The sequence below is a fragment of the Adiantum capillus-veneris genome, chromosome 10 (genome assembly GCF_014529385.1).
Source record: "Adiantum capillus-veneris isolate H3 chromosome 10, ASM1452938v2, whole genome shotgun sequence".
NCBI classification, from domain to species: domain Eukaryota; kingdom Viridiplantae; phylum Streptophyta; class Polypodiopsida; order Polypodiales; family Pteridaceae; genus Adiantum; species Adiantum capillus-veneris.
Window position 1 is genome coordinate 121494221 of NC_140940.1, and position 72089 is coordinate 121566309.

At 43.9% G+C, this 72089-nt stretch overlaps 1 protein-coding gene across 1 annotated transcript; it reads left to right on the plus strand.

Moving 5' to 3' along the window:
* Positions 1 to 1247: 1247 nt before the first annotated feature.
* LOC147449560 (uncharacterized) lies at positions 1248 to 45855 on the plus strand. Its single transcript, XM_086521981.1, has 6 exons — positions 1248 to 1412; positions 1493 to 1762; positions 9360 to 9595; positions 38241 to 38280; positions 38703 to 38760; positions 45110 to 45855. The coding sequence occupies exons 1-6, from the start codon at positions 1362 to 1364 to the stop codon at positions 45526 to 45528; spliced, it is 1074 nt and encodes a 357-aa protein (XP_086378107.1). The 5' UTR covers positions 1248 to 1361; the 3' UTR covers positions 45529 to 45855.
* Positions 45856 to 72089: the final 26234 nt, after the last annotated feature.

Below are 72089 nucleotides of genomic sequence, written 5' to 3' on the forward strand. Positions count from 1 at the left end.
TCAAGATGTATAGTGTGTGCATGCACGCACCAACCATGTGCGAAAGTGGAATTGCGGTGTGAGTTCAAGAATCAAAGCTTGTAAGAGGAAGGTGTGTTGTTTTTTTGGCTTTGGAATCTGTGAGCAAATGATGTGCAAGAGATTTACCAAGGAGGTAAGCTTCAAGTAATGGCAGGGGATGCACCATCCATGATGTTGTCGCCATTAAGGATTCAAGATTCAACACCATCAACCTAAATGACATTATCATTGATTATACAAGCGTCTTTCATACATCAATTCTATTGGCCCTTCTCTCACATTTGAACTAGGGTTTTGGTGCCCATTCCACTAAGCTTTTGGTCTCTGTCTACAACATAGGAGGTGAAAATGGTGATGAACATCTAGGCACTCGTTGTCCTAGCTCTCATGGTCTTTGTTGATGCTCTCATGCGAGTCCTTGCCTGCTCTATCTATAATATGTTGGCCCATGTTGACAATTCTAGTGTATGTCTTTGTACCCATGCCTTGCTTATGTTTTAAGTGAACCAATGGGATTACTATTGTCTTGCGCTGCCTTGCACCATGGTATCAACCCAAGATATTGATCTTGGAATTATGCATGATTAAGCTGGTACTAAATCTATAGAAGGATGGTGGGGATGATGAGGACATTGATTGGGAGGACAACTAAAATTGTACTCAATAGAGATCTACATCACTACAATATGCAAGGAATTCAAGCAACAAAGCATCTACAATGCTTGTAAGTTGTGAGGATTGTTGTACTGGCTTTCATTGTAGTCTTCCTGTAGATTCTTTTGCGCAAAGATATTCAAAAGCAAGTGTGGCGCAATTAATTAATTAAGCCTTTTAGAGTAATTGTAATCCAATAGCTTCAAATCCCCATGAAATTCCCTGTAAATTGGATTTATCACCTTGTAATTGCCAAAGGTTGCCTATTTAAAACACCCTCTTGCAATGGACAAATCGTCTTCTTGCCTTTTGTTTGCGAGTCACTATGTGTGTGTCTTGTGCAAATTCACCTTGTTAGGAAAAGCCCTTGTCATGGCCTGACCAAAAGAGCCATGGCAAGCACTCACTTTTTGTGATTTTGCATCTCGTGCTTACTCTCCACAACTCTCATCCCTCCTTAACTTCAGCAAACCTTCATGACTCCTCACCTTGTTTACCTAAGCAAATTTTGTCATTAACATATGAGATCAAATTTAGGTTTTCTTTCAACAATTTACCACTCTCTCCCCTCTTCCCTTGTCTTGTATTATCATTTTTAGCAGCCCATGAGATTTCACCTGATACGCGATAAAAATGAAATGGGGGTCATCGCTTCCGCCAAGTGCTTGAGTTGATTAGGCGAGACCATGCTCGGGCAGCTCAGCTCTCTGAGGAGGAGGGGCCAGCGTCTAATACAGGTAATCCTGTGTGTGTGTGAGAGAGAGAGAGAGAGAGAGAGAGAGAGAGAGAGAGAGAGAGAGAGAGAGTTTCTGGGCAGGGATTTTTCTTCCGTGGTATCACGACCCAGAATCAAGGGCGGCGACACCAGCCTGGACCACATCCACGACACCAGCCTGCACCACATCCACCACCAGTTCCTCCAGAGAAGATTGAGTGGTGGGCTGTTGATGGTGAGCTCTTTAAAGCCGAGAAATTTGACCCCAAGCGTGTACTTGCTCCACTTGAGCATGAGCATATCTCCAACAGGAGGAGAAGAAAAGATCTTGTCTGGCATTTGAGGAAAACCCGTCTCAAACTTAGAATTCAAGTAAGATTTGTCCTAACAAATTGGTTTTTTTTTTTCTTAATTTTGATGAGTATGTGCTAAATTTGTATTTTAGACTCATGGATTTTGAAGATGGCGCTCTTTCAAATGTTCTTGCAATGTGCACGTCCACTATTTGAGTCCACACTTTGTAATTGTTGCTTGTTCGATGACAATCTGGTCTATATGATCAAGAAAATGTTCCTCGTCCAACTTTATTATTGAAGTTCCTCGTGAGGTTGCAGATGGGTTCTATTTTTGGTCTACCATCTATGTGCTCAGTACAAACCCTGATATCTGTGCCATCTATGAAGGTGGCTATCACCCCTTCCACATAGTTTTCAGATACCATCACTTTCGAGTGGGAAGGATTATTGGGCTCGCAGAGGATTCACGACCGAGAATCTAGTGCCTTAGATGTCATGAGATGAGACATTTGGTGAGGGGTTTTCCCCTAGAGGGGGATAGTAGAGACATACAGGTTGCATGAAGGAACAACCCTAATAGCCATAGGAGACCTAGAAGAGTTCTACACAGCAGCAAGATCCTGCGCATTAGCATGATAGAGACTAGAGGGGTTAGAGTTAGTAAGAGCAACATGATCTTGCGCAACAACATGACAGAGATCAGAGGGATTAGAGTCGGCAGTGGCAGTCTTGAACAACATTGCAACATTGATGAGACGCAGAGTCGGAGACAGGTAGGTAGGCAGAGATAGCTTGTTCTTGTGTACAGACTGGGTAGTGAGATAGAGGTTGGATGAGATAGAGGTTGGATGAGATAGAGGTTACCAGATCAGGATCGAGAGGATATCTTAAACCAGATAGACAGTCACGTGCATGAGGATCAACAATTAGAGGCAGTTGAAGAGAGAGATGCATCTTGGCACCTTTCCTTGGCTTTTGTGTGGACTAGAAATGGGTCCATTTTGCTTGTCGTAACATTATGATTGTGCTATAGACATATATCCTTTTTTCGGGTACAACATCTAGATATGCTAACGTGGATGCGGATGATTTTGGATGCATAGCCAAGGATTTTAAAGTTCTTGGCTTCTATAATGTGGTGCTAATCCTGGAATTTAGACTAAAACTTCATACTTAAGATTAAATTGAGACTTCTAGATGTTAAGAGTGCTGAATTGATTGTTTGATTGATTGAATCTGTGATACAAGGGCTCGTTATGTCACAAACTTGTGACGTGGCATGGCCTCAAACTTCTAGAGTCTGGTCGAGAGGCCATAAAGGGGTTAGGGTTAATAACCTAACCCTACCCAACTTACAGCGAGTGGATGAGGGGCCTAAAACCCTAAATAAAGCAATTAGCGAAAATTTCCCACGCAACCAGCTGTACGGACGGGCCGGAAAACGTTGAACATGCTGACATGGCAATTGTGCGAATTTTTATGATTTACGAACATCCCTCTGGGTGCTAGTGCCACAAACACATGACGTGTCAAGCCATTGAAGACCCGATGGGTTAGTCTTTCGGAGCCTAGCCGACCTGCAAATCCCGGCCGAGGGATCTAAACCCTAAGAGAAGAAAAAAAGAAATAGAAGCAGACGAATAAGTCTTATCAACTTACAGATCCTTGTTGAGTGAGGTAATTTCTAAAGAAGTTCCTACCAACTTATGGGACCCTGTCCGATGGGGCCCAAGTGACACAAGACAACTAAATAAAGCAGGAGTGACACACACACATCCAAATTCCTTGCTTAAAAACGTGACGATGTGGCAGTTGTATGGGGCAAAGTGTGAGATCAGAATGTCCTTATCTTCTCTGATAGAGGAACCAAGGCCAACTTCATCTCACCGAAATTGGTGGCTCAACTCTCGGAGAAACGGGACCATTGATGGAGGCGGTTTTAGCGGCACCGGTGTGAGATGTGCTCTCTGGGGGTGGAACTCCGTTACTCCCCGTCGCGTGTGCCGCACACACACACACACACACTCTCTCTCTCTCTCAGTTTAGTGTTATTTGAAGTGCTAAAAGTGTTCAGTCTGTTCTTTTCCGTTGGCATGTGGTATCCGTCGTGTTATTGTGGTATCAAAGCTTCAGGCGTGTGCTTTTTTGAAAGCATACCGACCTTATCAAAGAGCAGACATAGCAAATGGGCGCTTCCAAATTTTGCCCTAAAGAATTCGTGTCCCGACCCCGGACTTATTAGCCACTCCCACCCTTACTCCATCGCGCATCGGGCGCGCTCCCGTCTTCATCGCTCTGTCTTACACGGCATAAGCCATAAAGAACCCAAGACATGGCATTCATGGATTCGGCAGAATACTTGGAGTTTCTCCTCGACGAGCTTCGTGACATTCTTTCGGGGCATCTGCAACAAAATATCCCGATGCTGCAAAGTTTTCAACAGTTTCTAAATTACATGTTACCCCCTCTGATGCCTCAGGTGATACCTCCTCCTCCTCCTCCTCCGGCACCATTAAGTACGAGAGCTTCCAGTTGGCAACCTTCCCAACTGTCTGTGGCGATCGGGGGAGTCTTCAAGAACATGTTGTAGCCATCTGACCCTGATCCAATGCAACCGCCTTTGCCACCGCTGTTACCCCCTCCCCCACCACCATCGCCTCCAGGCTTCAATGGTTGGATTCCGTATGGATACCCTAATTATCCGTACCTGGGATACGCGCTTAACCAACCGAAAGATTTCAAGGATGGCGGCACGACAATCAAAATTTTCATCTTTTTCGAGATGAAAGATCGGAAGAAACCATTGTGGTTCACACAACAATTTGACAACATCTATGCTTTGAGGAACTATACAGAAGAATCCAAGATCTCTCGAGTAGCGGGATTTCTTAAAGATAATGCCATGCAATGGTGGAGCTCAATCGCGACGCAACCGCATGGTCCAAGGACCTGGCAAGCTTTCAATACAATATTTGCGCGCAGTTATATGACTTCTCTTTTTGAAGTTTGTATCTTGGCAGAATGGGGCAACTTGAAAATGCTCGCCACAGACCATGGACGACTATAACCAAAGGTTTCTCGACGTCTACCTCCCGATGTCCTTCTTTAAGTTCATTCCCTTGGAGGACCAGTACAAGCGTTACACCATTGGACTACCATCACCGTTGCAAGAACATTGCCTATCCAAACAAGTCTCAACTATGCAAGAGCTTATGGACCATGCGGCAGTCGGCTGATGAAAGGCAAGCGAGAGTTTACTACAAAAGTAACTCTGGCCAATAACTAGAACTCTCGAAACCACGAACAAATTCTCGAGATTCTCGAGAAAGTCAACCGCAAATGCCTCGTTTGACACCTCAACAACGAGACACCTTATTACAAGAAGGCGGATTTTTTGGATGCTTTCAAATAGAGCATAACTATTCTGGTTGTCCTCAAGGCACTGATAGAACAGCGGAGCTGACGCCCATGTCGATGGTCGATAGAACCCCAGGACCATCTCCAGTCAAATGAGCTAAAGCAGCCATTGGACTTGTACCTGACATAGAAAGTACAAATGAATTGTGTCGAGCATATGCAAAGTCATCGGCTTCAAAGCCCTAATTTTCTTTGACCCAGGAGCTACCGAAAACTTCATCCATCCAGAATTCCTGAAGTAGATGGACTTTGATTATGATCCACAGGGTGGCGAAATCGAAGCCGAGTTAGCCACCGGTCAGACCAAGAAGGTGGTACCTCTCATTGGTTCTCTTCCAGTAACCATCCAAGAATATCACGGAAAAGCCGATTTTCACATTATGAAGTTGGTTAATTGTGACGTTTTCTTGGGCAAGGTTGCATCCGTATGTATGTAAAGAATTCCATCCGTGCAGTATGTCTGTACAGTATGGATCTGTACGTACGGATAGGATCCGTACACGTTTTTTTTTTTTTTTTGGGGTTGTGGTGGGGATTGCTCTATTTCAGCTTATTAGGCCTCTCTTTTTGAAAAACGCCTTGCTGCGGTTGAGAGCGATTGGTTTTGAGTGGAGTGTGCGGTTTGTAGTACTTACTACCTATCAGAGTCAGGACTTCAGACTTCAGTCTTGGATTATCATGATTCATTATGTATTTATTTTGATGCTCTTAGTTTTATGTGACCATGACAACAAACATTTGATACTATTTGGTTAGCTAAGCTCAGCTTTGTGTTTTCATTGTTCGGTTAGAGTCATGGACTCTAGTTTTTGACATTTGCAATGGTCTATTGTTGATTTGCTAGTCTTTATTAAAAGTCTTGGTGAATGCATATATAAATGTCTGAAGTACTCTCAGTTTTAGGCTTTGTGAAAAAAAGTATGAACTTTTTACGTACCTTAAAACTCAATCCGTTCAGTACTACATACCTTACGAATCGAATTTGTACCGAACGCTATGTACCTAACTACCTTGTTCTTGGGCATGCCTTGGCATGACAAGAATGATGCGACACTCCAAATCCGGAACCGTACAATTATTGTGATGCAGAAGGAGAAGCTAGTCGTCCTCAAAGTTCAGCTTTCTAAACAAAAATTTGAATGAATTATTTAGTTGTCTTAATACTTTTGAACTCTGTATGAGGAAGTACTATTTGAAATTTGTTTGAAATGGATGGTATCTGTTTTAAATCCGTCTTTGTGCCGATTTGAATTGTGTGACTTTGGTTTTAATACTGGTTTCAATGATTGTTGATTTTACTCTCGGGTGGAGTAGTGAGAAATGATGTTTGAGAATGCTTGCTCATACTCATGGCATGGACCCTTGTGGTGATTTACGGGGGGAGTATTGTTGTTGTTACTCATGGCCCGGACCTGGATGGTTATTTACGGGGGGAGTATTAAGAAGTTTGAGCAGTGGTTACTCTCAACACCTTCAAACGACGCAAGCTACGGTCTGGGGGGCATTTGGTTGTAAAAGGCCTCTATATCTTATGGCTCGGACCTTTTTAGGTTATTTGCGGGAGGAGTGATGAGGGAGTCGTTGAACAACTCATGGCTCGGACCAAGATGGTTATTTGTAGGGAGGGGGGGTGTTCATCAGCGGCTTTATGTTTCTATGTCCAGTAACATGCATATGTGAGCATTTGTGTTTGCATTGTGATGTGCCAACCACTGATTATTCCTTATTGGATGAGATTTTTTTGGGAAACCGACGACCTAGGATATGAAGAGCTCCAATCTGGAACGAGACTCCTTATTGGATGAGATTCTTCTGGGAAGCCAACGACTTAGGAAACCAAGAGCTCCGATCTAGAAAGGATAAGATACTTCTGGGAAGCTAACAACCCAGGAAATCAAGAGCTTCGATTTGGAATGAGACTCCTTATTGGATGAGATACTTCTGGGAAACCAACGACTCAGGATATCAAGAGCTCCGATCTGGATTGAGAAAACTGATTGTCCCTCGGAAATTTTTGAGCTAACTTGAGTTTTGCAGATATGCTATACTCGTGGACGATTACTTTCTTTCAAGAAGGGGGGATGTCACGAACTGCCGACGTGTCAAGCCACTGAAGAACGGAGCCAACTTGCAGAACCCGGTCGAGGGGCCTAAACCCTAAGAAGAACAAGCAATAGAAGAAGTTTTACCAACTTGCAAGTCTTGCCGAGTGGCCTATTTTTAAAGACAAGTTCCCACCAACTTACGGGACCCCGTCCGATGGGAGCTAGGGGACCTAATGCCATTAAAATAAAGCGGGACCCACACACACACACACGTGCACAAAGACCTGCGTGGAGGTTGATGACGTGGCAGGCCAGTACGGATGTCCGCATTTTACATTGACTTGTTGACGTGGCAGCCTGTACAGATTTCCGCGTTTCACACTGGCTATGCTGACGTGGCAGCCTGTACAAATTTGTGTGATTTATGTTGACTGATTTTCAGTGCCAGCTTTTGGGCCAGATGCTTTTGAGTTTCAAGCTTTTCATGTAATTGCAATTCATAGGCCAAGGGCCTTTAAATATGTGCAGAGGGCTCAGTCTCTGGCACTCTTCTGGATGAAGGTGCAGGCGCGAGTACCGGCATTGTACTCGGTTCAAGCAATATAAAGAAATACAGAATCTCTCTCTTTTAGTTCAGTGTTATTTGAAGTGGTAAAAGTGTTCAGTCTGTTCTTTTTCGTTGGCACGTGGTGCCCGTCCTGTTACAGCTTATACTGCCCCCACCACTTTCTGCTTGGTCCTTTTGTGTGCTTTGTTGTATCTATGTCATCTGTGTCCGGTGTTTTTCCTAGAGAGGGCTTCATTGTATATCCTTGGGGGTTTTTTCACTTCAGCTGATCCTTGTAAATTGGCCAGTGGCCGTGATGATGTATTCTCTACAGTATGAATGAAATGGGAACCAACCCACCTTTTATGCGCAAAAAAGCGAGTTCATCGATGTCCTTTGGTCCATGGAGGCCTATAGGACAAAGCAGATATAATCAAATTTGGGGTATCAGGCCGTTTAGACATATAAAAGAAAAAAACAAACTAAACTTCGAAGAGCTCTTATGATTCATAAGAGCTTTTTATTACAATTATGATATTCACCATGCGTATGTGTGATGAAATAAATTGATGGGTGGCCTCTATGTCTTGGCAGCTGGCATTGGATTCTTGATCCCTTATGACAGGTAGCCTTTCCTCTCATTCTTCCTCGCTTTTTAGTTCACCTGCTCAGTATACCAATTAGGAAGTTGGCGACTTAATCCACAAACAAAACAATGACCCATGAAGACCAATGAGAAAACTTCTGGTGACATGTCTCCAGCACGAACAGTCGAATAAGAAATAGACCATGAAGGATTCTTCAGCAGGGATGATAAAATAACTATCTCAATACTAGTCAATAGCGACTATGAGGATAACACGATCTGGACTTACAATTGGATCTACGATAAATCAAAAGAGGAGACATTCACAATCCGGAGTGTGACATCTCCAACTTTGCTTATTTGGAATCCCGATCTAGTTTTCTTGCATGCATTCCACAACTTTCAAATTGAAGAGCACATGTACAGCAGATTAGTGATTTATGAATATGTGATAATCTATGTGTCCTAGAGCTCTTCATATTAATGAATAACGATTTATTGAGTGGTATATACTTACGTGTCTTGGGAGAGCTTGATGCCTCTAGTTGCAGCACTACCAGAGGCACCAGAGATCTGTTTTTCATAGATCTGCTGAGCGAAACGATGAAAGGCGGTCAGAAGGTATTCTGGAAGGCACACAGGCCACTGACAGAAATGTAGCAACTACTGCGGCACCAATTCAAATATCCAATTTCGTAAACTACGATTAAGCTAGCTGAGACGATTAGGGGTAAGGGAGGGAGGGAGGGAAGGGGGGGGGGGGGGGGGGGTTACTTGAAGGGATTTGACAGGTTGAAGCGATGCCTGGTGCTCCCAAAGGTGAAGTGAGGAGCTGGCTCAGGCAAACCCATTTATAGCCCTATTGATGTCTTGTTTGGGTCAGTGCTTTGGTGGCCTTCTGCTTAGATGATGAAAGTTAGGTGGCTGACTGAACATCCGATCAGAGTTGAAAATTAATATTACTACTCTAAAAGCTAAGCAATGTGAGGCCTCCCCAAAGATATTTCTTGTCTTGAATTTTCATAGATGCAATTTCTCTGAAGTGATGCTAATAACGTGTTCTTAATTTGTTGTGCAGAATCAAGATTCCTATTGGGAAGCATACATCAAAAGGTTTCAAATATTAAGAGATGAGTGGGAGAAACATGTATGGGACCCACCCCCAGTGCCACAACCGAAGCGTCGCAATCCCGCATGGTTGGCTGAAGAGACAGAGAAATATGTGTGGTGCGACCCTCGTAGAGAAGCATATGTTACTAGCAGAGAAGCCACACAAAATCCTAGCGGGAGTGCTTACACTTTTGATCTTTCTAGGTTGAAACCTGAAACTCTGAAGTTGACATTTCTTTTTGAATGGTCTTCATTGGAGTATTTTCACTTTACTGTTATCTGGTGTTTGAAATTTGTTATGTGCATCTATGTAACACTATTTTGGTTTTTGTTAAACAGTTATATGTAGTCAATTTGTAATAGAAATGAAGCCTGTCGTTGCCTAGAAACTTGACTACACTACTCACTTTTATCAAAGAACAAACATTTTTTCTTTAGAGTGCTTGCTTTCAAAGAGAGAACAAAAATGTTGGGGGAAAAAACCATTACGGAATAATTGATAGGTTTTAGTAATTCGTATGTTATGGTTTGTTTTTGGATACTTATAGCTTCAAGGTACAAATCGTTGACGTTAAAGGTTGGCATTATTACTTCTCGACAAATAGTAAATGTCAAGGCCAAGTACACAAAACAAAGGGAAAAGTTCCAGGGGGAAACCCCTTCAAAGAAGGTAGAAGGTGCCTTGGCAACTACTGAAGAACGACTATTGTGGGGATTGAAGGGTATACAGATTTGTAGCCTGAACTGCACAAGTCATTATTGATACCAAATGACACAACTGGTAAGTGGAAATGAGGTGAACATCAAGGCTACTCAACTCTGTTCTAGCCGTAGCTGAAACTCTTAAGCTTTAGCCCAGTCTGCAGACTGCTTGATGACAAAGACCAAGGAAGTAGGGGCAAAAACCAATAGGGGACGCATCAGGATGGGCGCATAATCTATGTCCGGCCAAGTGTGAACATGGCCCCATGGTTAGGGTGGTTAAGGAATCCTATAAATAGGCTCTACGGCTTGGAGGCGAGCTTGATGTCCGCTCCCTACACGTCTGTGTGAGTATGGCTTGCGTCATGTCATGTGTGCAAATGGATCCTGTGAGGCATTAAATTGGTATCAGAGCAACTTCGTGTTTTCAACATGGCGTGGCAATGTGCACCAAAATTATTAGAGCTCGTGGTGGCCGGATGCCCCAGCCTTACATGTTCCCCCACTCGTGAAGAGGATGGTATGGAACATCACTAGCAGGAGGGGAGCAAGGAGGGCACGCGCAAGTCGATGATGAAAATCTACGGAATGTTTGGTTTTCATGCTGGTCTTTCATGGATTTTCGTGTGTGGACGTTGATGCTAGCGGTCGTCACATGGATGCTTGACGCGTGTATTTTTTCATGGATGCTTGGTGTGTGTATCCTCCCTGTATTCGTTTGTGCATGAGGAAGTCCGAGAGAACGGCTGCTCTAAGGACATGGTTGTCCCCTCTGAATGCACTATGGGGTGAGAGGAACTTGATTTTGGAGTATGTTTTACATGTCACGACGAGAGGACACAAACCTTCTATGGATTTTTGGGTGTTATCATTATGCTGCGCCAGCGTATGTACACCCGTACAATGGTATGGTGCCTTCTCTGTCAGAACGGGGAGCCCCCACAGCATAGGGCCCCCCTTTTGAGCTACCCGCTTGCCCCAACAGCTGGACAACGCTTACCTGCTCAGGCCATGCAGGGGTGGCAGCCCATTGGAGGATGCGCAAAAGCTTGCGTGCTGGGGCAGCAGTGGCTTCACGAGCAAGCGTGTGGTGGGCTGGCGGTAAAGACTGGGCAGCACCAGCACTGTGTTGCGCTTCTGGGACGGTCATAGGCGGCAGCCCAAAGGTGTGAAGCAACGAGTCAGTCAAACCTTCCACGCGGGTGTGAAAGGCAGCAGCCTGTCGGCCTTGTGCAATCACCAAAGCATCTGGGCGGCACCTCTACGCGACCCGGCACCATTTGCAGATGGCCACGTTGGGGTCTAATTTTTCAAAACCCTTCGCTTCTTGAGTAAGGGCCTGCCCACTCTCTCTCTCTAGTCCCAAAATTTTTAAACTAAAAAATTGACAAGCTCTATTATTTGATGCTATTAATTATGTCTTAAGATATATATTAATTGGGAGGAGAGACATCAAAATGAAGCGCGCAGAGAGAGAGAGAGAGAGAGAGAGAGAGAGAGGAGAGAGAGAGAGGAGAGAGAGAGAGAGAGAGATGAGAGAGAGAGAGAGAGAGAGAGAGAGAGAGAGAGAGAGAGAGAGAGAGAGAGAGAGAGAGAGAGAGAGAGAGAGAGAGGGAGAGAGAGAGAGAGAGAGAGAGAGAGAGAGAGAGAGAGAGAGAGAAATGAAATGAAATGTTATATTAACGTCTTCAAAAGGCCATAGTGACCTATGAGACCAGAAAGTTACAAGGTGGTGGATCTGATACAAAGTCAGAGTAACAAAATAACCTAACAACAGTAACAAAGATATATATTATGGGATTCTAGATTGGTCGATATGAGCTAAGCCGAAAACTAAGCAAAAATGGGCGGCTAGTTGGGAAAGCTGAATCACAAAAGATCTAGCATCGGTCGTTGGCGAATCTCATCAATTTCCTCCATGGTTAGTAGTCTGACCAGGCGTCATGCATGCCTGGCCAGCGTGCTCTGAATCTTTTGGCGTAGCCTCCATCGATGCTGTGTAGTCCTTCGCAGTCGTGGGCGCCTGGATTTCCCCAGTTCAATCGCTCGGTCAATCAGTGTGCCTCTGGCGTGAGATGAGGGGGAGCTCTGCTGTGGGAGTGGCTCTTGCGGTTGTCCCGTGTCTGCTCTGAAGAAGTCTGTAATCCGTCTTTGAGACTGGTTAGCCTCGCCATTCATCAGGCTCTCTTTGTGTCTGCGCAGCGTGAGCAAGAACAAACCCAGGCATCTTTGATCTTCGTATCCCGTTACTCTTGAGAGTGGTCCAAAACCCTCTCTGAACAAGCAATGGAAGCGGCTTTGTATCTCCTAGTAGGGGCAGCGGCATGTATAATGCAGCTCTGTCTCAGGTTCCATGTCACACAAGGGGCATGTCCTCGCCTCTGCTGGTACTCCGTTGTATCTCCCAGTTTCAATCCGCAGCTGGCGAGACGATGTGCGTAACTGGCCAATAGCACATCGTATCCCATGAGACAAGTGGGTATCCATGTATCTGGGTCTCGTCACAAAACCATCTTCTGTAAGCTGGAGAAGGTGGTCTCTGTAGAAAGCCATCTTCGTGCCCAGTTCTTGTGCTGGTTGTATCCATGTCCTCCTGGTGTCTAGCGGGTCAGGTCTTGGTGGATGAGCTTGGTGATCTCCGACTGTGTAAGAATGAGAGATGGTGCATCCAATGAGTACTGGAATGGTGGCACCCATGCGCCTGAAACCATGATGTCATCTCCCCATACCAGCATGTTGTATCTCCTTGTATGGCTAACTGTCGAGAGGACTCAAGTGCTATGCGAGCATATCTGTCTCTGGGAAGTTCCCATGTGCGGTTTATGAAGGAGATTGATCTGGTGAGCGCCTCCACCACTAGTGGGGGGGCCGCTAGCTCTGCTCGAATAATGGCCCGTGGTATTGATGCCTTGGCTCTAATGAGCCGCGAGATCATAGAGACGAGAGGTTTCTCCATGTTCCCCCATCCGTCTGTGCGACCCGGCCTCCCGTGGTGATCCAATGAAGGTCCCCATATCTCAGCCCCATAGAGCAATGCTGAGGCCACCAAGGTGTCAAAGAGCCAGAGCTTCGTCCGGGGTTCCTGAAACTGAACCTGCGAACACATCCTCTCCAATCTACCCAATGGTGCGTGGGCTCTAGTCAGTCTGGTCTCTGCTGCTCTTCTGAGTGAGAATGTGGGTTCGCTAAAAACCACTCCAAGGTAAGTGTAAGCAGTCTGTGTACTCCACAGTCTCTTGGCCGTATGTGAATGTAGGTGCTGATCTCCTGATCCACTGCGGGGTGGTATTAAACACCATAATCTTGGTTTTACCAAGGTTGACAGACAAACCACTTTCGTGGGCAAACGTATGCAAAGCATCCAAATGGCGTTGCATTCCCTCTGGGGATTCAGAGATCAACACAATATCATCCGCATATAACAAAAGTGGAATCCATGTCCCTGCCAGCTGTGCACCTTTATCTCCATCGCTGTCAATGTAGTCAGAAACCTCATCCACATACATACCGAAAAGAGTAGGAGAGAGCGGGCAGCCCTGCTTCACCCCAATAGTGGAGTGAACCGGTATTGAGAGTCCCTCTGGGGTGCGTACATGCCCTACTACTGATCTGTACAATGCCATGATCCCCCAAATGAGCTCTGTGGGTACTCCCATTTCCTGTAATCTGCGCATCAATCTAGCTCTGGGTACTGTGTCAAAAGCTTTGCAGAAGTCCACAAAGCTACAACAGATCCGTCTCCCATGAGATCTGCCTTCCTCGATGATGGCCCTGAGTGTCAAGATGTGGTAAAGAGTAGAGAAGCCTCTCCTGAACCCTGCCTGCCCAGTTGCACGCATTCCTTCCCTCTCTGTCCATCTACTCAGCTGTTGCTTAAGAATGGATGCATACAATCATGCCAGTGTGTGCCCAATCATAATAGTGCGATAATTCCCAGGCTCCATGGGGTCTCCTTACTTGAAGATAGGTACTATCGTACATAGGCTCCAAGTGTCCGGTAGGCCCTCACACATGGCACGGTTAAACATAACCGCTAGAAGCTCTGCTAGTAGATCTTTTGCATGCATGAAATGCTCAGCGACTAAGCCATCATGATCATATGCTCTCCCAGTCCTCATCCTGTCAATAGCTTTCTTCACCATCTCAGCGGTGAAAAAAGCACATGTGTGTGGGCATGGGTCGGGGGGGTTGGGGAGGGGCGGCTGTCCAGGTATTGTGTAAAAAGATGATGCGTACTGACCCCAGGTCTCTATGGAGGAAATAGCAGGGGGGGGGGGGGACTGCTCATGAAAGAGCCGCCACGCCTCACGCGAGTCCTATACTAAGGATAAAGGGGGAGGGAACTCTGGTCACCCCCCCCCCCCCCCTCCCCCCTCCCTCCACGCGTCCCAACTTGCTTCAACCGGCGGGTGAACCCTGTAGCTCCGGGAGCACATTGACGCGCAGAGAGAGAGAGAGAGAGAGAGAGGAGAGAGAGAGAGAGAGAGAGAGAGAGAGAGAGAGAGAGAGAGAGAGGCGGAGAAGCCGCCAACTATACTAGTGTTAATAATATGGATGTAGATGTTACAAAATGCTAGCCACGTGGACGAACATGCTTCCATATTTGCGATTTCGCCTCCTACGCTAACGAAGTAAAAAAAAATAAAAAATTAAAAAAAAATATTTTTTAATACTTCCTACGCATAGAAGAAGGGGGGGGGACATCCTACGCGTTTAAAAATTGGGGGGGGGGGGGGGGGGGGGGGGGGACCCTACGCGTAGAGGAAGGGGGGAGGGGGGGGACGCGGGGGGTGGGGGGGGGGGACACCAGGGGGGCTGCAGGCGGGCACAGCGGCGCGGGGGGGCAGCGACCAGGGCGAGGGGGGCAGTGAGCGCGTGGGAGCAGGGGGGTACCGGAAGCAGGAGAGCAGGGGCGGCAACGGGTGCAGGGCGGGCAGAGAGAGAGAGAGAGAGAGAGAGAGAGAGAGAGAGAGAGAGAGAGAGAGAGAGAGATGAAATGAAACAAAATGTTGTCTTAACGTCTTCAGAAGGCCAGAATGACCTATGAGACCAGAAAGTTACAATGTGGTGGATCTTATACAAAGTCAGAGTAACAAAAATGACAAAATAAAATGCTATGGAATCTGTAACAGCTAGATGTGATCTAAGCAGATAGGTGGGATAGCTAAATCACAGATCACAAAAGGTCCAGCTAGGTGGGATAGCTAAATCACAGATCACAAAAGATCCGGCATCGGTCGCTGGCGGATCTCATCAATCTCCTCCATGGTCAATAGCCTGACCGGGCGTCGTGCATGATGGGCCAAAGTGATCCGAATCCTTTGATGCAACCTCCGTCGATGCTGTGTGGTCCTCCACAGTCGTGGGCGTCTGGATCTCCCTAGCTCAGTCGCTCGGTCGATCAGTGTGCCTCCAGTGTGAGGCGGCGAGCTCTCCCGTGGTAGCAACTCCTTCGGGTGTCCAGTGTCTGCTCTAAAGAAGTCTGTGATCCGTCTCTGAGACTGGTTGATCTCTCCTCTCATCAGGCTCTCTCTGTCTGCGCAGCTCGCGCAAAAACAAACCCAAGCATCTCTGATCCTCGTACCGCATGACTCTGGAGAGTGGTCCGAAGCCCTCTCTGAACAAGCAGTGGAAGCGGCCGCGTATCTTGTAGTAGACGGGGTAGTGGCATGTGTAGTGCAACTCTGTTCAGGCTCCAGGTCACATAGGAGACATGTCCTGGCCTCTGTTGGGACTCTGCTGTATCTCCCAGTCTCGATCCACAGCCGGTGTGAAGATGTGCGTATCTGGCCAATAGCACATCGTATCCCATGAGACAAGTGGGTGTCCATGTATCTAGGTCTCGTCACAAAACCGTCCTCCGTAAGCTGGAGAAGATGCTCTCTGTAGAAAGCCATCTTCGTGCTCAACTCCTGTGTTGGCTGTATCCATGTCCTCCTGATGTCTAGCTGAGTCAGGTCCTGGCGGATGAGCCTGGTAATCTCGGACTGTGTGAGAGTCAAAGAGGGTGCATCCAGCGAGTACTGGAAGGGTGGCAGTCTGTCTATGCTGAACCCATGCGCTTGAAACCATGATGTCATCTCCCCATACCAGCATGCTGTATCTCCCTGCATGGCTAACTGTCGAGAGGATTCAAGTGCAAGGCAGGCATATCTGCTTCTGGGAAGTTCCCAGATGCGGTGTATGAAAGAGACGGATCTGGTGAGTGCCTCAACCACTAGTGGGGGGGCAGCGAGCTCTGCTCGTATAATGGCACGTGGTACTGAAGCCTTGGCTCTAATGATCCGTGAGATCATAGAGACTGGTGGCTTCTCCATGTCCCCCCATCCATCAGTGCGACCTATCCTCCCATGATGGTCCAATGAAGGTCCCCAAATCTCAGCTCCATAGAGCAATGCAGAAGCCACCAGGGTGTCAAAGAGCCAGAGCTTCGTGCGAGGCTCCTGAAACTGAACATGTGAACACATCCTCTCCAATCTACCCAATGCTGCATGGGCTCTGGTCAATCTAGTCTCTGCTGGTCTTCTCAATGAAAATGCTGGTCCACTAAAAACCACTCCAAGGTAGGTGTAAGCATCTGTATACTCCACCGTCTCCTGGCCGTACGTGAATGCAGGCGCTGACCTCCTGATCCACTGCGGGGTCGTATTAAATACCATGACCTTGGTTTTACCAAGGTTGACAGACAAACCACTCTCATGGGCAAAGCTATGCAAAGCATCCAAGTGACGTTGCATCCCCTCTGGAGAGTCGGAGAGAGAGTTATATTAAATGTCTTCATAAGGCGAAACTGACCTATGAGACCAAACTGATACATTCCTTGTGGATCTAATCCAATGTCTGGGTACAAAAATAAAATGAAGTAAAGTGAGACTAAAACTGAAAGACTCAAATCGTCAGCTTGAAAATGATGATGATGATCATCATCCATGCCGGAGGATGCCCAGCATCGGACGTTGTCCGAGAAAGTATTGCATGGTCGCTGAAGAGCTTCGTCAATGCCCGTCTTTGTAAATAATCGTACTAGGCGTCTCCCATGTCGTGCTAGAATAGTCCGGATTCTCTAGTGGAGCCTCTGTTGATGTCGTGGTCACCGGTGTCTAGCTCTCCCGAGCTCAGTGGCTTTGCCCACTAATATACCTCTGGTAGAAGTGGGCTCTGAAGTCTGTTGCGAAGCATGCTCATCCGACTGCTTAGTCCCTGCTCTAAAGAAGTTAGTGATCTCCCTCTTTGAATGCCTCCCACTACGTGGTCTCCTCAAGAGACTTTCCTTGTGTCTGCACAGCTGTAGCAAAAACAACCCGATGCATCTCTGATCTTGATATCTCATGACTCTAGCCAACGGTCCAAAGCCCACTCTGAATAGACAGTGAAAGCGGCCTCGTATCTCGTAGTATACCGGACAATGACAAATGTGATGTAATTCTGTCTCTGGCTCTATATCACATAATTGGCATATCCTAGCTTCTGCTGGTACTCCCCTAAATCTGCCAGTCTCAATCTCTAGCTGATGCGATGATGTGCACATTTGACCAATAGCACATCGTATCCCATAGGATAAATGAGTGTCCATATAGGCCAATCTAATCACATATCCGTCCTCTGTTAGTTGGAGGAGATGCTCTCTATAGAAAGCCATCTTCGTGCCTAACTCTTGTACCGGCTGTATCCATGTGCTTTTGGTATTTAGTTGAATCAATGTAACAGACTTGGACACTCCAAGTCGAGAATCTACCACGACACCACAATTAATCACTTCAAAACAGTTCACAGTTCACAATTGATTCGACAATGGCGCGGCGGAGTTCCCCATGCCTAGAGATATTGGCCCCAAAGACTGCGCCCCTTTCGGTATTTCTTTTTGTATTAATCTGCAACTCTTAAAGTACAAGCGAGTAGTCGGGACTCACTCTCATACTCTGCGTCCAGATGCACTGAGAAGTGAGAGCCCAAACTACTAATTTAAAGAGTTTACAAGGGATGCCAAAAGCAGAGCCCCAAAAGCTGAAAATCAAAAGCCTTGCCAAATAAAGAAAAAGCCCTCTGTCTCTCTCTCTCTCTCTCTCTCTCTCTCTCTCTCTCTCTCTCCAATTGCGTAGCAAAAGCAAAACTGCCGCAAGTCCTTGCTTTTTTTTCCTGTTGCCGCAAATCCCGCTGCAAAATGCGGGCGTCCGTACAGCTTGCCACGTGTCAGCCCAGCCCGCTTTTCCCGGCAGCAAGCCACGTCAGCATTTGCTAGGCTTTCCAATTCGGCCAGCCACCTCATCGTTTCTGCATCCTTGCTAGAGGGTGTGTGTGTACTGGGCAGCCACGTCACCTAGTTGTGACATACCCCCCTCTTGAAAGCATTGTAATCGCCCTTGATTACGCTTGCAAAACAGACAGAAGCCATAAACTGCCTTAGCAGACACTGACTGCTAGTACCGACGCACTAGGAATACACATCTAGCACATGCACCAATCAATAGTCACATCACATGACATCACAGGACATCACATGACAAATCACATTCAACATTCATTCGGATCTCAGACCATGATTTGTCGGCAATGCAATTAGCAATCGCATCTAGATCCACTCAGGACCTCATAGATGTCCGATTAACTAATCCCTATTGCAACCATGTCTATCGAGATCATTCAGACCAAAATGCTGCAGTCGTTTCGTCTATCAGTTCCTGCACTTAAATAAGTCAAGAACAAATTAGTTTCATATTTTCCGGAATTCCATTTCATAAAGTCATACATCAGAATACTGTCAGCTCTAAGTATCCTTGAAGCTCAAAGAGACGTCAGTGACTCTAGTATTCAAAAATCGAGGCATCTGTTGACAAAGGAGCGGAGTAACTCCCCTCTTGTGCAAACCCACTGCACCAGATCTCCGGCCAAGCTGAATTTGGGGTTCCATTTGGAGTAGACTATGCTAAACCAAAAGCTTCAAGGTAAAGTTTCACAATCTGAGGAGTATCTGCTAGGTCCTCCTCCTCCATCCACTTCGCATCCAATGCAGGATAGTTCTTGAATTTAACCAAGAACCGCCTTCTCACTTTACCCTTATTCTTTATGTCCTTATGTGCCAATATCTGTTCTGGAACAAGGATCTCCTTGTTCTCTTCTACTTCGGGTTGCTCATCAGGCTCCCTATCTTCGGGCACATCACCTTTAAAAGGTTTCAAGAGATTTACATGAAATGCATTGTGAATCCTCCAAGTGTCACAGGCAGCTTTAGTCGGAAGGAGACATCATTGATCTTTTCGAAGATCTGGAAAGGTCCGTAGTATCGCATACTAAGCTTTGGAAAAATCCTCTCCTTTTCCTCTTTCTTTCTCCGGCATGCCTTCTCAAAACGTAAGAGCACCCAATCATTCTCCTTCAATTTCAAATCGCGACGATGGCGATCTACTGTCTTTTTCTGTCTTTCCTAAGATTTCTGCAAAGCCTCGTAGACCTTGGCAAAAGCCGTGTCCAAGTCGCGCGTGTACTCATCGGCTTCAAAAATCTTATCTTTCGTGCTTAGGAAGGGTGGAACCTTTGGAGCACCTTCAATAATCTCAAATGGCGCCTTCCCCGTCGAAGAGTGTACCGTGTTATTGTAGGCAAATTCCACCAAAAGGTAAATACTTTTCCCATTGAGTCTTCTGATATGTCACGTGACACATCCAACCCTATGTGTCCGTGGACAAGCTATAGCATTACAAGGGTTCAATCAGTCCAGTCAGTCTAGCTTAGGAAGTGCTCTTGCACTTTTGTGAGTCTGTTCGCAGACCGTGCATGTCCATGCACTTAGAGTAGATGCATATCCTTTGGTATCATCAACATTACCATCAGAATCCAACACAATTCATCTTGAGCAAAATTCAACATTCATTCCGCCGCACCTTACATTGGTATCAGAGCTTTGAAAGAACCACAAGAATCACAAGTATTTTTTTTTGCTTGTTGCGGTCGCACGTAACCCAAGATTCCTTGTGCGTGTCGATTCCTAATCGTGTTTTTGAAGAGTGACAAGAATCCCAAGAAAGAAGGGCTTGTCCAGCCTCCCCTTGTGCCTCTTTTCACTAATTGAGAGCGGACCGTGCACTTAGCGGCCGGCCAATCGACTTGAGGTGGGAAAAAGCAACTTTGGTGTGAGCGCAAGGCCGCCAAGGGGTGCGACTGCGGAAAAGAGAAGAACTCGGGTAAAGAGAAGATCCTTCTCTAACACAGATTGCAAGCGAACGAAGAACCTCAAGAACCTCAAGACACTCAAGAACCTCAAGAACCCAAGAACCCAAGACCCACAAGAACCCAAGTTCCTCGTGAACTTAAGAATCCAAGACTTCAGTGGATTGTCATCACTCGAAGCGAAATGGATACTTCGCATGGAGGTGGTGAGCATGGGAGTGGCGAAGAAGAGTTTTCCCCGCCAGGAGGTTTTTCCGACCCTACCCCTTTTCCATCCACGCCAAGGATTGCACTAACTCCTTTGGAGCTTTTCGAGAAGATGATGATGGACAGGAAGTTAGAGCGCGAAGCAAGAAAAGCAGAAAGAAAGGCAGTACACAACGAAAGAATGACAGCCATAAAGCTTGAACACCAAGAAAGAAGAGCCAAATTGGATCTCGAGCGCGAGCAAGCGCGCTTAGCGGCTGAACAGAGAGCCCAACACATGCAAGAGTTGTTCCGACTTGTTGCGAATGTGCAGGCACAGATTGCAAAGGATCAGGAGAAGGAGACTCTCTCAGTCGCTTCTTTTCCAAAGCACGACACACATGATTTGCATGATAATGATAAGCATGATGATTTGCATGATATAGATGTAGTTATTCACAAGCATGATGATTTGCAAGAAAAAGATGTGATTGTTCACAAGGATGATGGTTTAGTTGATGCTTTTTCTAGCAAAGCTAACCTCGTTGCAGATTCGATCAATCACGAAGAACCGATCTTGGCTTTTGAGTCGAGGTCCACAGAACCCCCATAGGAAGATTCGATCAGTCACGAAGAACCGATCTTGGCTCTCGAGTCAAGGTCCAAAGAACCCCCACAGGAAGTATTCTAATGATTAGTCAGCACGCATTGTTCAAGTGTTTCATTCGTGATGCTTTCCTGTATTTTAGTCGTCGTCTTTATGTGATCCCTTTTCACAGGCATGCCATATTGTACGATGAACACGATTCACTCATGAATGAGCACGGATATATGCGGATTACTCATGAAACGATGAAATGTTTGCATTCAAGGAATTTACATTTCATGTCTCTTCCTTGGCATGACATAGTATCTGAAAGAGCACAAGAAGGATTGAGCATCAAGCATAGGCATTTCCATTGTGTTTTGCCAGAGTTGATTGATTTAGATCAGAAAGTCGAGATTCGACCCCATTGTTTGCGTGTTTTTGATGAACGGTTTGGCACTCCGTCACTTTGTTCATCTGCAGTGCATGCACAGTCTTTTCGAAGGAATAGAATTTTTCCAGTCACTTTACATGGAATTGGTATGTTCATGTTTTTGTGTTGGAAGTGGTTCGAGGAATTTTCACTCTCGGAGATTCTTGAAGAAGGTAGACGCATTGTAGACCTTTATGAAATTCAAGTACCGCATGACCCCCACATCAGAGTGGGCCGGCGAAGAGTCTCTTCCAGAATTCCGGATGTTGTTAGCGATCTCTCTCGACACCATACAGTTCAGTACCAGTACCTCACTTTGAAAAGGAGGGGATGTCACGTGACACATCTAACCCTATGTGCACGTTGACAAGCTACTTCATGACAAGGGTTCAATCTAGTTTAGTCAGTCTAGAATAGGAAGTGATCTGGCACTTTTGTGAGTCTGTTTGCAGACCGTGCATGTCCAGACACTTAGAGTAGATGCATATCCTTTGGTTGCACACAGCATGATCATCAGATTTCCATCAGAATCCATCGGGACAATGCATAGACCTATTTTCACTATTTTTGACATTTTTTCACTTATTATTGTTAAGTGACTTTTGTTGGGAAACTGGGTAGGGCAATTTGACAAGCAAGTATATAAGAAAACCCATCGCTAGCACTTTCTGGCAGAAGAGGCAGTAGGGACCGGACATCCGACAGTGCACCTTTTCAGCAAGACTCCCTGGCAGTCAACCTAGCGTTTTCAGCCACAAGTACCAGCCAACGTTCTTCATCAAGTGCAGATCAGCCCAACGTTTTGCCAGTTGCAGATCAATCTGGCGACAACAGATCCCCTAGCGTTTTTGTAGCAGATCACAGATCAGCCCTAGTGTTAGCAGAAACATCAGTATCAGCCCTAGTGTTTTTGGATCAGTAGGACAACCTAGCGTTTTGCAGATTCTTCGCGACAGAACCAGCAGATAGATCAACGTTTTCAGTTTTCAGCGTGTCGTCGTCACGTTGATGCCGTCATCGACATAGAGTCAGAATTCAGCAGATAATGATTTGCAGATTTCAGCCCTTAGCATTTTCAGATTTCAGCCGTCTCGTCGTCGTCCTCATCGCCGTCGACATCGTCAGCAAGTCCAAGCATTGTAGAGATTTGTGCAATCAATAGTAGACCGCTCTCGCCATAGAGAGTGGGGCCTTCGGAGGAGGGTTTGACAACTTGTCTGGTGTCGTATTCTTCTCTCTCTATCTCTCAGTCTCGACACCTTCATTCATAGTGTTCACCACTTTGTTTGTGTCCATTATACTCTCTCACTAAAGGAACGGAAGGCTCTCCCTTCCGTAAGTAAAAGCAACCCTTGAGCACAGTTCGGAGTACTCATCTTGAGCAAAGTTCAACATCGTCTTCCGTTGCACCTTACATTGGTATCAGAGCTTCGGCAGTGTTCTGTATCACTCAAGGAAAGAACCACAAGATTTTTTTTTTTTCACTTGTTGCGGTCGTACGTAACCCAAGTCCACTTGGGCGTGTCGATTTCTAATCGTGTTTTGAAAGAGTGACAGGAAACCCAAGAAAGAAGGGCTTGTCCAGCCTTTCCTTGTCTCTCTTTTCACTCATTAAGAGCGGACTGTGTAGTTAGCGGCCGGCCAATTGACGTGAGGTGGGAAAAAGCAACCTTGGTGTGAGCGCAAGGCCTCCAAGGGGTGCGCCTGCGGAAAAGAGAAGAACTCGGGTGAAGAGAAGATCCTTCTCTAACACAGATTGCAAGCGAACGAAGAACCTCAAGAACCTCAAGAACTCAAAAACCTCAAGACACTCAAGAACCTCAAGAACCCAAGAACCCAACACCCACAAGAACCCAAGAACCCAACACCCACAAGAACCCAAGTTCCTTGTGAACTTAAGAACCCAAGACTTCAGTGGATGGTCATCCCCCGAAGCGGAATGGATACTTCGCATGGAGGTGGTGAGCATGGGAGTGGCGAAGAAGAGTTTTCCCCACCAGGAGGTTTTTCCGACCCTACCCCTTTCCCATCTACGCCAAGGATTGCACTAACTCCTTTGGAGCTTTTCGACAAGATGATGATGAACACGAAGTTAGAGCGCGAAGCAAGAAAAGCAGAAAGAAAGGCAGTACACAACGAAAGAATGACAGCCATAAAGCTTGAACACCAAGAAAGAAGAGCCAAATTGGATCTCGAGCGCGAGCAAGCGCGCTTAGCGGCTGAACAGAGAGCCCAACACATGCAAGAGTTGTTCCGACTTGTTGCGAATGTGCAGGCACAGATTGCAAAGGATCAGGAGAAGGAGACTCTCTCAGTCGCTTCTTTTCCAAAGCACGACACACATGATTTGCATGATAATGATAAGCATGATGATTTGCATGATATAGATGTAGTTATTCACAAGCATGATGATTTGCAGGAAAAAGATGTGATTGTTCATAAGGATGATGGTTTAGTTGATGCTTTTTCTAGAGAAGCTAACCTTGTTGTAGATTCGATCAATCACGAAGAACCGATCTTGGCTTTCGAGTCGAGGTCCACAGAACCCCCACAAGAATATTCGATCAATCATGAAGAACCGATCTTGGCTCTCGAGGCAAGGTCCAAAGAACCCTCACAAGAAGTATTCTGTGTTCGAATGATTAGTCAGCACGCATTGTTCGAGTGTTTCATTCGTGATGCTTTCCTATATTTTAGTCGTCGTCTTTATGTGATCCCTTTTCACAAGCATGCCGTATTGCACGATCAACACGATTCACTCATGAATGAGCACGGATATATGCGGATTACTCATGAAACGATGAAATGTTTGCATTCAAGGAATTCACATTCCATGTCTCTTCCTTGGCATGACACAGTATTCGAAAGAGCACAAGAAGGATTGAGCATCAAGCATAGGCATTTCCATTGTGTTTTGCCACAGTTAATTGATTTAGATTAGAAAGTCGAGATTCGACCCCATTGTTTGCATGTTTTTGATGAACGGTTTTGCACTCCGTCACTTTGTTCATCTGCATTGCATGCACAGTCTTTTCGACGGAATATAATTTTTCCAGTCACTTTACATGGAATGGGTATGTTCATGTTTTTGTGTTGGAAGTGGTTTGAGGAATTTTCATTCTGGGAGATTCTTGAAGAAGGTAGACGCATGACTATCGATGAAGATGAAGCATTGAAGGAGCCACAAATGACTTTGTGTCGCTTTCGGTGCGGCCCAAAGAAGAAGGCATTACAGACCTTTATGAAGTTCAAGTACCGCACGACCCACACATCATAGTGGGCCGGCGAAGGGTCTCTTCCAGGATTCCGGATGTTGTTGGCGATCTCTCTCGACGCCATACAGTTCAATACCAGTACCTCACTTTGAAATGGAGGGAATGTCATGTGACACATCTAACCCTATGTGCACGTGGACAAGCTACTTCATGACAAGGGTTCAGTCCAGTTCAGTCAGTCTAGAATAGGAAGTGATCTGACACTTTTGTGAGTCTATTCGTAGACCGTGCATGTCCAGACACTTAGAGTAGATGCATATCCTCTGGTTGCACATAGCATGATCATCAGATTTCCATCAGAACCCATCGGGAGCATTTTTACAATGCATAGACCTTTTTTCCATATTTTGGACATTTTTTCACTTATTATTATTAAGTGACTTTTGCTGGGAAACTGGGTAGGGCAATTTGACAAGCAAGTATATAAGAAAACCCATCGCTAGCACTTTTTGGCAGAAGAGGCAGCACGGACTAGACATCCGACAGTGCACCTTCTCAGCATGACTCCTCGGTAGTCAACCTAGCGTATTCAGCCACAAGTACCAGCCAACGTTCTTCATCATGCGAGGATCACGATCACTGATAATCGATTGTGGCATACCATGGTACTTAAACACATTGTACATGAACAAGCGTGCCATCGGATCAGATTTTATCTTCTTCCTGACAGGGATAAAATGGGCCTACTTGCTGAACCTGCAGATAATGGTCCATATACCATCATTCCCTGTTGGCGTTCTTGGAAGATCAAAGATAAAGTCCATAGCAATGCTTTCCCGTGATGATAAGGAATTGACACAGCTGAAATTTGTGGCTTTCTTGATAATGCATCAGCCACAACATTCTTCTTGCCTTCCACATACATAATCTGGAAGTGGAACATGGAAAGAATGTTTGCCCATCGCATATGCTTTTCGGATAACTTTGACTGTGTCAAGAAGTATCGCAAGGTTTGATGATCTGTTTGGACAACAAAATCAGCACCTAAGAGGTAGTGCTTCCAGCTAGAAAGCGCATGAATCACGGCCAAGAGCTCTTTCTCATAGACTTGCATAGTCCTCTCTGGCCCTTGCAAAATTCGGCTTTCATAAACTACTACCCGTCCGTCTTGCATTAGCACTGCTCCGATGCTACTGCCACACGCGTCACATTGGACCACAAATGACTTCCTGAGATCTGGCAAAACAATAACTGGATCTGAAGTCAACTTTTCCTTTAAGAGACTAAAAGCTGAAATCTCTTTTTGGGTCCATCTGAAAGTGACCTCTTTCTTTTGCAATGCGTGAAGAGGCGATGCTATCTCTGCAAAATTTCTGATAAACCTTCTATAGTAGGAACACAATCCCAAGAAGCTTCTGACATCGTGCACAGTCTTCAAGTCTGGCCATGTCTTGATGGCTTCGACCTTTGCGGGATCCATTCTAACACCATCCTTTGAGACTATGTGGCCCAGAAAGTGGATCTCTTCGAGGAAGAATTCACTTTTCTTAGGATTGACAAGTAACCTGTGACTGCGCAGCTCTTCGAACACAATGGTCAAGTGACGCCTATGCTCCTCTTCATTCTTCGAATACACTATCATGTCATCGAAGAACGTTCCAACAAACTGTTGATGCGAGCGGAAAATCCGGTCCATCATTCTGTTGAACGTGGCAGGAGCATTTGTTAGCCCAAACGGCATCACTAGAAACTCACAAAGACCAAATGTCGTTCTAAACGCAGTCTTGTGCACATCCTCTGGCCTTATACGAATCTGATGGTACCCACTCTTAAGGTCTATCCTGCTGAAAATTGCAGCACCCTCTAAACGATCGAGAATATCATCAATGCGAGGAATAGGGAACCTATTCTTGATGGTATTCTTATTAAACGCACGGTAATCAATACACATGCGCCATGAGCCATCCTTCTTCTGCACTAGGAGCACTATGTGGGATCCATTCTAACACCATCCTTTGAGACTATGTGGCCCAGAAAGTGGATCTCTTCGAGGAAGAATTCACTTTTCTTAGGATTGACAAGTAACCTGTGACTGCGCAGCTCTTCGAACACAATGGTCAAGTGACGCCTATGCTCCTCTTCATTCTTCGAATACACTATCATGTCATCGAAGAACGTTCCAACAAACTGTTGATGCGAGCGGAAAATCCGGTCCATCATTCTGTTGAACGTGGCAGGAGCATTTGTTAGCCCAAACGGCATCACTAGAAACTCACAAAGACCAAATGTCGTTCTAAACGCAGTCTTGTGCACATCCTCTGGCCTTATACGAATCTGATGGTACCCACTCTTAAGGTCTATCTTGCTGAAAATTGCAGCACCCTCTAAACGATCGAGAATATCATCAATGCGAGGAATAGGGAACCTATTCTTGATGGTATTCTTATTCAACGCACGGTAATCAATACACATGCGCCATGAGCCATCCTTCTTCTGCACTAGGAGCACTGGGGAGCAAAAGGGTGAAGAACTAGGCTGAATCAGCCCCTTCTCTAATAACTCCTCAACCTGGCCCATAATCTCTTTCTGCTGCGCCGCAGTAACCGTGTAGGGAGGTCTATTTGGTGGACTACACCCTGGCACCAAATCTATCCGATGGTCCTCAGGTCTCTCTGGCGGCAATTGCGACGGTAATGAATCAGAAAAACAGTCACTAAACTTTTGCAAAAATGCTCACCTTTCTTTATCTAACACAGATAAATTTGACTGATCACTATCTGAGACATCACGTGCAAAAATTAAGTACACAGAAAGATGATTCTTTATTACAGAAGTGATAGCATAAGCAGATACAATAGGGACTGACTCTCCTTTAAGCTTTACATCCAATATGTGAGTTTTGTCCCTATGCTGTACAATGATCTTTTTGTTGTAGGCATCCAAGACTCCATACACTCGGAACATCCACGGGATCCCCAACAAGGCGTCACAACCTTCTAGCGGCGTGATGTAAAACTCTTCAGTGTCCACATACGACTGAATATGCAGACGCAGTTTTCCAATGATGGGAGTAACACACTCTGAGTGGCCAGGACATGCCAACCCTGCCTCTGCTGTATACCCCATCTCTTCAGCTTTGATGCCCAGCTTCATAGCTAACTTTGGTGAGATAAAGTTGGCTTTGGCACCTGGATCAAAGAAGATGAGTGCCGTCTGATCCCTAACTTTACCCCATGCCCTGCATAACTCACTGGCATCTGTGCTGGGCCTGTCACCCACCATGTCTGGCACTAAACCTGCCGTGGGTTTTGGCTTCTTGCCTTTCTGGTCTTCTTTATCCTCTGAGTCAGCTGGCCTTTTCCTTTGTGGACAATTGATAGAAAAGTGACCAGGTTGCTCGCATATAAAGCATTTGTTCTCAGCCATTAGGACCTTCTTTTCCTCGAGCAACTTGCGCACAAAAGGCTTCCTTTTCTGTTTCTTTGCCTGCGCTCCAGAAGTCCCGGCTGAATCCTTGTCTTCGGTGGCCTTTTCTGACCCCTGTGACGCATCAGGAGCCGTCTTCACAAAGGGCTTCTTCGCTGAATTTTTCTTTTGCTGCCCTCCTTTGTCACTGCTCGGAAATCCACTGTCCTCTCCTTTCAACAAGGCAAGACCAGTGTTCGCAACTTCCATAAGCTGAGTAAGGGTAGCCACTCTGTTCTTTGTACAGTAATCGCGAAGCCCTTTAGGCAACCCACAATAGTACTTCTCTATCTGCTCTGTCAATGGCACAAATCTGTAGGAGGTCACTGAGAGTAATGCTTTACAAAACCTCCTATTGTACTCCAGCAAGCTCTTGCACGAAGCTGAAGTAAGCTGGTGCCAATCTGTCAGGATATCGGCTTCAAATTCATTTGATAGCCAAGCAGATGCAAACATTTGCTTGAAGTAAACCCAAGTGGCGGGTGCCTGTCCTTGCATTAACAATGTCGTCCACCATGTAAGCGCATTGTCCTTTAAGAAAGTGGCAGCTTTCTTGACCTTTGAGGCCTCGGTAAAATTCCCTCCTGCATAAGCTGTATCAAACTGCTGGAGGAAAGTGAGTGCCTTTGTCTTATCCTCGAAACCACTGAAGGTACTGAACTTTACCGCTGCACCACCTTCTTTGTAAGCCTTCGGCTTCTCTAGTGCCCCCAAGTTGTCATACGGGATGGTCTGCAACATGGGCACTGTACTAGGCATGATCGGCACATGTTGGCCATTCACATTTTGCGTCAGAGGTGCGATATCTGGCTGCTGTCCAGAAAAACCAGCCATGCCAAAATGACCTTGTGGCACCCCAAACTCGCCCTGGTTGCAGTGGAAACCTTGCTGCATGCCGATACTACCATACATGGGGTTTGGCATGATGCCTTGCATACCCCCGAACACTGTTCCTGGCATGTACGGCTGACTTCCAGACGCATAACCAGCCATACTTTGGAACACTGATCCACCCCCGAAATACCCAGGATGTACCGTGGGTGGTGGAAAAACTGAGTGCATAGCTTGGTATCCAGCTCCCTGTCCATTCAAGACAGCATGCTGGCTCTGAAAGGTGGCGGGCTGAACTGGCATAACCTGTGGAATAGGCGATCTAGCCACCTGTTCAAGCACGGGAGGAACCTGCTTTGGAGCCCCCAACTCCGCAACATGCGAGTGTTCCCTTTCCTCCTGCGCCACATGAAGTACCTGGGCTTGAGCATCAACAAGCTCCGTACGCGGCGTAGGTTGCCTATTTTGCTGTTGCATTGGTGGCGCTTGCAAGAATTCCATAAACCTCAGATTCCGCACCAGCTGCGAAAAGACATTCACCGCGGCAACTAACTGAGTCTTGAACGCATCATCCTCAAGTTGCCCTGTCATAAAGCCCTGTACTACTGGAGGGACATTCACGTTGACAGGAGGTACAGACTGATGTGGCCGTGAGCTCTCGCCAATCTCAAAAACCGTAGGAATCTCCTGCCTGTCCTTTGAAGAGGAACCCTCTTCCATAATTCCCTTCCCCTTGTCGGCCATAGTGTAATCCTCGTGTTCCTGCACTGTGTGTCTTTACCCTGAACAATCCAGGCTCACTCTTTGAGGAAAAAGTGATTGATGTCCCGGCAACGGAACCATGAAACCGGCCCGTAGGGCGGTAGGCTTTGGCTTTCACCCGAAATTCTTTACTTTACTTTAGACACACACACAGAGCACTTTGCAAAGAGAACCTGCGACGGGAATTAACACTTGAATACACACACGGCTCGGAGCTAGAATGCCCCGGGCAGACACCGACAACTTGTAGGCCCCAAAATTGGCGTCCCTTTCGGTATTTCTTTATTCTTTAGGAGGATAAATTACAAGGTAAGGTCCTGGGAATCCTTCACGTGTATCCACCTAGATACCATTTGCTTTGGCCAAATTTCGGCAGCATAACAACCCCAAAACTTGCGCGAAATCAATTCCCTTGCTAGAACTCACTTGCACGGGCGTATACCCTCTGATTCCTGTCCAAAAACAGTAAATTCAGCACGCTGTATTTACTGGTTTTTGCCCTGTTTTCAGCCCCAAACAGTCCCCTAATTGTCTCTGCCAGTGGGGCACGATTCCCAATGGTCCTGGCGTCTGTATGGCTGAAAAACAGTGAAATTACAGCGCATACACAGCACTGATTTTGCACCTGTACGGTGAGGTTATGACCCTCACCAATGCTTGCTTTGGAGCAGCAGTTAGCTACCCTTGTTCCTGCTCAAAGAGGCTCTTGCCTCAACACAAAAGCATGAACCCACACAACTATACATCAATCAAATGAGTAGCCCTCTTGTGGGGCATCACATAACTGCACGTAGGGGAGAGAGAGAGCAGTGTGTAATGTGCAGGGCATCACTCCTAGCACCACATTGTACATGAGAGGGAAAGGAAGCACTCCATAGCTCTTAACCTGTGACAAATGCTGAAATGAGGCCTCTCCCAGCTTAAAAATCAGCGCCCATTTTTCTGCAAGAGGAAACTGCATGAAATTTCGACACTTGGCGCATTTTCAAGCATTTTCCCGTTTCGGGTTCGCCGCTTAAAAATATCCCAACCGACGCGTCAGTTGACTTCGCGGCAGAGTTATAAAATGTTCCCCTAGTCATACTGGAGGTAATGACGCGAACACATTTCACGGCCCAAAATAGCAGTTCCCTAAATTTTAGGAGATGCTTCCGTTGGGCTCCTACTGGTCTTTTGACCATCTATCCTCATTGGGACCGCATCCAAAAGTGCAATGTGGCCCAACTGTCGGATACTTTTTGTTGGTAGTCTCACCTTGACTTTACGCCTTAATTGAGTTCACTTCCTAGTATCCACCAACTTGCTAAGTGCGACGGGGGGACCTATATGATCTTGCTCTGAGCCTAGACATCCTCTTACCATACGAATTCCAGTGCCGACCACTTCCCGTCTGCGGGTGAATCTACCGTTCACATTGGCCATACAATGTCCGACCGTTTGCTACTTCAAAAAGAGGGTCTCAAAACAAATAAAATAAACCCCATTGGAAAGAAACCAACAACCAAGGTTAGCAGTTGCCACATCTCTGTGACACGCTGCCACGTCCTCGTGACAGTAACGCACAACATGGTTTTCCTCATCAAGTAGCCAGCCCGAATGGAATATCCCGCTATTGTCTCCCCATCCCGTATCCGTGTGAAAATGTCTGCAAAATCTATATCCGTGGCATTCTGATCGAACATATCCTCGAAGCTCCTATGATGTATCCCGGAAATAGCTAGAACCAACGGCTTCCGAGACAAAGCATCTGCCACCAAATTCTTCTGTCCCTGAAGATGGACAATCCGGAAGTGAAACTGTGACAAGATGTTCGCCCACCGCAACGGCTTTTTCGATAGCTGCTTCTGTGACGAGAAATAGCGTAAACTCTGATGGTCTATAAAGACAATAAAATCCGCTCCGAGTAGGTAATGCCGCCACTGAGTAAGAGCATGGATAACCGCCAAAAGCTCTTTTTCATAAATCTGTGCTGTCAATTCCGGTCTTGAGAACAATCGGTTCTCGTAGGCAATGACATGGCCTTCTTGCATTAAGACCGCACCGAGACTAACGACCACAAGCATCACAATATACTTCAAATGACTTCTGAAGGTCGACAAAGTCAAAACTGGTCCCGTAGTCAATTTCTCTTTCAAAGTCTGAAAGGCAGTCACCTCTGTGGGTCCCCACGAGAAAGGGACTCCTTTCTGTGTCAAAATATGCAAAGGAGAAGCAACCTCTGCAAACTTTCTAATGAACCGCCTGTAGTACGAACACAATCCCAAGAAGCTTCTAACTTCATGGACATTGTTTAAATCGGCCAATCACGGATAGTCCTTATCTTGGCCGGGTCCATCTGCAGTCCTGCTTCTGCTGACACAATGTGTCCCAAAAAGTATATCTCTGGTAGGAAAAATTCACTTTTCTTCGCATTAATCACTAACTTGTGATCTCGTAATGCCTGAAAGACCTGAAGCAGATGTTCTCTATGTTTTGCCTCGTTCTTGGAGAAAACAATGATATCATCAAAGAAAGTGCCAACAAATAGCCTGTACTCTCGAAAAATCATGTCCATCATCCGGTTAAATGTCGCAGGAGCATTGGTTAAGCCAAAAGGCATCACCAAAAACTCAAATAACCCAAAAGTCGTCCAAAAAGCTGTCTTGTAGACGTCTCGCGGCACGATTTTAATATGATGATATCCACTCTTCAAATCAATTTTGCTAAAACATGAGGATCCCTGTAATCTGTGGAGTATATCATCGATCCTAGGAATCCGAAATCTGTTCTAGATGGTGATTTTGTTGAGAGCTCTATAATCGATGCACATTCTCCAAGATCCGTCTTTCTTCGAAACCAACAACACTGGAGAGCAGTACGGTGAAGTACTAGGCTAGACAAGACCCTTTTCCAAGAGGTCTTTCACCTGGTTCATAATTTCTTCGTTTTGGGCTCTGCTCACCGGTAAGGTAGCCGGTTCGGTGGTGTGCTTCCAGGTATCAGATCAATGGTATGATCTTCAGGACGAGTGGGTGGTGATTTGCCTGGCAGGCCCTGTGAGAAGCAATTGGCATGAGTGTGGAGAAAATCTTGGCGTTCTTTATCAAGTTCATACATATTTGTCTTATCCTCATCATTCAACCCATTCAAAAAGATCGAGTAAACAAACAGACTGGATTTCATTAATTTTGAAATGGTCGAAGCCGATACAATAGGGACAGATTCGTCGTTAAGTTTTACATCTAGTACAATGGTTCTGCCCTTCTCTGTAGTCAAAGTTGCTTTTCTCGCTTGATAGTCGACCACGGCGAGTTCTTGTGGTACCAGGGAATTCCCAAGAGGACATCACAGCCTTCCAAAGGCATTATGTAAAAGTCCTCATGCCCCAAATACCCTTGACAATGCAACCGAAGTTTGCCAATGACAGGTGTAATGGCTACGTCCTTACCGGGTGCCGCTAGAACTGCCTTTGCAAGTGCTCCCATCCGATTGGTAGTGATCTCAAGCCGCGCCGCCTTTTTCGGTGAAATGAAGGTGGCAAAGTTCTGTATTGTCGTCCATCGTGCTGGGGTCAGTACCCATGCAGTCTGGAACCAGTTTTGTTTTCATCTTGCCTTTTCGTTTACGTTCCTCAGCTGCTCTCGAACTCTCAGGCCTCTCATCGTCCTTGTCGTTCTGTTCTTTCTGTGCCTTTTTAGGGCACTTCGCGGAGATATGCCCAGTTTCCCCACATCCAAAGCACTTCCCCTCCTTGATGTAGAGAGCTCTCTCTTGAGGAGTGAGTTTGGGTCGCGCATCCTTTTCTTTCTTTCTTGGGTTGCTCTTCCTCTTTCTACTTTCATTTTTCGAAGTCTGTTTGGCCCTTTGCGTCATGATCTCATATGTGGGGTAGGTGAAACTGCCTGAGTGAATGGCAAAACCCCGTTTCACATGACTCATCAACTCCTGAATGGAAGCTGACTTTTGTTCTAAGCAGTGATCTCGGATCTTTGTAGTAAGATCCAAGGTAAACCGCTCAATCTGTTCTTTGAATGAGATCTTCTTAAATGAAGAGGCGGGTAGAAAAGAGCTCCAGAATCTCTCGCAATAAGCGTCCACTGTTCCAAGCAGCTCGTATGTCGCATTCATACTCTCGAGTCAGCCAAGAAGAAATAAAAAGCCTTTTGAATTTCAGCCATTTAACTGGCGTTGTCTTGTTTAATAGAAGCGTGGACCACCAAGTTCGAGCATTCCCCTTGAAGTAAGAGGCAGCTCTCCGAATCTTGGAGTGTTCTGAGTAACGCCCTCCCGAGAAAGCTATGTCAAACTGCTGTATGAAAGACAAAGCCTTCGAAGCATCTCTATAACCAAAAAACGTGTCAAATTTAATTGACTGTCCACCTTCCTTAAACTCTCGGACTTTCTTGCTTTTGTCTTCTAGAAAGTCATACTGGTTGGCTTTATAAAAATTCTTCTTCTTTGCATAGAAGCTGCTGTCGTCAGAGTCCGAACTATCTGAAGACGAGTCCTCTGTAGAACTGTCAATAACTGGGCGAGATTTAAGGTTCAGAGGAGCTAGAAGAATTGTCAGAAGAAGAAGAGGAGGAAAAAGAACTGGGTACTCCTTCAAATCGAACACGCTTCTTCTGTTTTCTTGTCGACTCAAATGTAGACTGACGACCCAAATAACCGAGGAAGTCAGCGCCTTTCTTCTGCTTTTTGTCGTGCTTCTTAGCTTTGTTCTACGCGTCAAAAAGCTGAGCAATTTGTGCATCAACCACCTCTTCTAATTCTTGCTCTGTGTACATCCTAGGAGTAGGAGGTTTCTTGAGAGCTGGTTTGAGGGGTGGTTTTGTGGTGTGGCTCATATATTTTGCAAATTTCGGGTCCTTCGCAAAATTAAGCATCATCTTTGTTGCATCACCAATCAATCGTCGACGCTCCATCTCTTCGATCTCTGCCTGAGTAGGCCGAGGCGGGCCGTACTCCTCGCGTGAATCTTTGTTGTGGTCTCTTCTCGCATCTCCGGATGCAGAGAAAGTCGAGTGATCTGTGTCTGAAACCATAAGTGCCGCGTAAAAAGGATCGAATTTCCCATAGAAGAGAAATCGGCCGTGCTGTGATACCAGTGTAACAGACTTGCACACTCCAAGTCGAGAATCTACCGCGACACCACAATTAATCACTTCAAAACAGTTCACAGTTCACAATTGATTCAACACTGGCCGGGCGGAGTTCCGTGCCTAGAGATATTGGCCACAAAGACTGGCGCCCCTTTCGGTATTTCTTTTTGTATTAATCTGCAACTCAAAGTACAAGCGAGTAGTCGGGACTCACTCTCAGACTCTGCGTCGAGATGCTCTGAGAAGTGAGAGCCCAAACTACTAATTTAAAGAGTTTACAAGGGATGCCAAAAGCAGAGCCCCAAAAGCTGAAAATCAAAAGCCTTGCCAACTAAAGCAAAAGCCCTCTGTCTCTCACAAGCTCTCTCTCTCTCTCTCTCTCTCTCTCTCTCTCCAATTGTGTAGCAAAAGCAAAACTGCCACAAGTCTTTGGTTTTTTTTTTCCTGCTGCCGCAAATCCCTCCGCAAAATGCGGGCGTCCGTACAGCCAGCCACGTTCAGCCCAGCCCGCTTTTCCGGGCAGCCAGCCACGTTAGCATTTGCCAGGCTTTCCAATTCGGCCAGCCACCTCATCATTTCTGCATCCTTGCCAGAGGGTGTGTGTGTACTCGGCAGCCATGTCACCGAGTTGTGACAATCAAATCCTAACGTATAAGTCTACTGGTCTCCATCCGCGTGAGAGAAAGGGAGGGTGCATCCAAGGAGTACTAGAATGGAGGAAGTCTATCCATGCTGAAGCCATGTGATTGAAACCAGGATGTCATCTGCCAAAGAGCCCTTGTATTTTGCTTCTTGCAACAGTAGAATCTAATACAAACCTTGTGACCTTAACGAAAACACTCAATGGTATATGGGATCCTGACTTAGTTCGCACATACGAGTGAATGTATGCCAAGGATAGTGGCAAGCCGGAAAAGTGGGAAAGTTGGGTTTTTGTGGGAAAGTTGGGTTTTTATAGGGGTGGAAAGGTTGTTGGACTTGACTGATGCTTCAAGTGGCACAATGAGACCTACGGACCTCTATGAAGCTAGCAGTATGGAATTGTAATGGACTCTTATTTTGGACACACCGTCAGATCTAGATCAAGAACCATTTTGGGATACAAGCTGTACAGAGGCTCGCGTATGCAGGGTGATGTGTGACAAGTCTGTGAGAGATAGGACACTAGACTAGAGTTACCCGGAACGCGGAACGGGAACGGCGACGGGCCTCCCTGCGGAACGGGGGAACGGGAACGGCGCGGAACGGGAGGCTTAGAAAACACCCAAATATTAAATTTTTTAGCGTTATGTGCTTGAATACAAGTAGTACTAGAGTCCTTTGACTCTAATACCCACAAAAAACACGATTCGAAGACCATTTAACATTAAAAATGAGTTGATTGGGATGTGCGGCGCCCAGAGTACATAGCACATATACAACAATGAGCAAACACAATGCCCATACACAATGCTCTCAAATAATTGCAAGAGTAGTAGTCAGTGAAAGAGAGCTTGATCTTGAACTTTGAGAGAGAGAGAGGGCTTGAGAGAGAGAGGCTTGCCGCTTGATTCCGTGAGAGCTTGAAAGAGAGCTTGAGCCTTGAGCCTTGAGGGTTAGAACTTAGAAGTTAGCGCAAGAGAGAGAGAGGTTGAGAGCTTGAGCCTTGAGCCTTGAGGCATGCCGCGGCGCCACACTATGGCTTGAGAGTTGAAAGCAAGCAAGGGAGAATGAGCTTGGCTTGAGAGTTGAGAGCAAGCAAGGGAGAATGGGCCTTGAGGCTTGATGAATGTGTGAAGAATGGGAGAGGAGGGGGGCATTATATATGTTTTTGACTGCTGAAAATGGCCGTTGGCTGGCTAACTGCTATTTTTTTCAAACTCAAAATCTGCCGTTGGGGACGTTCCGGCTGTTCCGGCCCGTTCCGGTGACAGATTCCAGCCGGAACGCCTGTCCGTTCCGACGCGTTCCGAAAAAACCCAGCCGGCCGGAACGCCGTTCCGGCATTCAAAGGCCCCAAACTACCGTTCCCTGGTAACTCTGCACTAGACTGCAGGGTAACGATGTAGGATGATAGCGTTTGGATGATTAGTGTAGGTATATTAGAGGACTACCCTGCATCTGATACGTGAATGGGAGAAATATCTAGATATGCCGAGGGATATGGATAGAATCTCAGTAGAATGTGGTGGCAAAGTGCCAAGTGAGCCGGAGACCATGATAAGAGACTGGCCACACTCATCCACCACGATGAGAGACCACGTCCAGTGGCCAATCTATCGCCTTTCCACATATTCCTTCCAAGTGAAATACCTTTCCACTTGTACCTCTACCGTCTCTCTGGATTCAAGGGCAATTTCCAACAAGTCCAGTGGCCCTTCTATCCCCGTTCCACTTGTTCAGTCCAAGTGGAACACCTTTCCTCTTGTATGTCAGTGTCTGGCTTCAGGTGCAGTTTCCAATTGTACTTGCTAGAAATTCCCTATAGCCCTAGTGATCAGTTTGCGTAAACCGGAACTGAAAGAAGAATCTGCTTCATGCTGAAGGAAGACGTGGAAAAATATTGATAACACCATGCATTGTATAAACAAAGTAACATGGATAGGGTGGGGTAAGAGAGACTACTTGTTGCTGCCCTAGAGCAAATAGAGGGGGTCTATGGTAAGATAACTGTCAAGCAAGCAACTTAAGGTGGGTGCCAAGTGGTAAGTGCAGCTTTTGTGGGAGTTGCTCTAGTCTGATCTGAAGGTTGTGGCTAACTAGCAACAAATAGAGTTTGTTGCCAATTTCACAATGAGCATAGCTATTGCAATATCAAGTTGTGGTGAAGTTGGTGTATCGAGATATGATTGGCAGTAACATTTTTTGGGTTTCTGAGTGCAGCTTCCATAGCTTTGTCACATGCATAGTGTGGTCTTGGAAGAGCTCCTCCAAGTCTCCCTCAAACATTATACTGCACTTTTGGTGTTCTTTAGTACTTTGTCCAAGGCCGCTGTATGACATGCTACTAGTTTAATTTCGAGAGTGTCTCCCCTTGTTGTGTATGAGCCATTTTGAAGAAGGAGATTTTGTAATACCAAAGATTGTGACTACGAGTTCTTCAGCTGGTACTCAAGAGGTCTTTGAATTTTTGCACATTGAAGGACTTGACATGGGCTTGAATATAGGTTACAGAGAAACATTAGAGAGTATTGTTTGAACATGAGGTCTTTAGCTGGAACCCAGCTACTCATCAGAGGACACATAAAGATGGCAAAACATTAAGGGAGAATAATAGGTGTGATTTTATTTGAGTTGGATTGCTTGCATTACTTTTGGCATTTTTTTGCTATCTTTACTGAAATTTGGCATGCACAAGATTAAAATGCTGCATATTCAATCAGAGAATTCATGTTCGAATCTGGTAAGTGATGATTTTGAAACCTTTTATACGAATGGGATGCAGGATGGATCAATCTGCAGTAAGGGCAAAGTTTGATGAAAAGGTATGTTCTAGTATCCAACTTTACAATGAAGGGTTTTGTTCTTTGCCTTCAGCTGAGTTGATTTGCACATCAGTTTTGGCCTTTAGATATGTTGTTATAAGTTTCAAGCAGAATATTTTTCAGCATAATATACTAAGTTATATCTGACCTTTTGCACTAGCACGTCTTAGATTCTTGGTTTTTGGTAAGATTTCATGCTTAGGAAGGATAGAAGTGGAAGAGGAATAACAGGTCATCAGCTTTATTATTGGTTAAGCTTTCCCCAGTTTGTATCAATCTAGAATAGGCCTTTCTAGGAAACTGAAAAGCCGAGGTACATTCCTAGTCCACTGCTCAACATTCATCTATCTGATAATTGAGAGAAGGCTTTATGTGCTTTTCTTGGAATTTTGATATTTTTCCTAATAATGGGTCTGTTACAGATTGGATACACGAGGCAAGCCATGAGTCACTCTCCCTATGAAAATCGAAGGAATCCAGGTATTTGACAGAGTCTCCCCTTAATTGCGGTCCTATTGATTTGGTAATAGTGCATTATCGGACAACTCATTTTTTGTAAAGGGGGGCATCACCTGATAGGTGCTTGGGTACTTACTATTTGGTTACAAGAATTGTTTTAATAAATTGCTGTGCGCGTGTGCGTGCGTGCAAAAGAAAAAAGAGTGTGCGTGTGTGCCCGCGGTGTGGTGTGTGTGTGTGATGAGAGAAAGTTGGTGTGTGGGAGAGCTGCACAATTAGGGTTTTCTGCGCGCCAACAGGGCTGCGAATCAAGGTTTCCTGCAGTGCGAACACGCCTGCGTGATTAGGGTTTTCTGCGCGCCATCCAACCTGCGCGTTTGGGGTTTTCTGCAGTGCGAACAGGCCTACTCTGTGGGGTTTCATGTAGACGCGAACCCTAACTGCGAGGACCCATCTGCTGCACTTGTGCAAAGTGACGAGGTGCACCTGCGCAAACTGGTTGACTGTCCTGCTTGCTCAGAAACTGCTTTCTCCAGAATTTTGGCGCTTTCGATCAGTTGTATACCAGATTCCATATTGCCTGCTCTTTGTTCTTACAAGCACTGGAAAATGGCCGTAGAGTCCTCGGAAATGGGTGAAATCCGAGCGTGCTTGCTTGAGGATTTTGAGGATGCGAGGAATGCTTGGAACTCCCCACGGAGGTGCTCATTCCAGTTCAAGCCCTTATGGACCCAGTGGCTCAATATGCTCAATGCGGTTATTTTGTTCTTTCCCGGCAAGATGCCCACTGCGCAAGATGTAGGCCAGTGGGTCGATTTCCTTCTTAAACGGCAGGCAACCCGAGGGGTTTATTTTGGCGCTAGAGGCTTCTATGAAGTTTTGTTGGTAGACACTGATGCCCGCAACATGCTGCTGGAATTATCTCCCTTGTATTTTGGAACATAGGTGACACATGTACTACCTTGGGCTCTTACTAATGACTATCAAAGCCTCATCCGCCATAAGTGTCCAGTTTGGGTGGAGGTACTTCCCTTGTACATGCCAACACTTTCTTCCTATGCTTGCTTCTCGCTTGGGGAAAGTGATCTGTCTTCCCAAACTTGATGCCAACACCAATCGGTTTTGTGTGCTTTGGGATACAGATGTTCTGACCCCTGTAGGCATTACTGTTAACTCAGGGGATTCTCTCATTGGAAAACGCCCCTTCAAGCTCAAATGGGGGAGATTTGCCAATTCTTGTTTTCACCGTGGGAAATTTGGTCACATGCTATCTGAATGTCTTGAGCCAAATTTGCAACCTCCTCCTTCGGCTGTTCCGGAGCTTGCTGTTTTCCTGCAGAAAAAGGTCTCTAACCCTAGATCATCTTCTATTGGGACCTCTACCTTGACTACTACTACACCTCTGGATAAAGGCAAAGTCAAATATGTCGGCTCCCGAACGAGGGAAAGGCTGCAGCTGCACAGGAGACCAGAACCAAGGGAAAGCTCGTGGATACGGGTGCAGGATCTCCTTGGGAGACCCCCAAGAAGACTGTTAAAGTACGCTCTCCACTTTTCTCTCGCAATTATGTACCCCTTGTTGTGAAATCGGCGATGCAAAAAACCCCTTCCTTGTAATGATAATCGCACACTTGCGGAAGCATGGAACAAGATGGTATGCTATTACAAAGATGACGTGCTTCATGGCGCTTCTTCAGACCCTGCAGGCGTTGCCTCCTCCAATGCGGACATGTAGGATGCTGTAGTCCAAATGCGGCCGGTTGATGCTAATGTGCCTATGGGCACGTCAGTGTAGTCCCCTCCTTCCCTTGCTTTGTTCATACTCCTAGACTGCATAGTTGTGTTAAATGCATTTCATACAATGTGTGGGTTATGCAACCTTGCGAAGTGGAGATTAACCTGGCACTATGTACATACATGTAAGGCAGACATTGTTGTTTTGCAAGAACATAATCAACATGAGTTCGCTGGGCAATGCTTGTACTTTGTGGGCCACTGGATTGCGTATGCTGGTTTGACGAGCTTTTCGGGTGTTTTAATAATGGTTAGGCATGAGCTACAACCAGTTATTACGTACAATGATTCAACGGGTCGTTGGGTGGTTCAATGTATGATTAACAAGCATATGTATGAATTCGGTGGGGTCTATGCGCATACAGCCTCAAGCCAACGGGCTGCCTCATGGCGTGATATGTCTTCATATCCATGGCTCTCCAATGCTTTGCTTTGTGGTGATTTTAACAATGCACCCGCACCCTCTGATAACACCACATGTCATTCGCACATTTTGGGCGTGGAATTGCAAGCTTGGATAGATCTTATTGCATGTACACATATGTTGTATTTGTGGAGCCTTTTGCATCCGAATATTTCAGGATACACCCTTCAACATAACGCTCAATCCTTGTATCTTGCAAGATTAGATTGGTGGTATGTCCTCCATATGCAACAATTTGATGAGTTTGTATGCGAGATGAGCATTGATCACACATTGTTGTTGTCGGATGATGTTCCGGTTTTGACAACTTTGTGCTTTGGGGGTCTGCATTGTGACCAACGTCTCTCTCAGAAATGTTTGCTACACATCAATAATGCCTCCCTCTCTCATGAGGCATTTCAAGAGATGATTCATCATGTTATTCCCCCGATCGCCCAAATGTATCTTGATTTTGATACTGCTTGGTATCGTTTTGTCGTGTGAGTGCAAGCTGCAATTAAGGATTATGGCAAGCACTACATGTGCCAATTGCGAGGAGATGTTGAGGATGCCAAATCAATTTACGAAAAGCTCCAACTTTTGGCTGATGTGCGCCCATTGACTGAAGGTGAGCTGACAGTGTTATGTCAAGCTCTGGTACGTCTGCAACATAATGATAAACATAAATTGGATAAATGGTAGACTCAAGCTCTACATCGAGCCTTTGTGGAGAAGGGTTGTGCCTTGATCTAGGGCATCTCAAACAATCAAGAGGGTTATGCTTCGCTTGGCTCTTGGATCGCCTCTAAATGTGACCTTGCTGATGCCATGGTTTCACACTTGGGGAATATATTTGCTGCTCCACCTCCAGTTTCGGCTGAAACTCATCATGCACGACAACTTTTGTTATTTACGGTGCATTCGATTCTCTCGCCCCTTAAGCTCAAGCCATGGAGGTTGACTTTACTGAACAAGAATTGCATACGGCCTTACTTGCTCTCGGTCGATGGCGTTCCCCTGGTTGGGACGGACTCACATCCTTGTAGGAGCCCTTGATAGAGCCTTTGCTCTACATGATGAATGCTGTGTGAAGTAAGCAAAACTTGCCAACATCATGGAAAGAGGGTTTGCTGAAATTATTACCCCAACATGCACTTTGTGAGCAGTTCTCTCATTGGTGGCCGATCACTCTTATACCGGCCGTATATAAGATCCTGGCAAAGATGATTGTGCATCGCATCAAGGAGCCTCTTCTTGCAGGTATTCATTCGGCTCAGTATGGTTTCATCCCTCGTCGTCAGATGAGGGACAAATTGGCTAATGTTTTGACCTTTGATTGGTATGGAATATGCAAAATATACGCAGCAAGATGTACTTGTGATGCATGTCGACATTGAGAAGGCCTTTGATACAGTACAACGGGATTCCATTGCCGACACAAAGTGGGCCCTTGGATTTGGCCCTAAGTTAACCAGTGTCGTTTGCTTCTTATATGCCCTTAGTATGTCTTTTGGCCATCTTGATGGGGAGTTGACCGATCCTTGGCCGCTTGGGTGCTCTGTTTGACAAGGTTGCCCCCTCAGTGCCTTGCTGCATGCCATTGCCACCCACCCCTTGTTGATGTATTTGGATCATTTGGTTTTGCTTGGTCATCTCCACGGGTTGCAACTACCCTCTGGGAATGACTTTATTGGGCAGGCTTATGCTGATGATTTGTTGTTCATGCCTCGCAATGAGCAAGATGACATGCAAGTGCTCATGCAGGCGCTGTATACATTTGGGCTTGCAGCGGGCCTTAAGGTTAATTTCTGGAAATCCAAACTCTTGCTTCTTGATGCACGGGAATGGCGCCATCTTCTGTGGCCCTGGAATATTCTTGATCCGCATGTCATTGTTCGGCACTTCGGGTATCCTATTGGATGGAAGGCCACTGCAAGTTGCAACCCAACAAGTGGCTTGGGTTATGCAACGCCTCAGTATCAAGTTGCAATATTGAAAACTGTCCACATGGCGGTTGCATGTTCGTCTCCAAATAGTCCAAAGTATCATGATAGCGTGCCGCGTATGTTCAGTTATACTTGCCTTAGTTGCATTGGCCTCGTCACCGTCTTACATCGTTGATATCTTATATTTTATCTCATCTATGGCGCACTAGTTCCCGCAAGAGAGGGCTCCGTTTGCTTTCGATGGAGAAGCTCTGCACTCTGAAGCGTTTTGGAGGATTGAATTTTTTGGACCTTCGATGCCACCATCTTGTGTGGAAGGCCATGTTATTGCCTACTTTTGCACAACAGTCTCAGCCATGGACTCACTGTGTCAACATGTTACCACTTCTGCCTTTGGTCACTGACAAACGTCACTTTGGGAGACTGTGTCCTGGTTGTTCGGTTACCTCCAATTTACTTGCTGCTTCGGACGTAACGGCTCATCTTTCATGGAATGGCAGACAATCACCCGATGGGAATTTGCTGGGCTTGGAAAGTCTTCATTGGAGTCGGGCTTTTCCTCAGACTCTAGTAGATCGGTCCCCACGCCAGGCTTACTTCCTTCCCTGTCGTGGCGTACGCACGGTGGATGGATGATGTGGTTGACACGTATGGAAATTTGATTCGTTTTCCCCATCTGGGGCGAGCTCGAGCGCATGTTGGCTGATTTCCTGCCCGCTCCGCCATTCGCTGCTGGATGCCGCATGTCGGATTGGATTTTATGGGACACACCTTCCGTTGACATTTCTGCCTGTACAGTTTATGCTTCTCTCCTACCTCGCTCTTGGCTGGCTGACCACTGTAATGCATTATGGTCTTTGCACAAATCAGATCAATGGTGGAGCAATGCTCTTACTGCAATTTGGAAGAGTCATTTGCCTCTAAAGGAAGGTCTGTTTCTATGGAGCTGCTTGTTGGGAGTTGCTCCTCCCTGTTGGCACTCTCCTTAATGCGCGTCACATCAGCTCCTCTCGTTGTGTCCGATGTTCAGCCTTTGACGAGACTATCAGCCACTTGCTTTGGGATTGCCGCATTACCAGGGCCTTCTCAGATTCCCTTCAACATTTTGTAGTATTCTTCACGTGGGTCAGGTTTTGGTCGCTATGGTCTTTATGGTGCCAACGCAATTCTCGCCTGTTCCATCAGCATGATGCGGATCCCTTTCCTTTGTTTCGGATTTCACTTCGGCAATCCTTACATGATTCACTCATGGATGAGCACGGATGTATGCGGATCACTGTCGAAAAGAAGAAAAGTTTGCATTCAAGGAATTTACATTCCATGTCTCTTCCTTGGCATGACACAGTCTCAGAAAGAGCTCAAGAAAGATTGTCAATCAAGCATCGGCATTTCCATTGTGATTTGCCACAGTTGATAGGTTTAGGTCGAACATTCAAGATTAGATCTCACTTTTTGCGTGTATTTGGTGAATGGTTTGACACTCCGTCACGTTGTTCATCTGCATTGCATGCACAGTCATTTAGGAAGCATAGTATTTTGCCAGTCACTCTACATGGAATGGGTATGTTCATGATTTTGTGTTGGAAGTTACCTTTTGCCCTTGATGTTGGGGACATCTCCACGGACATCCTACAACTCTATTATGTGTGCTTTTAGCACCTTCCCTTTCGGAACACTTCTATGTTCTTCCTTGTTTCTGATCTTTCTGATGGGTTTTCCTCACGTTGAGGTTTCCGATCTATAAATTAACCCAAGATTTACACAAAAAAAGTGTGCGCGCACGTGCGACTGTGTGCGCGTGCATGTGTGACTCTTTGCAAACGTCTTTAATTTCTTCATGATAGATTTTTTGGTGATTTGCTATGTCAGTCTTTATCTTATCTTATCCTTTCAACGCTCTCAAAGCCTTGGATGACTGTATACATTGCAAACAATTGGGACTGCAATTTTGGTCCCTTTCAAGCAATGCTGAAACAATCGGTTACGATATGCAACCTTTAATCTGTTCACACTCAGCCATTTCCTGAAGGCCATCATCACAACCCTTGTCCCTTCGAAGTCTTCTCCTTACTGCCCTCAAAACAGTTTTCAGTACATGGGCTTCCAGTTGTGATAATAATAACTTGTTTTAAAAAAATATTGACTTCTTTAATGTTGCATACAACTGCGGAATACACACTTTAGAGTCCAATTTCACGAAGCATTTGTGGTCTTTTTGATTGAGCAGGAGCATCAGGTGCAAGGCCTGACATGACCCAATTGAAACTACGTAATGCGGACTTTCCTCGTTGCAATATAAGGCCGACTGAGGTCGAAAACTTCGATGATGTGTTCGAGAATGAAGACGACAGCCAAGATGATGATGAAGACACAAGTAAAAGCCATGCACATGCAAAAGCTGCGCTCTCAAACACTAAAGCCGCGCTCTCAACGACTGAAGATGACGATGGTCCTGGGGGTGAATTGTTCAGCTGGGGTGAAAGTGATAGTGAGGGAGGTGCTGGAGATGAAGTGGAAGCAGCAGGTAAGGATGTTGATGAGGATGAGGATGATGACAGTGTTGATGAGTTCAAAATGGAGGATTTTGAGCCAAAGAAGAAGGGCTGGTTTGGAGAAGAGGATGACTTGTTTAAAGATGATGAATGAGGCAAAATATGTCTCTCTGATGAGAATCCATTCTAAAGTGTTAAAAGAGGGGCTACTTAAGGATGTAAAGTTCCCTTCTTTTTGCATCAAAGCTTGGGTCACAGACCCATATTTTTAGAAATTGCGCATTAGACCACATATGTAGAGCATTGTGCCGGTCCAACTTGTATGTATCAGTGGCCTGGGCAGACTTTTAGATGGCTTGAATTCACAGGTTGAGATCTCTTTTCTCATCTATCAGTTGGTGCTCAAATTTTAATTGTAAGATTAAAAGATGACAACCCGACTTGCGTTTTGCTAGTGTAAATATATGTGCATGCACATGCCCATGCCTGCACAGAGAGAGAGAGAGAGAGAGAGAGAGAGAGAGAGAGAGAGAGAGAGAGAGAGAGAGAAACGAATTGTTTGTTTATTTATGTAACCAGAAGGCCTAAAAGTTGTACTTCATCTGAGTTTTTTCTTTCCAGTAATTTTTATATCCGTGCGAGTCTCTATATTTTAAATTTTGGAGCATGATAAAGTGTTATAATGATGGAGTCTCTAACCTGCTTAGAAATTGCCCATCGTACACAGGATTTATGTTATCTTTATGGTACACACCTTAGGATAAGGGAAGGCTTTGGGAACCTCTACTTCTAGGGAAGTGGGCATTGAAACTTGTTTCGGCCTTGAAAAATTTGGGAGAAAAGAGCTCCAAATGGATAAATTGAGATCGATTCGCAGGCAAAAGCAAAGGTAAGACAATCTGTAACACAAAAAGTAGAGGTGTGAAAGAGATGCAGCCATTAATAGCGATGCAAGAGGTAGAGAGTTGAAAAGTGCGTGCAAAAATTGGCGAACTTGGGAGGCCTATATAAAGTGGCAAAGGGAAAGCATAGAACAAATAGCAAGAGAGCTTTGTGCATGGAGTCTGCAATTTAGCCACCCTATTTCCACAACTCCCTCAAGGTGATTGACCAAGGCATTCTTGGCAATGGGCTATGAAGGCTTTGTGCGCGTCGTTTGCTTTGTGCAACACAGCCGTTTGCTTGAAGTTACCCCTCCCAATAGTGTTCTTGCGCAAGTGCGCTCCGCAAGATAACTAACCACTGAGAAACCAACTCGTCGTTCATTACCTCCAAAAGAATGTGGAGAAACTTGAATCGAAGCTCATTCATGTATAGGATATACATAAGCATATTAGAGAATGTCTAGTAGCTAAGTACACATGTATGTAGGTGTGTTATGGACATAGGCATGGGTAATTAGGGGATATCATCCTTTTTTTTATTTTGTCACTTTATCGGCTCATCTTGTTTTTATTAATCCTCCCTAATTACTCCTTTCTTGATTACATGTTGGTATGTGAAGCATGTGTTCTCCACTTATGGTTTCGTGTGCTCTAGGACGTTATTCATACTCGGGGAAACATTTTGGGTTTATAGATCTTGTGTTATTTATACTCGGGAAAACATTTTGGGTTTACAGATCTTGTGTTATTCATACTCGGGAAAACATTTTGGGTTTACATATCTTGTGTTATTGCTGAGTGTAAATGGAAAAACTTTGGTGAAGATGAATATTCACGAGGTGTAGATAATTCTATTTAAGTCTTCTACAATAATAGAGGTAGAGGACATGGTGCATGCCAACGAGGTGATTAAGGCTGTGGAAACTAGAAGCATGGTAATCAGTAGGTGTTAACAATCAAAGGCAAAATAAAGATGGTACAAGAAACTTCTAAGATAGAGGGAGTCAAAAAGGTTGTGGAAACTTTCATAGAAACAATGTGAGGATTAATGGTCGGGTATTTTGGACATATGGCAATCAAGACGACTTCGAGCGTGAATATCCACAAAGAGGGCAACAAAACGTTATGCAAGTACTAGTAGGGGGGTAGATGAGTCGGACAGAGTATTGGTTGTGCAACATATGATGAACACTATATTTGCAAATGCATCAAAGGGTGGTGATAATGTACGGTACGTGGATTTAGGTGCATCAAATCACATACCTAGCCATGGTGAGTGGTTTAGGGACATGCAAACTTTGAATAGTACTAGTTGCAGAGATTAGTGATGATACATGGAATCATATTGTGCATAACAATAGAATGTGTTGTCTTTGCTAGATATAAAAGTTAGTATTTGGTTGAAGTACAACATGTGTCCAATATTACAAAGAAAGGGGTGCAGATGTACTAGAGATGAGAGATGAAAGCTGTAAGGTTTGCACAAGAGCCAGGATTTGTTGCAGATATAGACATTCGACAAAAGTGTATTGGACATGCAAATGTGTGTGGGCTCAAAACTATGCAAATGCGGAAGCTTGCAACAGGTTTGTTAGTGTTTAAGATGGTTGAAATCCATAAAGCTCATTATGAGGCTGACTAGTTTAGAAAGCAGGCAGATTGACAACAAGATCAAGTAAGTCTACATTAATTCATGCTTTGATTTGCTAGCAAGGCAAAATTAGTGATAAGTGTGTTTCAATATTGCATGGGTACACTATCAGATAATAGCATTTCTATAAAGTTTGTAAAAAGTTAAACCTAATGATTACACCCTCATCATATAAAGTGGTGTGCTTTTCAAAGTACTCGGTATAATGGTACACGTGAAGTTAAATTACTTGAAATTTGCATTGGTGGTTACATTGAAAAATATGATTTTTTTGAATGCACCACTACAATCACGGATATCATTTTGGGGTACGTTGTTTAGACACCAATAACCAGCAGATTGATTACATCATACAATGAACTTCACAATTTGGGGTCGATTTTTTTTTTTTTTGATGATGGATCTTTTGAAATGTATCCTCTCATCTTGTAGACATAGGCAAATCGCGCACTTAAGAAATATGATAATGCTTATGTAATCTATATCACAAAAGTGGAATAAAAAGAGTCTTCCCTTTCACCACTACCTAGATTTTATCTCATAGTATTGTGATTGGTTCATTGATGATTATCCTCCCTATCTTCCTAGTGCCCTAGACCATAAGATAGAGATTTCTTCAGGTTCTTAACCCCAACATTGTCCATTACACCAACATGATATACAAAAACCACTCACTCAACTCTTAGGAAAAGGACTAATTTGTCCTAGTTCTTCCCCTTTTGGTGCCACTGCTTCTCCATCCGAGGGCTTATCCCATATCCCCCACCACTTTCATAGATTATAACGCCCATTTTCACGAGTGAGTGGAGTCTGGCAATGGACCATAACCACAAAAGTAGAAGTCAAAATGACTAAGCTATCATCATAGGAGATTTAAAACCTGTAAATTACCAAAGGGGTTTTTGAAACAATCAAATATCTAAAACATGCCTAATCAAAATACAAATACACGGTAAATTTTTCCACTAACAACTACACTTGCACTATGGATTCAAAATATTTGTATGCATCGTACTTTTCATTTTGAGCACACAACACCCCATTAAGCCTACAATTGCTCCGCAGCCCGATACTCTCATGGAGATTAGCCCACGACAACTAACACGAACGATCAGATTGAATTGCTTGACAATTAAGAATTTAGGGCACTGCAATCATGCATGACTATTTTAGAAACAAATTTTGTGCATATATGAATGACTATAATATCAAATTGTCTAATTTAGTTGTGCAATTTATGAACCAACAAGCCAAGGGCACTGCAAGTGAGCCACCCAAGAATTTCTCTGGCTCAGGGCTTGAAAATTCTAACTGTGTCATGTTGGAGCAAGGCTCCAATCCGTACCCCATCCAGTCTCTCACTCAGAAAGAGGTGGATAAATTGTTGCAAAACACGAAACTAGTAGTCTTTCGGGGTGAGGGGGAAGAACAAAACAATGACACAGTCAATATTTTCCTTAGTAAATGGGAAGGTATTCACCAACTTGGTTGTACTCCACAGACTAGCTTGTCATTGGAACATAAAGTCTATAAATGGTGGATGTCTCTTAAGAAGAAGGGCATCGTACCGTATACATGGGTTGCTTTGGAGAATATGTTCCAAAAGAATCTTCCTACTAATAAGAAGGATAGGAATTGAACAACATGGAATAAGTGTTTTATGAGGCATCATAAGACACTTCTTGAATATATCTCTCACTATAGGGATGTTATTCTCAAACTCGAGGATGGTATTCATGAGGATCCCGATGCTAAATTAGTGCATAACACGCATATGCGTAATATTTCTCTAATAACAATAATCAAGAACATAACTTACATATGCTTGATAGCTTACATGCACATGCATCTAATAGCAATAATCAAGCACATAATAAATGAAAAGAAATTTTGTGATGCGTCCAAGAAGCCCACGGGGCCTAGAGGCCATCTCTCAAAGGACAAATTTGAAAAGACCAAAAAATAAATAAAGATTTTAATTGTATGAGAAGTGTTCTTGGAAAAAAGAATTGTTCAAAGGGAAAGTCTGCTGCCCAAGGCAATGAAAAAGCGTTGTACGTGGTGCAATTGCTTTCACTTGAATCCTCTTCTCGTTACTCCAATGTGGAAGTAACAAATACGAAAGTGTTTGATGAGTGCTATATCACCGTCTCAAAGTCGCTACAAACATTTGGCGCACATGAGCTTGTGAGAATGCATGGCTACATTCAAGGTAGCAAAGTGAATGATGGTGCTTCTAAAAATTCATCAGCTATAAGTTAGCAAAACATCTCAATCTCCCTTAGATACCTAGTTTTCACCGCTACAAGGTAGCTATGATCAATGGCCATGATCTTGAAGTGTAGGATACTTAGGTCAAGAGTGTACCTCTTGAAATCCAAGGGTATCGGATAACCGTAGGTTTTTCAGGTGATGAACATATATAGTGCATATGTTGTGTTGAGTTGAAAGTCATTGCATGGGTTAGGTTCATCATTACATAGTAGCTATGAGAGTACCAGTATTATGTTTGAATCCCATGATACAAATGTGCTGGTATTGGGAGGAAAAGATGTATCTCCCACATTCTTGTAATGATGAAATAAATCAAATCTTTTTGTGTTACTTTTATGTCTTTTGTCATCAAATGTTGATAATGATCATGTTATGTCTAAGAATTCCTCAATGCCATATGCTTCTCTTTCATCTTCTCCTTCTTTTTCTATTTCTTAGTCATTACAATGAGCAAATGCTGCTTATAATTTGAAGGAACCTTTAGCAATATACGATGATGTTTTTACACAAGACCTACCACCAAGATTACCACCACCGACAAATTTTGTGCAACACGGCATAGATGTTGTTGCATGTAGTAAGCTCGTTAGCAAGCCGCCTTATTGATTGAGTCATATTAAGGCTATTAAGGTGGAACGTCAGCTTATTAACTACTTAAGTTACGGGTTTATTTGATTTACCTCTTCACCATGGGCTTCTCCCATTCTATTGGTGAAGAAAAAGATGTTAGTATGCGTATGTGCATAAACTATGGTGGTCTTAACGTGGTTACTGTTAAGAATACATACCCTTTGCCAAGGGTAGATGAGTTGTTTGATAAACTCACACATGAGTGTATTTTTGCAAAAATAGATCTATAGTTTGGGTATCATCAAGTAAAAATCAAAATTATTACATTATGAATCTTGGTTCTGTCTTTTGGTTTAACCAATGCTCCATTCACTTTCATGATACTTATGGATAGTGTTTTGAAACTGTATCTAGGCAAGTTTTTCATTCTTTTCCTCAATGGCATTTTAGTCTATTGTGCTTCTAAGGATGAGCACTTACAACCTTTAAAGTAGGTGTTTGATCTCCTTAGGCAACAAAAATAGATTCTAAGTGTGATTTTTTAAAGACATAAATTTGCTATTTGGGGCATGCAATTTCTATTAGAGGCCTTTATATGGATCATTCCAAAGTGAAAACCATCCGTGAGTGGCCTCCTCTTTAAAACTTTGAAAGGCTCCAAATTTTTATAACAGTTTTGCTAAAACTTGATGTTCCTATGATGGAGCAATTGAAAGCCAAGGGCAAAACGTTTCAATGGGGAGATGATCAACAACACAATTTTGAAGCATTTAAGGTTGCTCTAGCTATTGCACCCATATTAACTATTATGAATCCAATGAATAGTTTTGTGCTTGAGACATATGCCAGTAATTGAGCCATTGGATTAGTTCTTCTTCAAAAAGAAAGACCATTTGATTTTGAGAGAGCAAAAAACTCAATTCTACCCAATAGAATTATTCTGCTTATGAGCATGGGTTATACAATAATCTGATTTGAATGGTCAAAAGGTCAAGTAGACTGAGATTCTTCATGAGTGTGAAATAAATCTCATGTACAAAAAAGGACACTACAATGCGGTAGCTAATGGGCTCAATAATATGCATCATATAAACTCTCTTTTACTCACACACCTTAAAAGTGAGTTTTGGAATTTCTTAAGAAAAAATGTGAGCATGATAATGCACACTCCAAGGTATGGAGTCACGTCAAAAAGGGGGATCCCTCTCAATCCAATGCTGGTGGTGTGTCTATTTTCTCCACACTCGGTTCTTCTCTTTTGAGTAATGAATTGACTCAATTGAAGAACTTTTCCATTGATAATGGGTACCTAATCCATAATGGGTACCTAATCCATAATGGGAGAGTTCTTGTACTGATGGACATAAACATTCGACACCAAATTCTTTATGAATGTAATGGTAGTCCAAGTGGAGGGCACCCAAGCATAAATAAGACATGCACTTGTACGACGACAGTTTTATTGGCTAGGTTTATATGGGCAAGACTATGTCTTGCACTGCCAAAAATATCAAGTTAACAAAGCAAAGCACCTGAAGGCAGGAGGTCTCTTACATTCTTTGGAAATTCCAATGGCAAATATAAAATTATCTCTATGGATTTTATTGTGGGTCTACCAACCACTGTACAAGGTAATGACTTGGTATGGGCCATTGTAGATAAGTTGAATAGACTCTATAAGTTTATTACAACCAAGTCCACCATTAAAACCTCTGAAGGTAGCCAAGTTTATTTATTGACAATCATTATAGACTCTATGGATTGCCTAGAAATATTGTTAGTGATCTTGATCCCAAGTTTAATTGACACTTCTACAGAGATGTCTATAAACGTTTGGAAACTCAATTCAATCTTAGTACTACAGATTATCCAGAGATGGGAGGTCAAAGTGAATGAGTTAACCAGGTGCTAGAGCATATGCTATGAGCATACATGAGCAAAAAGCAATTAGATTGAGAAAGCATGTTACTACTTGGTTTAGTCCCTTTATGATTATGTACGAGTTTCAACCTAATTTCACGAGTTACGGTGGGTTGGCTTTAGAAAAAAATTAGCAACTCAAGGAATTCATCCAAGACCATATTAATATGCTAAAAACTGCTCGTCCAAACGTTCAACAAGCACATGACCGATATAATATGCTGATGAGAAAGTTTGTTAGTTTCAATGCAGGTGAAGAGGTATTCTTACGTGTTCCAAAAGATTCAAAGAGTAAAAATTGGTCCTACACCTAAGTTATCTTTTAGATATTGTGGCACATCCAAATAAGTGACTTGGAAATATGGCCTACAAATTTTCTTTACCTACGTACTCTTATATTCATCCGGTTTTTTGTGAGTTATTTATATAAACACTTGCATAGAGACAACTATGTAGTTGATCAAATTTTTTTGATTGATTTCATTGGACCTCCCACCCAACCACAGAACCTGAGCATATTCTTGACTATCATGATTTATGTACTCGTCATCATGTACGTTGACAAGCATTGGTTAAGTGGAAAGATAGACTTGAAGAAGGAGCCACTTACGAAAACATTAGTTTTCTTAAGAAGAAATACCCCAATTTTGTTTTCAAGGACAAAAATACTTCTCCAAGGGGGAAGTCATAAAGTGCGCGATGCGTGCATGTGGAGCAGGAAGGGAAAGAGGGGAGCCGAGATAGGAGTGGGGCTGGAGCTACCTTTCAGAAAGGGGTGGAGAAGTGCTCCTTATTTTTTGTATATGTACAATGAATAAGGAGAAAAGAGTGGACAGTTGGACACAATGTTCGGCTCAAAGTGCATGATGCATGTGTGTGTAGAGTGGAAAGGAAAGAGGAGAGATGAAGCGGGTGTGAGGGTGGAGCTACCTCTCTTAAGGGGGTGGAGAGGGTGCTCCTTATTCTTTGTATATGTAGAATGAATAAGGGGAAAATAGTAGGTGGTGGGACATAGTGTCTGGCCCGGGGTAAGATAATATACAATCCTAGGTGAGAAGCTCTCTCATTTTATGTCCACTGTCTCTCACGAAGTACATGCATGCTGCCATATAAATGTGAAAAATTGTATATCCTTACTAGAATCTACATGCGTATCTTGCAGGTATCCCGTAATGGCCTGGTTATCTCCACAATGCATCATGCTATAGTGTTAGTCATTGCTCGTCATGACAACTCCAACAGTAAACACTCCCATTGCAGTTGCTATCTCAGGTCTCTACATTAGAAGATCGTACATGAGACTCATGAAGGCTAACAAAATAAATGCAACCTTTACCCACCTCAAGATATCTTCATCAAATGCATCATCGCCATTAGGACTAGTCACGTATGGATCTGTCAACTCTGACTCCTAGGGGACCACCTCCTCTTCATCCCAGGAAGTGGATCCAGATATCCTGGAATCACCATAATAGCCAAAAACCATATCATCCATCTTCATAGTAGGAGGCAACTCTGTCCTAAGAGGGTAAAACTGTTGTGTCTTGCCAAATCATGGCTGCTTCAAGTTTGTAGCAATAGACACTTGTGCACAAAAATCTAGAGATCTTCAAAGAGACTCCTCTCATCTATCATTAACATGTCTGCAACCAAATCAAGACAGGATTGACTTGTACCTCATATATGTACCTCCCCTCATAATCACTAGTGATTTGCAATGCATTTGGAAAGGTTGTTCTCTAAGTAGTATACAACATCCAATGTCTGCTAACTGTCTCATTGAGATCAAAATCTGTCTTTGCTAAGGAATGTAACGCACATGACGAAGTGTGTACAATGCACCACTAGGCAATAGTAAGAAAACGTCTCTTGCACCCTTTGTCATATGTTGAACTATCAGCTAGATGCACACAACCAAGTCTCCCACGACATGGTGTGACGTGGAAAATATCACCCTTATTCAGTAACCAACGTGAAGAAAGTGTGCCATTCATAGACATATAAATGAGAGGAACACTAGAGACAAATGTGATAGCATTGCCACTGGCATATGAACTCATCTGGACGGCCTCTATAACCTATGTCAAAGCCGCATTTGCATCTTGAAAACATCTCCTTTATTGTCTCATATGCCTGAAGCAATGTTGTCTAATGTGCTCTGCGTGGCCACAATGCCAACAACACAAGTATCGGCATGAACAAGATCTCCGTCTCTCATGAGTCATCTTTGTAGACTTAGAAACATCATACATATCATATAAGTGGATGTCAAGAAACCAAAACTATAGTCAGAAATCCTAAGAGAAATCTTGCACAGTCTCCCTTGTAAAGTAAACAAAATCTCAACCATAAACCCCAGTATCAGTTTTTATGGAAAAAAGGGCCAGTCGAACTGTCTATGATAATCATTTTAAAGAATATGGATAGTATGTATGCCACATTATTAGTGGTGCACGGAACTCTAGGAACGGTAAGTAGTGGAGCTTTTATGGCGTGAACGCGTATAACAGTAAGGCGAGTAGGCATTTTTTCTCATAAGTCTCCTGCACGATGTCTGCCTGCTGTTACACATGCCATCGCCAAGCTACGAAGCCTCTTCCCTATGACCACAAACTCTTTATCAGAAGCAACAATCGATTGTTGTTTGTCTTTACCAGACGCACTGGATACGGATTTGAATATTCGGGTAAGTCTTCTTCTTCTTCCACAGAGTCATCATCTTCACCTTGTATGGGAAGAAGAAGAATGTTGGAGAAGATGCAGGACACTATTGATCAAACTTCGGCACTTATCACCTCTATCAAAGCTTCTCTACCACTTATTCCTCGTGGTAAGATACAACAGTATGTGTTTACTTAGAAAGCAGAAGCATTGCTGCAATTGTGGGATTTGCATGTGGTTGTACAAGCCACAAAAATAGAGTTTGACACAACTGGTTCTTGATTCTTTCAATGCTGATGACGGCAGTGCTGTAGTGTATGTTAGGAAAGTGTTAGCAACTCCGAACAACATTGCTTATGCTTTCAAGATGCCAAATGAGCTGAAGCCGATTGTGGAAACTACAGAACAGTTAAGTGTAGCTCTGAAGGAAGATGAAGCAGCCAAGAAAAAGCGTAAGGCCAGTGCACAAGGGGTTCCAGTAGTAGGTCTGGACGTCCTAGTTTCTTACCGGTTTGTGGCTGAAGCTGTGAGTGTGAAAAATAACCCCACATATGTTTCAAAGAATTTTTTTGCTATGTTACTGGCAAAGAGACTAGATGCCACAGCTTTAATCAACCTATGTCAGATTTTGTCTCATAATGTGTTTCAGCAGACCGCTAAGCTAAAGTCTCGGACTATTTTTAAAGCTTGGTATGTTTGACAGTTTCTTTGCTGGGCAACTTCTCCTGATGCTCATGACCAGGTCCAGATGGCTTGGAGTCGGAAACCCATCCCAACAACTAACATTTTTTATTTATCCTCAGCTGAAGAAACCCTAGGTACTCAGTTGGCTCTCACTGGATAGAAGAGAAAGGCCACGCAAGTGGAAGCTGATAGTTCCAAAAGACCGAAAACTACATTGGCCAAGAGCAGTGCTTTCTTGAAGCAGCTAGAAAGTCAGGTCAAAACTGTGTCTACTGAAAAACCTCCAATAGGCCAGACTTCAGTTGGCCAGGCAGATCAGCCTCCAATAAATATTACTGTTGTGACCAGCTAGCAAGCAGGGTAGAGTTTAACAAACACCAGTGCAGACAAAGACCAGCTAGACAGGACTAGTGCTGATCAGTCTTGACCTCTGACCCAGTGACGGTCAATGATGGTTGTTTAGTGCCTATTCAGTCATCCTGGAATACATTTGTCCATGCTTTGGGACAAATGTTGGATGCCTTAGTGTCTACTGATGAAGTGACCAAGTTAAAAGATGAACTGAGGAACAATGAGAAGCAAGTTGAGAAATTGAAACAGGATATAGGGGCACAATCCTTGTGGCATAGAGTTCTTGAAAATCAGTCAGTCAGGACAATTCAAACATTGGAAAGTAAGTTGTCAAAGCTTGAGTTGGAGATGAGGCAGTTAAATGATGAAAAGACAGAGGCTGAGATAGCTGTTGAGAGATTCAAGACTATGCTGAGGATAAAGAGAGTTGATTTCAACTCGTTACTGACCAACCACACTGCATTGAAAGCCTCTTTAACAGAAAGATACATATACAATAATTTGGCTGATATACTGAATCCAGAAGGCAATGCCATTCTCAATATAGATAATCTGAAGGCACTCATGGAAACAATGCAGAGTGATTTGTAGGATAAGCTTTCTGAATATAATAGTGCTTTGGAAAATCAAGCTATTTTGGACTATATTGATAAGCAAAATGACCTCAATGAGGATTTTGAGAAAGCAGAAGAGAAGGATGAAGAGAGGGAGGATGAACCAGCAGATAAACATGATGATGATAATGACTCTCCTCCATCTCCGCCTTCAGGATCTGGTGCTAGTGGATCAGCTGCAACGGATCAGCTGCAACAGGGGGCAGTAAGCCCAACACAGACCAGCAAGACCAGTACAAGGATCAGTATTCGGGAGACCAAGGGACTGATGATCAGCAATCGGGCAACACTAAAGATTCCCTAGTACAGTAGTCACAGCACAGTTCAAATGTGAAAGGGAAACCTAAATCTATAATTGAGACTTTGAAAAGTGATGGGCAACATTCATTACAGCTCATCACACTACACAAGAGGCTAAGACATCAGCAAGCTCCTATAACTAGGATGTATCTGGAGGATGATGTTCTGCTTTCTGATTTGGAACATTTTTAGAGACTATATATCGGCGCCAGAGAAATGATCTAGCATTGGAAATCAGATGCTTCCATGATCAGGAGTTGTGCCAATTACTTGAGCATCCTAGAAGAATTCGGTTGCTAGAGAGAGTATCTGAATGGGCACTGACCTCTAATGATAAGATGATCAATCCACACTGGCAGCGGTAGTCTACTGCAGACTGTCATTCCCTAGCCATTGAATTAGAGCTCCTTCTTGGGAGTAGGCCTACATATAAATGTATGAATGAGGTCACAAATCAACTGAAAGAAGTCCTACTGCAAATGAAAATTGCCAGAGGAGTTCTCGACCAAAGAGTACAAGCTATTATTGAAGATCAGATTTCTAGTAGTAAAGGACCGCAAACTCAAATGACAATAGGGGAACATGCAACTGCTCTTCGAAGACTCTTTTTGTCAGGACAACGGCAAGTCCGAACTAGACCAGGGCAAGGCAGTGTGGAAAGGGAGTCCAACTAGGGCAAAGGGCTAGGAGCCATGCTATATAGTGGGTGGTTGGGAGGTTGATTCCTAGGTTCTAGTTCCCCTTGTCTAACATTGGTATCAAGAGCAAGGTTCCTATCTTTGGGGAAAGGACAGGCGTGGTGTTTGAGAGTCACACAAAACTTTGCATGCTTTGTATGTCGGGGTCAAGAGCACCGTGGAGCTCATCCCCTGTGAAGAGGGAAACGAAGAGACTGCGTGGGCAACCCCACTTGCGAGGAGATGGACCAAAATTCTTCTTGCACCAAAGTTTCCCCTCTCGGGCTTGACGGCATCGCGCGGACCCTCTGAGCACTTCCCGTTCTTGTGGCAGAGGTGCTTTCGACCACCACCCAAGGCGGGGTGAGCAAAAGCTCTCACCTCGCGCTGCCTGCGAGCTGCCATCGCCTGTGTTGAGTTTTTTTTCATACTTAGTGGGCGCCCAACCCTTTGGGTTAGTGGGCACCCTAAGTTTTTTCACAAACAAGCTTTTGAAACTATGTTTTGCAAAGAATTCTTGCTTACAAATGAGGCAGATTGGAATTGGACGGCTTGGAACACGTGTTCCATGCACCAATACCCATTATTACTTGAATATATATCTCACTATCGGGATGTTATCCTCAAGTTGGGAAGGCTAGATACCTTTCAGCAAGTACAGGGGTTTATACGTGGTCTGACACCAAAGCTTAAGAAGCACGTCAAGACCCAAGACCCTAAAACACTTGAGGAAGCCATAGTGAAAGCACATATTCACGATGATCTAGATGAAAATAAATCACATCATAATCACGTTGTCGAGAACTTTGCGGTCTTGCCCAGGAAAGCATCGAGCTTTTGGTTGTGAGAGTTTGTGAGAGATCTCCAAAAACTATATGAAGGATTTAAACCATAGATGCCATGAATATATGGTTTGGAAGGAAGTGCAATCAAAGAAGATTCATTCTTTCTCTCTTGTACTCACACACAGAAAGAAAGAACACAAAAGAGAATATCAAAATAACACAAAAATGAAAACATCAAGGCTATGGTCATATCGCATCATGGGTAATATGAAAGGGTTAATAGATAAGTTAATGGCGTTCAATCTTTGCCGCGACCAAACAAGCTACAAATTGTTCTTTGGAGTTGTAGTTTTGTGCTTACCATAAAATATATGTTTTGTCTAGTGATTGGGATTAATTGTGTGTACAAATCCTCTTGGTTCATAGCAAGATAACTACACTTACATCAAAAGAAAATTTATAGTCTATAAGAGGTAGTATGATGGGATCCGATCAAAGAAGTATTTCATTGAGCCTTTTTGGACCAAAGAGAAACACTATACGTTGTTGAAAGTGTATTTTACGGCTAATCCATACGTTAATTCTAATAGACCGCATAGAGTGGAAGCGATAGAAATTCTTTGATGTCATGGTCCAGCGAGCAACAAATTAAATTGACTTTCAAAGCTGGATCTATTGATTAAGATTTACTCAAAGTCTTATGACCATCATGGTGATTGTTAGAGGTCGATTAGACCGCATCTTGTACAATTTATTTTAATTTTAATGAGATAGAACTCCTGTTGGGTTCCATTGGCATTTGTCTATGTGTATCTGTTTTTTTCTCTCTCTTTCACCTCTCACAACTAGAGGCCCCGTGCCATCCCGCCGACTCACCTCTCAAACCCATATCCCTTGACATTATATTTATGTAAACATAGAAATTTCTCTTTGTACTTATCATTAGTGAGAACTAGTTTGTCAGCTTCACGCTACTTAAAACCATAAAATCTCATCTTGTTATCCATATTATAGCTAATAGTAAGGAGAAGAGTATATGTAGACAATGGGCAGAAGTGACTCCAGTTGGGAACTCAGATCGGTATCAAGAACTGGTAAATATTGAGCCTAGTTATTGAGGTAACTATACAATTGTCAGTCAGTTAGAGGCCCAATCCAACACCTATAAATAGGGCCCATTACTCATTTGGTGGGGACTATTATCATGGATTCTATTGATACCTTGAGTCTAGAGTCACTCTTGGAGCTGGTTATACTATTGTACTCTTTTAGCATTAAGCTCAAAGCATTATTTGGCTCATAATATTGTACTTACTATTAGTTGTACTCATCTGAATATACATTCTATTTCTAGTTCTAGTATGTTAACTACCAGCGTCCACTTCTAGTAGTCATTGGCCGGGTTTGTTGGTCCAATAAGAAAAGGGTAAGAGTGATTGCCGATGAGAGGTGAACTCTAACTGGAACATTCAACGGTTAGTTGGCTAAGCATGGGCCCCCATGTGTGAATGGGAGCTCATATAAAAGTCACCTAAATCTAAAAATCACTCATTCTCTCATTTGTGCAATTGAAGAGTGCTCTTGCTCCATCTCCATCTTCTTCTTCATCTCCTTGTGTGTGTGTGTGTGTATGCGGGGGAGAGAGAGAGAGAGAGAGAGAGAGAGAGAGAGAGAGAGAGAGAGAGAGAGAGAGAGAGCATTGTGATGGCACGAGGCGGTGGAGCGCGGCACGACGATGTCGTGCAGCTCCGCTGCCATGATGAGAAAAAGATCAGAGAAATGCAAGTTAAGCTTCTTTGAAGCCTATTTGATTAATGGTCAGTGATGAGGGCTTGTTAATAGGACAAGTCTAATGATTAATGTATGCCAGATGCGGCTTTAAAGGGCCAATTGATGCCTTAATGATGCCAAAAATGGACTATACTTAAAGTGAGCACATATGGAATATTATGATCTAGAATTGTAGTGCTTGATGAGCTCTACCGGCCTGTCTTTACGGCTCGTCGATTGGAGCCACGGTGAAGAAGTTATGGCACTTTGAAGTTTGAGTTAATGCAGATCCGTACCGCATTGGGCAACTGCAGCAGCTGAGATGACAGAAATGAAATGAATGCACGGGCCTGAAGTGCTCCCTTTGTGGAGCACGTCGGTCTTTTCAGATCAACAATCGGAGTTACAGTTGCCAAGATCCGAGCCAGTCAGGTCGGCTTGGGCAGTGTGCCATTTGGGAATCTTACAGCCCTACAGGTTTTGTATGCATTCTATGAATTTACGGCGCATCAGATACAGCCCAGGTTGATTGGATAATCTGGATTAAGGTTGGTGTCAGTTGCCGACGCGACTGAGTTGGGTTATTTTGGCATCATTCGAGATATCGGAGTGGACCATAAAAATTCATTCGAGATATCGGAGTGGACCATAAAAATTCATGATGATATTGTTAGTCAAGGACTACTGAAGAAATTTGTGATGCTTGGCAATTCCTCGGTCAGCATGTATGCTAAATGTGGCCGCCCAATGCTTGGCATTGCCTTGGCTAGCATGTATGCCAAGTGTGGTGCCCAAAACCATGGCTAGGACGCCCCGCTTATGGCGAGGCCGCCCACATCATTTAAATGGCCGCCCACTTAAGTAAGAGGCCGCCCACTTAATTAAAAGAGGGGCTTAGGTGTGTAAGTAAGCAAGGGAAAAAGAGAATAAATGGCGAGCAGAGGCAGCGAGCAAAACCTGCACAGGGAGAAGAAGAGATCATCGCGAGCTGGGTGAAACTCGGACGCCAACGACCCAATGACGGGATTTTCGCAGCATCTCAAGGCGACCAGATTCAGAGCCGTTCCGCCCGGCTTTCGCGCGCATCATTTTCGCCAGTGCCAGGTCATAGGGGTGTTTTTCTTGGCCTCCCTAGCAACGACGGCGCCGTCGTTGCTAAGGGAGGGAGGGGCTTAAAATAGATGGGTATTGCATGTAGGCAAGTTAACGAAGGAAAGGATTTGCAAGGGAAGGCAAGGAGAGGAGGGAAGGTGAGGACTCTCTCTCGATCTATCTCTCGACCTCGGCTAAGGAAGGCAAGGGGAAGGCGAGGACTCTTGCTCTCTCGATCTCTCTCTCGACCTCGGCTAAGGAAGGCAAGGGGAAGGCGAGGACTCTTGCTCTCTCGATCTCTCTCTCGACCTCGGCTAAGGAAGACAAGCAACGGGGAACTCTCTCTCTTGACCTCCAATCCACAAGTTCCTCCCTCTCAATCTTAAAGCCAAGCAAGGCAAAATTTCTCTCGGCTTAAGCAAGGAGAGAGAAAACAAGGCTCGTAAGCATTCTTCGGGGAAGGAGGCCAAGGTTCGGCAAGCAATGCGAGAGCTTGTCAAAGCGAATCAAAAGTAAACTTAAAAGGGGCAAGCTTGGTCAAGGTAGCAAGGCGGCAAGTTTGTCGAGGCATGAAAGCAGGAAGTTACAGGATAATTGATAGTAACTGATGCTTAATGATTAAGGCAGTGAGCAGAGTCAAAGCTTACAGAATCTGCGAGGTATTTGAAGCAGATGAAGCAACATAAGAAGATTTCCATCACCAACATCAGAAGTTGATCAAGCATTTTGTTAAGTCCGGTGTCGTTAACGGCCCGGATAATCTTGTAAACGGGATCTTAAGCTCTTAATTAGCAGATGATCCAAGTGACGGTGCTGTTAATAGCCCGCCTTGGCTAAAGATTAAATTGTATTCAAACATATTAATTGATGATTGCGGTGATTGGCAGAGCTCTCATTGTCTCTTGTTCTCTCTCTTTCACACCTTCCACAGCCAAAGGTCCGACGCCTGCCCGGCTCACGTAGCGAACCCATATCCCCCGACATCTTTGGTGAACCCGACGTGAAACGAGTCGGGGTGGGAGGTAAAGCTGGAGAATTTAGAGCAGATGATGAAGATGATTGCAGAATTAAGTGCGAACGGTTTTGATGATAAGTCAACTGTTCCAGATTTTTTGAAGATGCTTCAATTGGTTCAAGGATCTCTGCTTGAAATAGAGACCGTGAAGAAGAAAAATCAGATGGATGAATCTTTGGATGCAGCTTTAGATGCAGTATACGACGAGAGAAGACTCTTTGATGGATATGATCCAGAGGGCTACCTAGAGTGCTATGAGCTGGAGACCAAGGTAAGAGGGATACCATAAGAATTGATGATCAAATCTTTTGAGCAGTTAGTGAGTTCAGATATGAAGGAGCAGATACAAGAAGTTACCAAAGCTTGCAACGATGATTGGGAGTATTTCAAAGAAGCTGTTGTGCAAGCACGTTATGAGCAGTATGAATGCTATCAAGAACAGAGTTCAAGTCCACCAGATTACGCAGATATTCGAGGACAAGTACGATCAAAGTTAGAAGCTGTGATTGATGAGTTTATTGTACAAGATGCTACCTTCTTACAGGCTAATGATGAAGACATAGTCAAAGCTGTGTATGCAAATTTGGGTTTTACAGATGCCTTGCATGAAGTAGAAGTCCTTGAGGGTGAGTCTCTACAACCTCAACCTACACAGGGTCAATTTTTTAAAGAACATGTATCTGTAGTATAGGAGGAAAAGAAATCATGGGATCAAGACAATAAATTGGCTAAATCTCAGGAAGATGTGCAGGTGAATGAGTGCAGCCATATTCAGGTAGACATGCAGGAAGATTCAGTTATACCTGATACTTTTGCTACTGAACCAGAACTAGAGCAATTTTTTTTTGGTACAGATTCTATCATAGAGGTGATTGAAGATATTGGTGTAGGTTTTGCCAAACAGTTGGTTGATGATATAGATTTTATAGGTCAAAGCAAGGCTGATGTTGAGAGCAGAAGGACCATGGTTTTTGGTATACCAGATTTACCGAATTTAGATGTACCAGATTTTGAGGACTTGGCTAAGCAAGAGTATGTGCTCGAAGATCTGCAAAATGTTGATTCAGAGGGGGTGCAAACTCCTTCATTGACAAGTTTTTGTGAAGCACAGCTACAAAATTGGAAAATTGCACTTGAACGTGATTATGAGGATTCAGAGGGGGTGCAAACTCCTTTGACACGATTCTGTGACCTAGAGCTACCGATCTGGCAGACTGATCCTGAATTTGATGATGGTGATTTAGAGAGGGAGCAAACTTCTTCTCTATCGAGAATCTGTGACACAGGGCTCACACTATGGCAGAATGATCATGAACTTGATGATACTGATTCAGAGGGGGTGCACACTGAAGTGCAATCTCTTGATATTGAATATGATTGGTTTCATTGTGCTGATGACACAGACAAGGCAGTAGATGAAATTTTCAATGTGCATGCTGAACTTTGTGCTACAGAAGTGCAAAGATATCTGGATGAGGGTGAAAGACGTAAAGAGCAATTTACTGCATATGCATTTAGTATGCATGTTATATGTGAAAATCCTTGTTTATTGCAGCAACTTGAGATGTACAGGATTGACAAACCTTGTCAAGTAGTGGACCTGGACCTTATGTGCTTACTGGACGAAGCTTTGGAAGGGTTCTCAAACACAGATGCTAAGTATACCGATCAAACCAGATTCATGCATGAGAAAGTTTGTTCAGATGCAGTTGATGATGATCTGATGCAGTTGTTAGATGATGCACTACTTGATTTTGAGCCTCTGCAAGATAGAGAATTGTTTTCAGATGCATCTTTTGAGCCTAATGAAGAGATTTTTGCCAGAAACTTGATGTATTCAGATATGCATGATCGGAATTTTAATACTAATGAGAGTGAAGGTGAACTGCCAATGCTTTTACCTGTGATTGATGATCGACAATTGGATGAGCCAATTGCACAGGGGATATGGCAGTATCTGATGCTACCTGATGCTATATGGAATCTGATGCTACCCTACGATGTAGGAGATTTTGAGCTAGCTTTTGACCCAGGAGGTGACAGATATATGCATGGTCCTGGGCAATTGACTTATATGCCATATGATCTAGGTGGTTTGTATGAAGATTTGTGGGTTAATGTATGTTTATGCAGTAATGATTGAAAATTCTTGTATTTTCCCTATGATCCTGGCGGATGGTGCAATTTTTTTAAAGTAATGCTCACAAAGGGACAAATGATTGAGTTCCCGTTTGATCCCGGGGGCTACTAAAGTGTCAGTTGCTGATTTGAAGAGTACCAGTTATCTGATGTAGCAGGTTGAATGGTACAAGATTTTGTTTTCTAGATCTATGCTAAGTCAGAAGAGTTTTTGGTTATGCAGTCAATAAGATAACATGTCTGGCTTCCAGCTAACTTATTTGGACAATTGATGAAGTGTCTTCACATCTATTGAGTTGGTTCTGCTAACAGAACTTGAAGTAAAGGACTTGACGGCCATTCCGTGTGTAGACAGAGTAAGGCATACTTGAGCTTGACAGGGTTCCTTAAGAGAGAACTTAATGGTCAAGCCATGTGCATCATTAACTGGAGCACTTGAGTTTGGCGGGGTTCACTAAGCAAGTTATCCATGATTGAACGCTTTGAAGATACCGCAGATACAGTTCAGAGATTTTTGATGGACAGCTACCTAATGATTAAGCTAAAACATTGATGCTAGGGTATAAGCCTTATTTTGTTTTTCATAGGTTTATCAGTAATGTGAGTCTGATGATGGAAAGAACTTAAGGTACCTGTAGCTGATGCAGATTGAAGTGCTATTGGCACAGACCGGAGGCTGTGCAGGTTTAGAGGGGGTGGATGTCGTGCAGCTCCACTGCCATGCTGAGAAAAAGATCAGAGAAATGCAAGTTAAGCTTCTTTGAAGCCTACTTGATTAATGGTCAGTGATGAGGGCTTGTTAATAGGACAAGTCTAATGATTAATGTATGCCAGATGCGGCTTTAAAGGGCCAATTGATGCCTTAATGATGCCAAAAATGGACTATACTTAAAGTGAGCACATATGGAATATTATGATCCAGAACTATAGTGCTTGATGAGCTCTACCGGCTTGTCTTTACGGCTCGTCGATTGGAGCCACGGTGAAGAAGTTATGGCACTTTGAAGTTTGAGTTAATGCAGATCCGTACCGGATTGGGCAACTGCAGCTGAGGTGACAGAAATGAAATGAATGCACGGGCCTGAAGTGCTCGCTTTGTGGAGCACGTCGGTCTTTTCAGATCAGCAATCGGAGTTACGATTGCCAAGATATGAGCAGTTAAATATTCATCGGGGGCCGGCTCCGAGCCAGGTCGGTTTGGGCAGTGTGCCATCTGGGACTTTTACAGCCCTACAGGTTTTGTATGCATTCTATGAATTTACGGCACGTCAGATACAGCCCAGGTTGATTGGATAATCTGGATTAAGGTCGGTGTCAGTTGTCGACGCGACTGAGTTGGGTTATTTTGGCATCATTCGAGATATAGGAGTGGACCATAAAAATTCACGATGATATTGTTAGTTAAGGACTGCTGAAGAAATTTGTGATGCTTGGCAATTCCTCGGTGGGCATGCATGCTAAATGTGGCTGCCCAATGCTTGGCATTGCCTTGGCTAGCATGTATGCCAAGTGTGGTGCCCAAAACCATGGTCAGGCCGCCCGCTTATGGCGAGGCCGCCCACATCATTTAAATGGCCGCCCACTTAAGTAAGAGGCCGCCCACTTAATTAAAAGAGGGGCTTAGGTGTGTAAGCAAGGGAAAAAGAGAATAAATGGCGAGCAGAGGCAATGAGCAAAACCTGCGCAGGGAGAAGAAGAGCTCATCATGAGTTGGGTGAAACTCCCTCGGCTAAGGAAGGCAAGGGGAAGGCGAGGACTCTTGCTCTCTCGATCTCTCTCTCGACCTCAGCTAAGGAAGGCAAGGGGAAGGCGAGGACTCTTGCTCTCTCGATCTCTCTCTCGACCTCGGCTAAGGAAGACAAGCAACGAGGAACGCTCTCTCTTGACCTCCAATCCACAAGTTCCTCCCTCTCAATCTTAAAGCCAAGCAAGGCAAAATCTCTCTCGGCTTAAGCAAGGAGAGAGCAAACAAGGCTCGTAAGCATTCTTCGGGGAAGGAGGCCAAGGTTTGGCAAGCAATGCGAGAGCTTGTCAAAGCGAATCAAAAGTAAACTTAAAAGGGGAAAGTTTGGTCAAGGTAGCAAGGCGGAAAGTTTGTCGAGGCATGAAAGCAGGAAGTTACAGGATAATTGACAGTAATTGATGCTTAATGACTAAGGCACTGAGCAGAGTCAAAGCTTACAGAATCCGCGAGGTATTTGAAGCAGATGAAGCGACATAAGAAGATTTCCATCACCAACATCAGAAGTTGATCAAGCATTTTGTTAAGTCCGGTGTCGTTAACGGCCCAGATAATCTTGTAAACGGGAGCTTAAGCTCTTAATAAGCAGATGATCCAAGTGACGGTGCTGTTAACAGCCCGCCTTGGCTAAAGATTAAATTGTATTCAAACATATTAATTGATTTAATTGATGATTGCGGTGATTGGCAGAGCTGTCATTGTCTCTTGTTCTCTCTCTTTCACACCTCCCACAGCCAGAGGCCCGGCGCCTGCCTGGCTCACGTAGCGAACCCATATCCCCCGACAGCGTTAGCTCCCTCTTCTTCGCGGCGGCTAGGAATCCTCCACGAAGGCGAGTGTAGGGTGGTGAGTGACACGCCCTTTCTCTCTTAAGCTTGCTAGATTCATCTAGTTGTGTGCTTGCAGCCATTTGTGGCTCGCACACAGTGTACAGCAAGTCCCTTTCTTTGACTTGTGCATTTTTAAGGACCCTGTTATGTCAGAATTTTAACATCAAGAAACATCTTTTGTCTTTTGTCAAAATTTTGGTAGAGTTCTGTTTGCAATTAGACATATTTTCAAAATAAACATGTCCTCCTCTCGGAGGAGCCTCACATGAGGAAAAAAAACCATTTTGAAACACTTTCCCAAAGGTTATATCAATAAGCATAAAAACAACTTCCTTTCCAAGTAATTTGATCAAACCTTGAAGTATAAGACCGTCCCTTTTTTCCTTTACCAATACCAATTACGCAAGTTACTTTGCTTTATAAACTTAGTGTTTCTATTCTTTATCCCTTTATTCTAACTTTAGGCTAGACTTTATCCCTTTATTCTAACTTTAGGCTAGACTTTCTCTCAGTAGACTGGAAGTCTACCTGAAAGCCCGAGGTTGTCCTTTGCACCATATGCATTGGCACTGCACCTTGTCGATTACCCTGATGTATGGCTGCCAAAAAACGTTCAATATGCCATTCCATGAGAGGACGTTCATGATTGTTTGCCTTTCAAGTAGATACTGTTCTCTTTTATGCATAAAAACATTTGATTAAGCTACATGTTGTGTATATATCAAATCATTTAGAGTCAGTACATCGTATTACATCTCGGTTTAGGTTATGTAAACCATTATATACTAGAAAAGCAACATTTTTTTCATGCTATTATGAATAATTAACAAGTCACAGCCTTGTATAACATGCTTATGAAAACCAAAGACCATACAATCTCTCCCAATGTACATGGATCAACATCACTGGAAACACAGTCAAGAATGCTTCTTACAGTGTTTTAGACTCAGTATCTCGGTCTAGGTTATGCAAACCATTGTATACATACATATATATATATATATATATATATATATATATATATATATATATATATATTAAAAAAGCAGCATTTTTTCCTGCTATTATGAATAACCAATCAAGAAACAATTTTGTATACCATGATTATGGCAAACCAAAGAAACTGCAATCCCAATGTATATGGATCAACAATACTAAAAAACAGTCAAGAATGCTTTTTACCGTGTAGTATTTCCAATGCGGACCGATTTATTGGCTTGTTCGTCTCTTGATGATTCTTGATCGCTTGTGTCTTGGGGTAGCCTGCTGTAAAGATTTACTGACTGTGTGTGTGTAGCTTGTGTATGAATGACCAGGGTAGTACTTTCCTCTAGTGTACATGTGTGTGTATGACACTAGATGTCCCTGTGTGAATTTGTTAATCAGGAACACAACCAATCAGCACTTCTCTCAAGTGTGTGTGTGAGAGAGAAAAAGACAGATTCGTGTGTTGTTCCGCTACTGCAGGTTCTCCTCATTTTATACACGCAACCCAGTGCAACGTCTTTACACCCACCATGTGTATAAGCCATCTATTCAATCTATTTTAAGCCTTGCCCAAATCGGTGTAGCTACCGATTTTTAAAGAGTTAGGTTAAGCTACAACAAGAGAGAGAGAGAGAGAGAGAGAGAGAGAGAGAGAGAGAGAGAGAGAGAGAGAGAGAGAGAGAGAGAGAGAGAGAGAGAGAGAGAGAGAGAGACATTAAAAAGGGCGGCAATCCTACCATTCAAGATGGTTAACATCTAGAATTGTTTTACTAATTGCTTGCAAAGGATCTCCTAGATAGAGAGCTAGAATTTAGGGAAAAAGCGAGAGCAAGCACAATATTTAAAAAAAAAAACCTTGTTACTAAACCCATTGTACTGTATAAAAGAGAGAGAGAGAGAGACAGATGTAGCAAAAGAGATATATTTGTCAAGACCACTTGATTTTTGGTCAGTAATTTACAAATACTAGTGGATTTTTGGGCATACTTGCTCAACAAGGGTTACAACATCCGGGATGGTGGGGATTTTCTTTTAAAAAATTGGTGCTGCTCTTATTGCTAACATCTGGGATTGAGAGAGAGAGAGAGAGAGCATTGAGACGGCACAGCGGCGGCGAGGCGGTTGAGCGCTGTCGAGAAATTTGCGGTCTTGCCAGGAAAGCACCGGGCTTATGGCTGTGAGAGTTTGTGAGAGAACTCAAAAAAAAAACTATATGAAGGAGTTAAACCATAGATGCCATGAAGACTAGGGTTTGGAAGGAAGTGCAATCAAAGAAGCCCCACTCTTCTCTCTTACACTCACACGCACAAAGAAAGAACACAAAAGAAAGTGTCAAAACAACACAAAGATGAAAACATCAAGGCTATGGTCATAATTAATTGTGTATACAAATCCTCTTGGTTCATAGCAAGATAACTACGCTTACGTCAAAAGAAAAGTTATAGTCTATGAGAGGTAGTATAATGGGATCCGGTGATAGAAGTATTTCATTGAGCCTTTCTGGGCCAAAGAGAAACACTATACGTTGTTGAAAGTGTATTTTACGGCTAATCCATACGTTAGTTCTAATAGATTGTACAGAGTGAAAGCGATAGAAATGATCATCATGTGGGTTATTCATTTAGGATAGTATGTGAGAAATGTAGATATGAGAGAAGCAAAGAGATGAGAAATTTCCCTTCCAAGCGCTATTCTTGCACGTAGGCAATAAGGCTATTGCGGGGAGAGATGTACCTATAGCAAAGAGAACCTAGAATTTGTAGAGATGATGAATTACTAAGAATGAGAGAGATAGGTTTGGTTAAGGAGATTAGATACATATATATATATGTTGGATTAGAGATGAAAAAGAAAACAACAAGAAATCAAGAAAACATCAATGTAGAACACATCTTACTTGACAAATCCTTCGGCACCATTATTGATGGAGAGAGAAGAAGAGTGGAGAATTCCACTTTGATTGATACACCAAGTCCAATATCTTCTTTGATTAGAGTTGATCTTCCAAAGATAGCATACAAGAATGGCTAGTCTTCCTCTAGGAGAAAGTGTAGGCTTGGGCTTATGTTAATGGCTAAGTACAATTAGGCATTACTACTCACTCCCTCAAGAATTCCTCTCATCAATGGCTTGAATGCTTGAGTTCTTTCCAAGGAAGAAGAGGTCCCATTTTATAGGTGAAGGGAACCCCCAAAGGGTTTACACAAGAAGAGAGGAGCCAGTGTGAATAGGAATTGGAAAAGTTGGAAATGAGCTGTCCCTGCATGATGTGGACAGACTGGGGTCCAGTATTTTGATGATATCTCCTCAACCGTGGCTCCAAATAAAAAAGTAAAAATATGGGCAAAAACTTCATCTCATTAGCTACGATTTTCATTTTAAAATCGTTTTCCAATTCGGATTGGAACCTTGTGTAAAAAATTCATCAAAATAGGGTCCATTTATGGCAGCAAAAGTCTTCATGTGGTTTCCTTAGCCTAGACTTTCATTTAATTCCAAAGGACACCTCATGCCATATGAAATCATGACATTGCTCCTTGACAAAGTTTTGTAATCATGCTTGCAATAATGCATTAAAATAAGTGTATCTTTGAAATCATGCCACCTAGTGTCCCACTAGGATTTGATTCTCTCCTAGTAACTATTTAAAAAGAAACATAAGAAAAGTATAAAAAATACATAGAATATATATATATATATATATATATTGGAGTTTACCTTAGATATAGGATTTAGCTAGGGTGTGAGATGATAATGAAATAGTAGAAATAAAGAATCAATGCTTTTTGCCCCAAGTTAAAGAGGCGGAGCTATTGATGCTTTTCTCATAGTATTTTCTGATGGTAAAGTAAGGATAGGTTACCCTTGAGAAAAATAATAGGATGAGATAGAAGGCTTATTATTATACTTAAATATGTATATGTACATTATAGAAAATATAATTATGTATCTAAAAAAATACAAGATAGATCTTGTAGCATGCGTTCCCACTATGTACGTGTCACAGCACGACATCCACCCCCTCTAAACCTGCACATCCTCCGGTATGTGCCACATTGTCTCTTTGTAAGATCAGACCTTTTGTACATCTTCCTTGTCTTCTTCTTCACTGGATGAATCCAGAGCTTCATGTTCACTTTGATCTTCACCTGTGTTTTTCTCTTCTTCCTCATCAATATCTTCTAGATCATTGTCTCCTCTTCTCTTAAACATTTTAATCCTTTTTCCTGCAATGGGAATCTTTACTTCTGTACCATCTAGTTCAGACAAGCTATAAGTAGCATTTTCATGCACATGCTTTACAACATACGGTCCAAACCATCTTTTTGAGAACTTACGCATGACTGTGTGCTGGTTATCAAGGCTACTATCATACACTAAAACCCAGTCATCTTTGTCAATTGGTTTGCTCCTGAGTCGATTCGCTTATCAAAATAGACCTTGTTTTTCAACATTGCATTTTTGAGTCGTTCTTTTGCAGCTTCAATGTCTCCAAGTCTTCTCTCTAGCTGCTTTATACGCAGTGCAAGGAGATCTTCCCTACTAAGCCCCTCTTGCCAAGGTAGTACATTCCATGTGGGAATTGTATCCTCAATCGGCATCACTGGCTTTTGACCATGCATTAGCTCCGCAGGCATGTAGCCAGTTACTGATCTATGTGTTGTATGATTAGCCCATAAAGCATATGGTAACAATTTTGTCCACTCACCAACTCTTCCTTCGCAAGCCTTGGCCAAAGCTTTGATGATAGGAGGATGCCCTCTTTCACT

Coding starts and splice junctions, on each gene's coding strand:
- LOC147449560 (XM_086521981.1), top strand. CDS start 1,362: ATGCTCGGGCAGCTCAGCTCTCTGAGGAGGAGGGGCCAGCGTCTAATA. Junction 9,596..38,240: donor TACACTTTTGATCTTTCTAG/GTTGAAACCTGA, acceptor AATGGGATGCAG/GATGGATCAATCTGCAGTAA. Junction 38,761..45,109: donor TGAAAATCGAAGGAATCCAG/GTATTTGACAGA, acceptor TTGATTGAGCAG/GAGCATCAGGTGCAAGGCCT.